Genomic DNA, 71,387 nt, shown 5'->3' on the forward strand with positions numbered 1-71,387 from the left:
TTAGTGACAAAAGGCTGTTAGTCACTGGTGCAGCAGGTCATTATAACATAACACTGGTTTCACTGAACTTACATTCCAGATATTTGAAATTGGTTCATTAAGATATTTCTAACTATAGATTTGACAAAAATATCTATTTGAGATATTTCTAGTTACATTGTAAATAACATTAATGATGTCAGTTTTACCACTGAATTGCATGGAGACTAAATTCAATGTCTGCAACAGACTGGTGACCTGACCTGGCGACCTGACCAGGGTGACCTGGTGACCTGACCAGGGTGACCTGGTGACCTGACCAGGGTGACCCCGCCTTTAAGTAGGTCCAAGGAAACAAGAAAAACTGATTATCATGATTATGACTAAAGTGATTCCCAAGTTGTCTTTTCAAAGACATAAAATAAAATAAATTATGATTAACTAGTTGTTATTTTCCATGAAAGTGTTTTGAAGAGAATATAAACTGTTTTGATCACCAATCTAATCAGAATAATGTGACAAAGTGTTGCAGCAGGGGGATGTTGAATCATGTGAAAGTGTCAGTAAGAGGCAGGAAATGGAAAAGAGAACTAGTCACTGAGGTTTTCAGGAAGCAAGAAAAGGCCGAGTTTATTTGAGTCACACATTTCAGACAGCAGGTCAAAGTGTTTCACACCATAAAACTAATGCATTTCAGATGATCTCAGTCTATTCAGTGGTTGCTTCATCACCTTCTAACATGGCTTCTCATAGTTCAGCAGAAACTGGTGCTGCTGGATCTAATAATCACTTTTACCAGCAACGTTTGAGACATAAAACCTAAACATTAAATTGGATTGATAGTAATGTGATCGTCAACGGGTGAGAGGAGGAAGTTTCTGAAAGTCCTGAACACTTTAATTAACATAAATCAACCAGTAATTGATCATTTATGCTGTTTGGATTATTTCATTCTCCAGGAAAGTAACAACAAAGTTACTATTTATCCAACAAGTTTTAGCTAAGATTATATAAATCTGTTCAGATTATGCCAAGAATCATCCTGTTTATGAAAGTTTAAATATCATTTTTCGGTTAAATAAACAAATAATATTTCTCATTAATGCAACGTTTCCTCCCGCTGCACTGTAACGCAGTGGGAGGAAACAAGAGGTGGACAGTCAAAGTAAAGGTCAAATGTTCATCAAGCAACACAGCAAGAAGACCCAGGACTGCAGCCAATGAGGTGAGCATCAAATATTTTATTGGCTGACAGGTTATTGATTGAATCTCACATTAAAAAGGTCTAAATTCTTGAAGTCTAAAACTTGTTTATGTCTAAATTAAATCAAGCTGTTTCAGCTGCAGTCAGTATTCCCAAAACAACCGAAAACAGCTAAACTGGTGAAACTGTTTCTCTGTTTTATTAAACCATTCTCTGATTACATTTTCTGTAATTCTCCACACAGAAACCTGAGAAAAAGAGCAGGATTAGAGACCACAGAGGAGGACACACCTCCAAGCTCTTCCTGGAAACTGAGGTCTGATGACTTCTCCTTTGTTGCATCGTTTCAACACACGTCTCTGTTCCCTCCCATTCAGATCTAAAAATTTACTGCTGAGTCAAACAGTTTTCAAGCCTCATTCACTGCAGAAACACATGATGTTTAGATCAGAGCTGTTGTTCTTAGGAGAAGAAACTCACTGAGAGCTGAAATGGAGCAGGGAGGAATTCAACCTTATCAAGGTAACTTCTCCTGTTTGGATCTACTGAAGGATCCGGTGAATATTCCCTGTGGACACAGCTACTGTATGAACTGAATTAAACACCACTGGGATGGAGAAGATCAGAGGGGAATCCATAGCTGCCCTCAGTGCAGGAAAGAGTTCATACCGAGGCCTGAACTGGAGAAAAGCATCATGTTACCTGCTTTAGTGGAGGATCTGAAGAAAACTGGACTCCAAGCTGCTCCAGCTGATCACTGCTATGCTGGACCTGAAGATGTGGCCTGTGATGTCTGTACTGGGAGGAAGATGAAAGCTGTCAAAACCTGTCTGGTTTGTTTGGTGGCTTACTGTGAAAATCACCTCCAACCTCATTATGATGTTCCTGGACTGAAGAAACACAAGCTGGTGGATGCCTTTAAGAATTTCCAGCAGAACATCTGCCCACATCATGAGGAGGTAATGAGGATCTTCTGTCGTACTGATCAGCAGTGTATCTGTTATCGCTGCACTATGGATGAACATAAAGGCCATGAAACAGTCCCAGCTGCAGCAGAAAGAGCTGAGAAGCAGAAGAAGCTCCAGGAGAGTCGACAACAAATCCATCAGAGAATCCAGGACCAAGAGAAAGATGTGAAGCTGCTTCAACAGGAGGTGGAGGCCATCAATGTCTCTGCTGATAAAGCAGTGGAGGACAGTGAGAAGATCTTCACTGAGCTGATCCGTCTCCTCCAGGAAAGAAGCTCTGAGGTGAAGCAGCAGATCAGATCCCAGCAGGAAACTGAAGTGAGTCGAGTCAAAGATGTTCAGGAGAAGCTGGAGCAGGAGATCACTGAGCTGAAGAGGAAAGACGCTGAGCTGGAGCAGCTCTCACACACAGAGGATCACACCCAGTTTCTCCTCAACTACCCCTCACTGCCAGCACTCAGGGAGTCGACACACTCATCCAGCATCAAGATCCGTCCTCTGAGACACTTTGAGGACGTGACAGCAGCTGTGAAAGAGCTCAGAGACAAACTACAGGACGTCCTGAGAGACACATGGACAAACATTGAACTGAAAATTAATTATGTGAATGTTCTTCTGTCAGAACCAGAACAAAAGACCAGAGATGGATTCTTAAAACTATCAAAAATAATCACTTTGGATTAAAACACCTTAAACAGATTTCTATTATTATCTGAGGGGAAGAGAAAAGTAACATTTGTGAACCATGAACAGTCTTATCCTGACCATCCAGACAGATTTGATGGTTTATGTTATCAGGTTCTGAATACAGAGAGTCTGACTGAATGTTGCTACTGGGAGGTGGAGTGGAGAGGAGGAGGAGCTGTAGCCGTTTCATACAAGAACATCAGCAGAACAGAAAGACTGGGATCCAATGTACCAACCAATTGTGACAGAAACAGTTACACATTTCATCACAACAACATTAAAACTCCAGTACCAGGTCCAGTTTCCTCCAGAATAGGAGTGTACCTGCATCAGACAGCAGGTATTCTGTCTTTCTACAGTGTCTCTAAAACTATGACTCTCCTCCACAGAGTCCAGACCAGATTCACTCAGCCTCTATATGCTGCGATTAGAGTTTACTTTTCATTTTCCTGTCCTGATGGATCCTCTGCTGAATTCATTAAACCTGAAAAGTCAGCAGTGATTTCAGGTCCAGTTGGTTAAAATTTGTATTTTAGTTTTTGTTTGTTTAGTTTCAATCATTGTTGTTGTTTCTTCACTGCTCCGTGAACGAACAGCTGTTTTTATGGAGATACTTTTTCATCTTGTTTGTTGTTTTTGTTATTCAAGTATATGTTTTGATTTATCTATGAATAACTGTAAGGTTAGGCAATTATTAACTTTCAGTTAGATCAGAATTACCACATTGCAGCACCACCTGATCTTCAGTAAATAAAAGTTAGTCTCATTGAATAGATGAAGGCATGAGCGCAGCACTAGCATTTTTCTAATAGCAATATAGTAAACAAGTTTGGAATAAAAACAATTTCTCGACAATATTCTATAGTTTAATAAATAAATTCAAACCTACAGTTAAATATTTAAATTAACAACCCAGATATGTTAGAAAGACTCAACTATGCTACATTTTTAAAAGATGTAAGGATGACAAAAACTAATAAACCAATAAGAGTAAAACAATAAGTATATCTGAGAATCGATCCAATAAAATTATGCAGTGATATCAGTTCAACAGTGTTGTGTTCAAGACCACCCAACCCGAGACCAAGACAAGACCAAGACCAGAGTGTATCGAGACCGAGACAAGACCAAGACTTTTGGGGTCCGAGACCAAGTCAAGACCAAGACCGAGGGGAGTCGAGACCGAGTCAAGACCAAGACCAGCTACAGCTACATGACACAATAAAATGTAAAATATGATCGAAATTGCTTCTCAAAATAATCTGAAAGATCCATATTACCATAAAACACCTAGATATTAAATACTTAATACATTTTACCAATATTAAATATTCCATTTATGTGCTAAAAAGTGTGGTCTCGTGCCATCCCTAAAAACATAACGCCCTGGGCATTTGCCCATATTGCTCATATAAGAAGCCACCACTGTCTGCACCATTAAACATAGCAATTGAGGCAATGCCCTGACGGTAAATAACGCTCAACTACGAACACTGACCAAGGAGCAACAAGCAAGAAGTAACCAAACAGAAGGCGCTCATCGTGTCTGTTTTCACTCTCTATCCCAGTACATGAAGCCAGGTAGTCTGACACCATGGCAGACATTACAGCTGCCACTTTGAACAAAAACAATCAAAGAGCAATGTGCATGCTCTGCGTGCTCTTTCGTTCTTGTGCTTTAGTTATTTGTTAAATTAAATATTAATGTACATAATAAAGTAAAATAATGATGCAGTGTACACAGAGCATTACAAGAACAAAGAACCGGTGTTCTGTCAGGTCAGATCGTCATACGCTTAGCACGAACTCACGGTGTTCTGTCAGATCAGCATACGTTGTCAGATAGTTGTACGCTTAGCTCAGACATGCATACGCTGTCATTACCATATGATTTTATTTAATCAGCAACATAGAATCATGACGTAGATCATTATTAACAGTTATTAACAGTTGTATGGCATCCAGCTGCAGCCAGACCTGCTTTAAATACACTTTGAAACCAAGACAACGCATGTATATCCATCTGGTTATCACATTATGTCATATTATGACAATTTAATTACTTATTTTCGTCATAACTTGTTGCGTATACTGACAACTACACTGACGGTCGGACTTAATGCGCATGCGCTGGCATGGTACTCACTGCATGTATGCTATTTTGACAGCGTATGGCTATGTGATAGAGCACCGGCTGTATCTGTCAGACACATCATTACCATAAGATTTCACTTAATCAACAACATAGAATCATGACGTAGATCGTCATACACTTTGTTATTAACAGTTGTATGGTATCCTGACTTAGCGGTTAAGTGAGTTTTACACGGGCGCGTGTTGTAGTTGACTCCAGCAGCAGCCAGACCTGCTTTAAATACACTTTGAAACCATGACAACACATGTATATCTATATAGTTATCATTGAAAACAATTTAATGACTTATGTTCATCATAACTTGCTGCATATGGTGAACTGACAACTCCTCTGACGGTCGGATTTCTTAATGCTTAATGCATGTATGCTATTCTGACAGCGTATGGCTATCTGATAGAACAACGGCTCTCAGTGAGTGACACTCCAGTCCTATCTAATAAGTAAAGAGCCGTGGAGAAGAATCAACTGTTTCTGAATGTCACCTCACTATATTGCAGACTTTTGGACATAGCGTTGTCCCATATATGCGACAAGTCAGTCAACACCTCCGCACAATAATTCAGCACAGTGAGTGATAACATTTTTCATCACAATGCTTATGTGTCTCTGTACAGCTAGCTTTGCTAACATCACGTTAACGGAGCTTACCTTCTTTGAGCTACTTTTCTAAGTGACGAAAAAAGTTAGACGTTGTCCCCACCGTCTGTGAAAGCGAAGCGCTGCTGAGTTAGCTGTGGCCATCGGATTTCTTACTATTTATGCAACGCTATTATATTACTGACGATTAGACAAACATTTTCTGCCGCTGAGAGGAAACCACTGCGCATGTCCTGGAGCGCCGCGCGCGAGTGAAAGGTGGGGAGGGGAGGAGGAGGGAGAGTGAAAGGTGGGGAGGGTGGGGGGAGTAACAGAAACACGTAGTTGCTTGGATTTTAATCGGTGCGTTTTGCATCCACTGAAACAAAGATGTTAAATAAACTGGACAGTATGCTGCATGTTTAGTGATATTTTCACAGTTGCGGTCTTGACTGGTCTTGAAATAAAATGCCGAGTCCTCAGCGCCCGAGACCGAGACAAGACCGAGACCAAATGTGGTCGAGTCCGAGACGAGACCGAGACCATCAAAAAATGGTCTTAAGACCGGTCTTAAGACCAAGACCAACTTCGAGTACCACAACACTGCAGTTCAATATGAAGTGATAATGTAGAGAAACCAGGTTTATTTCAGAGCAGAATCAGGCTCCTCCTTTCTGACCTAGTGAAACTCCTCCTCTTCTTGCTAAACTGAAAGTGGTTAACGCAGTGCATTGTGGGATTTATAGTTCCTAATCAAGCATGTTTTTCCTTCCAGGCCTTCCTGGTTGGTTGTTCAACATGTTGTTGATGTTGGAGTTTGTTTGGTGCTGCCCCTTCCTGTTTCTGTCCAGCCATGGAGGTCATCACTTCTCTGGAGGATTTTTATTCAGCAAATGTTCAATGTAAACTGGGATTGTTTTGATCATAACCTATCAGGACTTCAGTCCTTATTTTATTGGACAAAGATCAGATTCTGGATCAAACTGTCGATAAAGTTGTCTCACTTTGCAACTCTATTCATTTATGACTCTGTCTTACTTTGTATTTTGTTTGTGTTCTTTTAGATGTTATTGTCAGTAATATTTCCAAATATCAGAAACAGTCGTGGTTTTCAGATGAGAATAAAGAATCAGAGTTTTTGTTGCTTTAAGTTGAAATCTGTTTTCTACCTCCAGATGGCAGCAGGGCAGGATCTCCTATGATCCCAAGAAGACCCAGGAAACACCGACACCACAGGAGATTCTAGACTCAGGACTCAAACGTCCCACCCTGAACACAACGGCTGGAACAAAATGAGGAGAATTCTGAAAGTTGGCCACCAGATGGCGCCAAATGCCACAGGGCGCCTCAGCAGAAGAAAAACTGAGTCCATTTCAAGTTTTTTTTTAGGATAAATTAAAACTAAAATGCAAGACTTGCAAGTGGAATTGTCGCAATATATGTATAAATAACACCTTATTTTTTACACACAGATTTTAATTTATAAAACCCCTTTAAAAACCAAGAACAATTGATTATATAACCTCCCCAACCCTAAAAAAACATGAATGCTTGATTATTTACAGCATGTGCCAAAAAAGAAAACAAACTAAATGAAGAATTGACTCATTTTCATATATTAACATAGATCTATTTTGCCATGTAACTAACAATTTCTGCAGTCTGCCAAGAAGCTCTAGGAGTTTTGCAGGATTAAAATAAGTTTTAATCCTAAAAGCTCTGTTAAAAACATTTTTTTTTTATGTAGGACCTAAATATAAACAGAGGAAACTAACTCATGACCACAAAACACACAGTGGATATCAATAACTGGTACAACATCAAAAATAGGAAGTGAATAAAACACAAAACAAAATAAGGAACAAGACAAACAAAATAAAACAGAAATTTCAGGACTAGTAAGATAAATGAACTAAAACAGACGTGGAGCTCAGCATGAGCAATAATTCATTTAAAAATCCCAGAGTAACCTGTGAGTTTAAATGCTGAAAGCACCAATGAAGTCTTTTCCTTGGATTATAGAGAAGACTGTGTACTAATTATCACTGTTTGGTCAAAAATACACTCAATATTTGGTATGGAGTTTCAATGAGAAACAAACAGCATGTTGTTGAATTACAATGATTTTCCAGTGGTATGAATAATTTTGGGCTTGGTTATAATAAGTAGAGGAAAAACAACATAGGCTTTATCAGGTCTGAAGCAGACGATGCGTTTAGGAGCAGTCAGTAATCTGGACAAAGCTCTGAACTTCTCCGTTTGGTTTCAGCTCGGCCTGCAAAGGAACGTAGAACAGGAACTCAGAAAATACGGGACTCTGAAATCATAAAGACCATAAAGACCTGAATGTTTATGTTGAGGCAAAATGTATTAAAAAACAATTGTCAGTGCTGTTGCTTCATTAAACATGACTGACAGACCTGAAACAGTCATTGTCCAGAACTGACCTGGATGTTCTCCTTCAGGTTTTTCTGTCCCACAGTAAGACTCATTGGTTCTAATATTTACATTAATTCATTTCAGATTCTGAAGCAGCAAAGCAGCCCAGATCATCACACAGCCATCACCATGCTTGGCTATATGAAGCTCCTCTTCTGAAATGCTTAGATGTAACATGATTCGTGATTCCCATGTTTCCATATCTCTATTTTTTTATTGCTGAATCATGACCTCTGACCTTAACCGAGTCTGGGGAGCCTTAAATGTTATTTTGGTTTATTTTATGACCTCCTGTTTTGATCATCAGAGGACTCTTGGAATGGTAAAAGTTAAACGATAAGTAGCGATAGTTGTTCCAACACATAATTTATCTCATTATTCACATCATATCTGCTGTTGAACAGCTGCGGATGTTGTAATTACTGTTAGAAAAGTCTAGATTTATTGCATCATTAATGTTTTAATGCCTCCTTACCTCGAGCCCAGCTTCTGTATATGATTATGCACATAATGAAGATGATGGTGTAGATGATGAACAGCACGATGGTGATCAATATCATCAGAGAAGTAGAAGGAATAAGAGGCGGATCGGTGCTTTTGGGAGGTTTAGCTTTAAACACAGAGAGATATGAGACATAATTTACAAAAAATGTCAGTGTGATTTATTAATGCTGTACCACATAAATTGTGATAAACAGACATTTTAATTATTACAGCCTACATTAAATTAACTTGAACATAGAAAGAAGGAATAATGTGCTATATCTCTGAACACTAGATGGTGCTTTCAAAGTGGCTATGTATTGAAAATGCATCGATAGGCATTAGTGGTATACATTCATCCTCTTGTCTGCGTGATACTTTTTTTTTTTGCAAATTTACAACTTTAGTCAACAGGGGCTTATATTTGAAGGTGTGGCGTGTAAATATGTTCATCCTCCTGAGTGATGAGCTGCAGCAGACAGTTACCCTGGACTTCCAGCCAGCTGTCCAGTGACTCTCCTCTGCTGGGATGTTTGCACTTGTAGAAGCCTTTGCTGGACATCAACACATTGTGTAGGATCATCTTTCCTTCAGGTTCCGTTCCAATAAATGTATTATTTAGGTAGAAGGTAGCAGAGAAATGTGATGAAGATGTCGGATCATATCTTTCTTTGAAGGAGCAGCGAAGTGTGACATCATTTCCCACCGTCACAGGAAGTGCTGGACTCTCCAAGATCACAACACCAGCTGAAATGTTTGATTTAAATCAGTGCTTTTTCAAAAGTACAATACTTAAAGAATAAAACGAAACATGAGCTCACTGTTTATTGTGATGTTGAGGACGTTGCTGCACTCTCCTTGCTCAGACTGGCACCAGTAAAGCCCAGTGTCTGACTTGTAGACACTGTGGTTAATGCAGGAGGAACCGTTCGGACGGCCCCAGTCTTCACAAGGAGTAAAAGCTTCGGAGGCATTTCTCATCACCCTCCAGCCGCTGAAGTTTTCTGACACTGCACAGCTCAGAGTGAAGGCTTCATAACGGAAGAACTGACTTCTGTCAGGCTGAATGCTCAGTGTGGCAGCTGCTCAGACAGGAAACAACAGAGAAGCAGCTGTGGCTTAGGTAGCCTGTGGTTTTTCAAAGGCCAAAATGAAAATCTAGGTCATCTAAATTCTCTAAACAAAATTCTTACATAGTTCTTGGGAGGCCCAACCCTTTTCTGATGCTGCGCTGGGAAACAGCTGGTTTAGTCATTAACAAAAACAGCCAATATGAACACATGCAAAACATATTAAAGAAAGAGTTTTTCTGTCTCGAACCAAACATGTCTGAAGATTCTCCATTTTTCAGGTTTTTATATTTAGGAAGGTTTTAAGGATGTTATTTTTACTTTAAGTGTTAATTTAGAAATGCCCCTCTCCATCCATTTCTATGGAGCTCCTGTGATGAAGCGACAGTCGACTGCCTTTATCCAGCTGAGCGATCAGCGTGATTCATGCATGTGAAGCTTTCAGCTCATACCCAGACATGCATACAGGCTGGCAACACAACACAAGAAAACTGAGAAATGTTCAGATTTTGTTTCTGTCTGGTGTCACAGAGAAGTTTCACCTTCTGCAGTCTTTCATGTGTCCCTGTTGTGTTGAGTTCATAATGTCCTGCTGTGAACTTGAGGTTTGGTCTGAGAAAAAATATGTTTGTGTCTTTTTATTCAGTTTATCTAAATTTGGTTTCAGTTGTACAGTCTGTGTTGTTAAATGTGCAGAAGAACTTTTTTCTGTATTTTTTAAAGATACAGATCTGTATTAGAAACTGTAAACCATGAGTTTCTTTATTTAGTCAAGATTAACCACTAGTGGTCTCTGCAGACCACAATAAGAAACAAATAAGAAGCTATACAAAGGGAGGAAATCTTGATTAAGGTGTTCAAAGTAAAAAAAGAAAGGTATTCTCACCAAGAACCAGGCATACAGATCCGAACTCCATTTTCAGACCAGCTCTCAACGTAGAAAGGCTTCCGTATTTTAGAAGCTGAAGCCTCTCTGCCCACATCCTGCTCAGACTCAGGTTTTAGATCTCCAATGAAGGCACGCTATCACAACTTCACAATTAAGTTTTTTATGTTAAACAATGTAAAGTGTATGAGACGAATGTCTTCATGAAGCTGTGCAAATTATTTTCTACAAAGACCTGCTGATTATAAAGCACAACAGTTTCCAGCTGAAGTGGCTGATAGAGTCAAAAACAACTTTTTGTGAGTGAATGTTTAAAATCTGTTGCTACAGAAGAAGATGCAGGGCACATGGTGAAGAGACTGACTGATATCTGCTCTGAAGGATTCAAGCTTTCAAACTGGGTCAGCAGTCACAGTCCTCATGTTGATCCCAGAAGAAAGGAGAGCAAAGAAAGCAAGGATGTGGATTTGGACTCAGATCAATTTCCACTTGAGAGAGTACTGGGTTTATAGTGGTGCAGATAAACAGAAAAAGCATTGATCATTTCTCTGATGCAAGTCAAGATGGCTACAGAACAGTATTCTATTTAAAATGAGAAAAGAATAACTTACATGTTACTTTCATCTAGAGTCGCCCCTCCTGAGAAAACTACAATCCCAGGCTGGAACTGACTGCTGCAGTTTGCAATCCAAGTGAACAAACTGCTGCAAAAAGACCCCCCCAGAAGATTTCACATCTTTGTTGCAACAGAATTTCTGTCATTTGAGAAGCAACACATGTGAATCAGTGGAGACACATGATATTTATGAATTATTACATTTTATGTTGGTTATATTAGTGAAAATACAGGTTTTATACTCAGCAACAATTGTTGCCGGTGGGAAACAGCATAGTCTGAATGACACAAACATGACATCTTTATACATATGAAAAAATAAGGAAAATCAATAACAAAGCATGGTTACAAGAGTGTTCAGAAATATTTTAAATGCATAAAGATTAAATGTCACTTCCAGCAGATGTCATTGTCTCAATGTGCCAAGCGACCTTTGACCTCATTTAGTTATTTCATCAAAGAGGCAAAATCAGGTGAAAATGTTAGTATGAACAAATGATGTTGTCCCGGTTCCACCAGACCAAGCACAAGACCTGGGCTCTGTCCTAAACTAGTTTCAGGCGTAGATTCATCATCATTCAGTGCATCGGAAACACTTTGTGGTAAGGATCGCTTTTTGGGGGGGTGGAACAGGGGAAGGTTTCAACACTGGGATGTAGAAGACATCGTTTTGAGGTTCCTTCAGGTCTAGAAGATCTAAAATATCTGATAGTTTTAAGCTGCCTGTGAAAATCGAGGCATATAGAATAAACAGTAAACCTATGGACACATATATACTGCTGTCTATGTGTTATGCTTATGTATTGTTGCCACACTTACATTCACTCTTCTTATGATTAAAAGATGAATAAATTGATACAATTTTCTTTATATATTGTATCAGTAGAAGACACTTGAAAGAACATATGTACAAAATATTTTATTTATATTTGTTTATTTAAATATTGTACCGACTAATGCAATTAAAGATAAATTAAAGTAGATGCACAAATAGTTGAATATGTGGCTTCAGTGAATTGGTTTGTTTTATTCTGTTTGTCCTGCTGATAACAGGACAAACAGCTTGACTGACAAAACTGCTGCTCTGCTTCCTGCTTCATCTGAAACTCATTTGCATGTGTACAGTCAAAACATCTCAGGTCTGAAAGCATATATCGAACTTGGATAGAATAATATATTTTTGAAAATACAATGTTTTCAATTGCAATGATCACAATTTCTCAGCTATTATGCAACATGTAAAAACATTCATTGATACAACATGCAAAGAGTAAAACACTAAAATAAATGACATTCTTTTTCTTTTGCTTTAGAGGAAAAGGTTCACTAGTAATTTAAAGATCTAAAGTATGTAAACTAAGTTCTCCTGTTCAGGGTTGCTAAGTATCATCTGGTCTAAACATTTCTGGGTTGTGCATTTATGATACATTAAGACAGATCAGCAACATCCACGTCTTATAAAAATGTTCCCCTTTGGGGTTTTTTTAATTAAAAAATATCCAGACTTAAAATTCCCACTAGATGGCTCCCTCCAGCTGAGCTGCATAGTAGAAGTCCATCAGACAAGATAAAAAGCTTCAGAACACATATCAGATTCTGATAGACATCAGATATATTATTTACAAAAGTAAAAAAATCAGAAAAACATGCCTCTTACTATAAATATGGCTTTTTAGTACTCTGTCTACCTACTGTAGGTTCTTACAACCACCTTTTAACTCCAGTTAAAAAAAACCTGCATTGATCAGCTTTTACATTTCCTATTGGAATTATAAAGAAATTGAAACAGAATTGCCCTTTCATTTTGCTTCACTTTCTATTTTCAGTAAGTGATACATTTGTAATTTTCTTCACCTTTACTTATGTTAGCAAATGAGGACATGTAACTAATTACAAGGATGCTTTTAAAAAATACAGTATCTTTTTTTTTCTTTTTTTTTGTATATTCACTTGTATAGTGATGTACGTAGAAATATTCAGGTCATTTGTTCCTATGTGAATGTGTCTGTGAATAATAAATATACATCACTACTGGGGGCTGGACATGGAAGAAAGGATGAACTAGTGAATTCACTGTTGAGCCATAAACTGAAAACGAGACAGAAAGTTATCAAAATCATAATAAAACACTCAACATTTTTTACATTTTTGTAATAAGAGTGTGAGTGTTAAAATAAGTTTCATTTACAGAAATTAAAAACCTTTTGTAGTTAAAAGCTGGGGATCAAGTCAGTCAACTTTTGCATGTATTAGAAAAATATGTGAGACCCAAAAGTGAACAAAAGCTGAGGAAGGGATGCTAAACAAGAGCAGATGTTAAGGGTATGAAATGTTCTTTTTAACATACAAAGGATACATTCATGGCTCTTACATCCTTTTTTATAATCTCAAGATGGCCCCAAAATGGTCTCTTTGATCCAATATCAACTGTTGGGTTTATGTTATGCAAGGTTTTTTCTTCTAATCATGGTCCATAGTTCTATACATGCATCAGTTTTCATAACACATGCAGAGGTTGAATGGACTTCAGCTTAGGGGGAATGATTCATCCATTTTGGTGTGGTTGGTTTTGTCCCAATAAAACTCCATCATACTCTTGTTGGTTTCCTGTGTGATCTATGAAACACAAAACAGAAACTTTTCAGTAACATTGTCTTCCTTTGTTTGATGTTCTAAAGTTACATTACTACTAAGATGACCTCTTCAGCAGCTTTGACTTCCTGAAATGATTTGCCTTTCATTTGTTTCCAGATGCTTGTTGACACAAAGAGGACAATCCAGACACCCAGAAAATTAAAAAATAAAGATGTAAACAATCATATTAAATTGAATATGTAATCTATATTCACATGAAGCTTGTTTGTCAGATTAAAAGTACTTTTTGAAAATAACTTCTATGAAGGAATAAGACATGTCTTTCCTTAAGCTCTAATTTCTGTATTTATGTTCTTATTGATGTAATTATAATCTTAAACATGTTTTCATTAGCTATAAGCTTCTCTGTTGTGGAAGAAAAGACAACAAAGACATAATCTGAGTTATGTGTTTATAATTTTTATGCAGTTTACCTGTAAGTTTATTTATAAAATTTTTAAAATGACTGTTTTTGTCTCCTTGATTCTTCAGTCTTGTCTAGACCTCTGCTACCTTAACAGCCATTTTGCCTTCAATGCAGGTAAACTATTTTTTGAAAGTGTTTTTGTTATAATGGGAGATTCTTTATATAAAAAATTATGTGGAAAAAAAAACATGACCACAATATTCCTTATCGGCGTCATTATTTGTGGACATATTATAAAATATCTAGGAAAAGCTGCAAAAACAGGTTGAACACCTCTGGTCTAAACCTTCATAACACTGTTCAGGTCAGAGGGAAAGATGATTACAGTCCTGTAATTTAAAAAAAATATATATCATTCAGCAGTTAGACAAAAAAATAATAATTAAAGCAAGTTATTACTCTAGAGTCAATCTATTTCCATGCTTCTATCATTTCTGTCAACCGTGTTTGATGGTTGTTCTTCACATATGGAAACTGACAGAAAAACAGACATCAGTGAATATTTAGCACAACATGCTACAATTACAATTCTCCTTAGCAGTTTATGACTGGTAAAAAATGTTTCATCAACCTGGAAAGTCAAAAAAGCTATAATAAACAACAAAGACCTAAAAGAGAAAAAAGGCAGCTCATAATGGGTTGGATTCTTGCAACTATGAAAGAAAAGGTTTTTTTTTTCAGGCGAACACAGTTGACTAGCTGCATAACATGTACACATTTATTAAAAAAATTCATATTTTTGCTTTTCTTCAGTTTTGGGTCAATTTTTACAAATGATTAAATGCTATGTTTTCTATCAAATGGATGCATATGTGGAGATAAGTCATTAAGTCACCAAAAACATCCATGACTTACAAAGAAAATGACTTATTTCGTTCAGCTTTCTGACGATGCACAACATAGTTTCTGATGATGAGCATAGTAAGAACAACAGCAACAGGAAGAACAAAATCAAAAACGCCAATAACTCCAGGATGAGGTCTTGTGACAAAAAGGAAAAATAGTTTTAACATTCCTTTTTGTTTGCTAAATGCCAATTTGTTACTTTCCTTAAATTCAGAAGCTTACATATCGATGTGCCTAGATGATGTCATAGCTGTGCATAATCTTAAAGACTATTCACATCCTCTTATTCAAATGGAGGCACAATTGTAGATGTATTTTAAGACAAAAGTCAAAGAAACACCTTTCTCAAAAACAGGAAGATTAAATCAGCACTGAGGAAAAAAACTATGGATCTCCACTAGTTTGGTTCCTTCATTCCAGATTTCTGAAGATGTTATTTTCATCTAATCAAATATTATTTCAGTATTCACACCATAGCAATGGTCAACCATCATGTGTTAAGGAAGGAGAATAGTGTCGTATTTTTTGTTATTTACTCATAGTTTTGTCCAGGGAAATGTGACTATATGAACTTGATAACTAATATTGATTATCTAGTTAGAGGTCAGTCAGTGTTCAACTCAACCACTTTATACAAAAACAAAACATTTTAAGCTTTCAATTCATTCATCCACATTTGTTTTGACAGTAAATTGAAAAATTTAATTTAGTGAACACATTGTTATCTCAATTTCCACCAGAAAAAAACAATATAAAATACCGTATAAATAAAACATAAATGGACTGAATTTATCTAAAGTATTTCCAGTCATGCTGATCTCTCAAGGCGCTTCACACTGCTGACACATTCACCCATTCACTGTCATTAACACTCATTCATGTACCTATATGCAGATCAATAGATATTTATTAGTTATCTGCTTTGCCCAAAGACACATCAACATGTGACAAGGGAAAGTTGGAAGATGAATATTCAACCCAACGAGCTGCAATCACAGCAGGTAACAAAAATGTCTAAAACTAAGTCAGAGTGCAGTAACCACTGATTATCTAGTTAAAGATATTTACCTTCAGGACCAGTCCTGTTTCCTTAGGGTCCATTTCCATCTGTTGAGGAATTACATTAAGTGTTAAAGACAACAACTTATTTATTTAGTTTGTCTTAAATTACCTTAATATTGTTATAACTCACCAACTCTTAGAGTAACATATCCCTTCTTGACTTGTCTTGCCAGTTTGGGAACAAAGCAAATATAATTCCCATCATCCTCCTTGGTTACGTTGGTCAGTTTGAGGGAAATGTCGCCTTTTTCAAACTCATCATGGAACATAAAGGTTCGGCCTGAGTACTCTGGGTCTGGAGTTACGTCATCTTTACTTCCCCCACGATGCAAGTGTATTATACGATCCTTGAATCTCCACTTGATTGTAAGACCGTTCACATCAAACGGGGGCTTCAGATGACACGGCAGAATAACATCGTCTCCCACCTTTACATGTATCGGTTCACGACCAACCACCTCATATTGATCTGGAAGAGGAAACAAAGCTTTAAAAAAATCAACACTAATATTCCTGATGATGTCATGTTTATTGTTCAGCTAACATTCATATCTATACTCCTTTAGGATCCTTACAATTGTGAAAAAATATAGCTATCCCATTAATAGAGGTTTTTAAATGTAAATATTTGTTGTTTTTTTTCTTTTATTTGTTCTTCAAGATGTAAAGAAAATCACTTTTGTGTCAAATTAATCCAGAAACAAACAGTGATGATCACATCTGAAACTTAGAAACTCCAATTTACAAGGACTATTGTATTTATTTATTTACACACACAGAAAACAGTGGCAGCACCAAGGGGGCGATGTAGCTCTCCCTGGCGGAGACATGGCATCCCCAAAAACTATCACATAATTTCTTTCTTTTTCATTTAAGTTAGTATTCTTTAATATGTGGTTGTTGTGATATTTGTCTAACAAAAAACACAACTAACTTAAAAACAACAACTCATGATTACGTAGTGAGCAAAGATTCTACCTCACAACAGGAACTGAACCTGTATGCCTATTTTCACTTGTAGTATCAATTATAGGGAGCACCTAATACAAAAATGTATTGTTTTCTATGTGGTCTGATACCCAGATTTCCAAGGATGGAATCAACAACTCAAGAGGAAACTGACAAGATACAAAATGGAGTCCTGACAGAGTCCAATGTGGTTCACTGGAAACAGGCTTAACTTTGTGATGAGAATCTGGACACAGTTGTTGCTTTGGGCATGCAAGGATTGTATAACCCTTAAAAGGCATGTTGACCAGAAAAGCATACTGCAATCACCCTTTGGAGCAGGGATGAATATCTTGTTCATTGTTCTACAGCCAGAATGAAAGGAACGTCTATCTTACTGTTTTCTAGGTTAGACAATCAGTTGGAGCCTCCTGACCAACCTCAGTGTAAATTGTTTTAGGAAGGCTGAGTAGAAGTGTCATCCCTCAATAACTAGCCCTCACACCTTTCCTAAAAACAGAGGTGACCACATCAGTCTGAAACAGATACATGACATCAGATCTCACCTGAGACGTTGAGTCGACATCTTGCAGAGCCGACTCCATCTTCAGTTTTCACTTCACACAGATACAGACCAGAGTCTTCAGTCCTCAGTCTGGACACATGGAGTCTGATTCGTCCTTCTCTGAGGACGTCTTTGTCAATCTGGACTCGTCCTGAAAACTGATCATCCTGAGAATCTGGAAACTCAACACCATCATGGACCTGATAGAGAACTAGAGGACGATGAGGACTCAACAAGCTGCAGTAGATGAACAGTTCCCTGTAGGATCCCTGAGTCCTGGTGGTGAAGGTCCACTCCAGAGTGATGCTGTGGTTCTTCACAGCCTCATAGCTGCTCTGGGTCACATTCACTACAAATGTTGCTGCTGAGGAGACAGAGAGGGAAAGAGAGGAGCAGACACACTGAGAACTGGAACATGGGAGTCTTTCAGCTCCATCTAGAGAGCTTTCTGTCACAAAGACAAGATGGAGACTGACCACAGAGACATGAGCTGAGGATGAGGAGCAGCAGGATCCTGGAGATCATATCTCTTTCCCTCTTTATATACACATACACACATGAGAAAGAGAGACAGTCTGAATGTTGAAAATCCTGTTAAAACTTGTAAATTTCCTGCTCATTTTTATTAAGGCTAAAATGGAATCGAAACCTTAATGTGGTGGAGCAATCTGAGTATCTCTAGGATCCTGAGGGCAACATTGTCAGAGGATTTGCCCCTGTATAAGATCCTGCATGGCAAATAAGAATTCAGATTAAGATTAAAAATATATAATTAAATTGCCAAATATTCACTATTAATTCACTATTGTTTTTACACAAGTAATCAGAGATCAGCAACCTTCATTTCAGCCACTGCTGATGAGAAATATTCAGCATATGTTGCTGTTTTTCTCTTTTTTCTTGGGAAGTTACGACTCGTGTGTAACACCAGCAACACAAAAGTAAACAATGGAGGGAAAAGACAGAAGCACATTTTCTAGCTGATGGATGGATTTTTTATTCAGTAATCAAATTACTTTTTCAAAGTAACCATGCCACCCCTGGTGATAAATTAACTACACTATATATCCTATGTATGTTTATGTTTTATGATCTCAAGGTGGCACACTGCCCCCAAAAAACATCTTCTTCCATTTCCTCTTGAACAAAGAGGAAATGGAAGACCATATTGACAGTCATTCAATCAATTCAAACAAGCATAATGACCGTCATTCCAGGACTGGGGGAGGGATTTGATTGTGAGCCATCATTTCAAAGTCTTCCCAGATGTCAGACATTTTCCTCGTGACACAGGTAATGCGAGGCGTCGTTTGCTGTCAGTCACGTGGTTTTCAACAAGCCGCCACAAGCGTTGAAGCTGACTCTCACACACTCTGAGCCCTTTACAGAGGAGAGGGGAGGAAGGAGCGCTGTGCTGTGCCTCCAAAATAAAAGCAAGCGAGTTGAAGATTTCAGAAACAAACATTTTTCGCAGCTATGGTGAATTTGTTGGATGGGACAAATGCGCCTGCCTCCAGTGTCCCTCCCAGTGTCTCCAGTTTCCCACACCCCCCGGTGTACTGGGGGCGGGGGAAGGGGACACCGGGGTAACGGATCATCCAGAAAAATACCCGGATGTCAGACAAATACGTACCTGCTTATTTTAAGTGGTTTTACGCAAATTCACAAACTTTTAGAGTGGTGGGGGAAGAGTTTTGTTTTCCTGAGAAATATCTTAACTTACCTGGATCCACTACGGGCAGCAGACTGAGGACCAACAAAGCCGTAAAAAAGCTCATTATTTCCGTCGGATAAAGAGCAGATTTCGATTCTCTTTTAAGGTGTTTATCGAGTGTTTGATGAGCACTTGAAATGGCTCAGACGTCGTCGAATCAAACCCAAGTAAAATGACGCCCTCTTTCGTTGTGTCAGACCACCGCCCTACCTGCATCGTAGGGCGGTGGTCTGACTGTTTGTGCTACCTCATCAGGTTTTCCTACCGTAGCACGACTAGCTGTCTGTCAATGCTACGCGTCTAAAACTGCTGCCATCATATTTACAAACCGAAAACTACAGCGGGTTGTTTTAATGTTAAATATCATCTGATAACATTATTTGAGTGACGGGGCTGAAGTGGAAGCAGTTATGCTTATCTTAGCATTGGAACAATTTATAAACACCACGAATCCACAAATATATCACTTCCTCAATCAGAATATCCTACCCATTTAAAATGAAAAGCTATGCAGATGTATGAACTAATCCGTTGATTAGAATATCTTACCTTTTAAAAAATATTTTAAATACAGAGGTGTTTGTAAGAATGAAACAGTACCAGACAGTGGAAACAATTTTTTTAAATTAAAATTAAAATAAACACAGAAGAATTAATAATTTTAGGCAGATTTAGGTTTTTAATTTTGACATTTAACCCTTTAAGCAATTATATTATTCAAGGGTTTTATGACAAATAAGTATTTGCTGAATTTGTGTGAGGACGTAGATTAGTTCCTCCATGTATTGGGTTATTTTGTTCATCAGCTCAGGAAAACAGATGTTGCTCCTGCAACTGAAGAGGGAAGAGCTGATCAGATTCTAGGGGAAACGTTACGGTGTGATGATTTGGGTGGGTAGTCTCTCTTTATAAAAACTGTTGTTGGGGTTAAAATTCTGATCACTTCAGGCGTTTTGCTGTTAGATGTTTTGAGAAATGTGATCCCAAAGAAATATCTTTGTATTCAGTAAATATGGTTCATTTTTACCTTGCTGACTCTTTTTGGGTTGGATTAATCCTTCACATACAAATCCTGGGTGATTTATTGTTCTTAACTTGGTTTTTCCACCCAGTTTTTATCTTTAGTTTTTATCTAATTGTTTACATTGATTTCTCCACTTCTTCCTCATCGTCTTCTCTTTTCCCCATCATCACCAGCATATGTTCTATTAACACCAACACACACTGCAGGAAAAACACAGAAACAATCACTGACTGTGGATTTATTTATCTTAAAATAAAATTAAGTAAAACATTGCCTCTGAAACATGTATTCTCTTGCAAAGTGAACACTAAATGGTGTCAGAGAGCCAATTTTATTTTACAAAACACTGACCTGAATATCATAGCTGTTAAGCTGTAACCATAGTTAAACGTCCCTCCATCCCATCCTATGTTCAATATCCTTTACATAAGAAGACTGGTTTACAAACAATAACTACTTGTCAACCACTTATAAACTATAATTAGTTGTTCAGAGTCTGAGAGGCCCTTTGTTGACAAATGCTAGACATCCCTATGTAAATCCTAGAATAGAGCCTAAATGAAAACACAAAATGCATCTGAGGAGCATTTATGTGCAGCATATTCATGAACCATATCTACATGATATAATCCCTTTGAGTGTCATTTCAGGCAGATATTGCATTTCGCTGAGCAGAAAACTGTTATTGGAGTAAACATAATTTGTCTTTAAGAACTAAACGGCTGAGAAAGTCATTCCAAACCACTGGAAGAGACACGAATCGGGCGTGCCCGATCTCACCCAATCAGTTTTTGGCACACCTGTTTTTTTGTTTTGTTTTCCTGTCTCTACCTGCAGTAGTCTGGGTGGCAGATTGCACGAGGCCATTGACAGACCGGCGGAAAGAAACCACGTATCTGCAACCATTCACACTACATTAGGATGATTGTTTTCAAGAAATACACTATTTTAGGAGGGATCGTGTTGATTTTTTTGACTTTTCTGAAGACAGTTGACGGTAAGTAAAGCTTTTTTAACCAACTGTCAGTGAATCGGTTTGGGCTGTTTTAATTTTCATTTCGACATAAATAAAATCTACCACTCCACACTACCTAGAATGTTGGTTATCTAAAAACTAATTGTTTCCTCCCTTTTTCTACGGGATATCACTAGTGACGTAACACGTGTTAGAAAGGACGATCTGAAAATTAAACACGCTGCTGTCGCCTCTTCCGACTGCGAGTTACTGGTATTGTAACTCTTATTGGAGTTACAATACCAAATAAGTGGAAAAGTTAATATCGAAACTTGTAAATCTAACTAAAAAGCAAACTTCAAATGATGAGTTCAGTCGATTGTGTCTAAATCACGGAGAGTTTAGCTTTTCCAGAACGTTCTAGAAACTTCCACGTGTTGCCGGTGTTCTGTCGGATCAGCATACATTGTCAGATAGTCATACGCTTAGCTCAGACATGCATACGCTGTCATTACCATGTGATTTTATTTAATCAGCAACAGAATCATGACGTAGATCATCATACACTTTGTTGTTAACAGCAGTATGGCATCCTGACTTAACGGTTAAGTAGGTTAATGAGTTTTACACGGGCGTGTGTTGTAGTTGACTGCAGCCAGGGGCGGATCTACTGGGGTGGCATAGGGTGGCAGTTGCCACCCCAAACTAGAGCCTTGCCACCCCTGTTGCCACTCCAGCTAGCGACAATGAATTCAATAAATAGTTATGGCAAATCGGACATTAAGCGCATGAAACTCTTTTTTCCGACAACATTGAATGCAACACAATGTAACCTGATACCCACTGCTAAGTAGCGGGAAGTGCGAGAGAAGGACAGAGCGCGAGGCAGCAGCATTGATGGACATATATGTTACTGGACTGGACATTACTGATTTATCGTAAGTCACACATGCGCCATTGCTGTCCATTGAGTCAGGAATATCGGTGGTCAGGAAAATACTACAATCACACAAAGAATCAGAACAACCATATATAATGGTAATAAGGGCTTCAGATTTCACAGGTGAGGAAAAAGTTTTAATTTAAAGAAAACATTGAACAAGTGAGCAGTGGGTCAGTTATACTAGCCTAACTGTTGTTAGCCCGCTACTGACTTTGATAACCTTAGCATGTGCTGCGCAGTTCGGTGTGTTTTGGTTCCGTTAGCACTAAACAACCCGCCCATCAAGTTATCAGTAGAGCAGCTGCTTAAATCAGCTAATCAACCTCCGCGGTGTTCAGTCGAAAACTTAATAATCACAATATAGACATTAAGCCTGACAGCATAAAGTAACAGACTGGATGTTCTGTTTTAGTGTTTTTGCTACTTTTTTTTGTGGGAAATGTTTGTTTTTTGGTGTTGATTCCCCTGATCGGTGATCTCTGCTCTATCTGCTCGTTGAGCTGTTTGTCGGTTGCCATGGCAACGTGTAGTGCGTAATGCCAACATACGGAGCGAAAAAAGGCGGAATAGAAATTGATGGAGCTATTTTTTCTTTATTTCTTTATCCATTTGAATTTTGTTACTTTATTCTTAAATTTCTGTTTTTTGTATTATTTACAGAGTTTATTTGTAGGTTGATAATTGTTGATTTTATTTATTTTTTGTTTTATTATTTTTCTTATTTATTTTCTAAATTTAGACAGGAAGTAATGTGGGTCAGTTTGATCACTGTGGCGCACTGAAACCACGACAACGCATGTATATTTATCTAGTTATCATATTATATGATATTATAAACAATTTAATGACTTATTTTCATCATAACTTGTTGCGTATGCTGAACTGACAACTCAACTGACGCTCCGACTTCTTAATGCGCATGCGCGGGCAGAGCCGTGCAGAGACCACTAAAGGGGCTGGTGCTCAACAACAAAAAAAGGCACATCTCACCGCCTTCTAGGACAGAATATTAACAAAGCCTCTCAGCTTTCAGACAATAATAAATTACAAAATTGTGAGATATACAATCAAAGCTAAGGAAAGTCTCTGTACAGAGCATACAACTATGCATATGTAAGATATTTTATTAATAATTTCTTTCTGCAGGTCTATTTTGTTATAGGAAAGTATTGCAACATTCAAACCCGCAATTTAGCAAGATATGTAAATCAGAGCTGGACCACCAGACATTTTCTCTTTACAGAATTACACTATTAAAAATATAAACAAGGGCACAAAGCAACCTTTTAGTGACTGTAACCTATAAAAAGAGCTGCCTGTTTGCTGCAGTGGAGATGAAGATGGTCCATTCAGGAAGGCAGAGCTGCATCAAACTTTAAGGTGGAACTGCAGGAAAAAGAAACAAAAGCAAAAATTTAATTGTTAATGCATGTCACCATGGGAAAAGCCTACTGAGTTTAGCTTAAATAAAAAAATTAAAAAAATAAATCACACATTTTTGACTCATGAAGTTAGCTTTCTTTTTTGCAAAACAAACTTATTTGCGCTTGTCATTAATCTTTTCTTGCTATTCTAAGTTTTTGTTTGTGACTCAAAGTTTTGCTTGTGATTCTCACATGATGTCGTGGACGGGGCCTAAAATCACAACAAAAGATTTCTGATGTGTGCAAATAAATGTTTGTTTGGTAAAAATGAGTTATTTAATTAAAAAAAGTTTTTAAGCAACTTTTTTTAAAGGAATCATTACAATTCCAAAGGTTTTGATTACAATTTTATTTTACTTAACTGAGGTTAGTTTATTTTTTCCCATTGAATAATTGGGGAAAAAATTTAACTTCATACTCTGCGAACCCTAAACTTAAAGTCTGGGTTGAGTTTTTTCCCCTTCATTAATGACACACATTATATCTATCATGGTAATTCAGGGTGAGTTATTTTTTATTCTAAATGAATATCCTTGTTGGACTTTTATTTAAGTGCTATGTTTATCTAACGCCAGAATAAATGCGATGTACATTATGCAGCAAAGGAAATTAGAAGATCGGACATATATCCATTATGGAGATGATACGTTTTGGACGGGCGATGTGCCTCGTACACAGGGAAGAAGCTTTCAGTTATATAGCTTCTAGCAAAGTCGTAGCTAGCAGCTAGCTAATAGCACAACAACAACAGCCTAATGTCTGCATGATAAAAATACTGAATCGATAGATAAGAACAGTTTTTCCTCACCTGTCTGTCTCCTCCCCTCATTAGTTCTTCAGAGAAAAGCAGACAGAGGCCTGTCAGTGTCTGTTGTATTTCATTTCCTCTCTGCTTAAACCGCTGAAGCAGAAACGAGACTTCAACGTTTTCCATCATCTGACAAGCAGCAAGTCTGCTCCACTTTATTCACCAAAAACGGTTTAATTCACCAAAAACTGATCTGTAATCTGGAACATTCGCTACGTTGCGCGCCAGTTAGCCGCCTTATCTCACTGCGCGAGAGGCAACTGGGTCATGCGTCACGGGCAAAAGGTCAAAGGTAACAAGGTGACCGGAGGGCTTATTATGTTGTACAAAACAGAAACTAAAAAGCAAATAACTTTAGTACATGTTTTTATGTGTCAGAAGAGGGCTTGGGAAATGATAATACCAAAAAATGGAAAAAAGAAAAAAGAAATTGACCAAAAGGGCACTTGGGGGCAAGGAGCAAAAGGGGCAGGTGCTCAAGCCCCCCCAGCTCCCCCCTCTGCACGTGCCTGTGCGCGGGCATGCATACTGTCTGCATGTATGCTATCCTGACAGGGTATGGCTATCTGATAGAACACCGGCCATTTTAAAATGTTGACAGGAAGTACATATTTAGGGTTGTATATAAATAAAAAGGTATCAAATCGGTAGAGTTTAATAGGTAATAAGTTAAAGCTTTACTAAATCAGATTAGAATTTTTCACGTGAATAATGGGGAATTAGAAAGGTAACAATGCGGCTTAATTACGTTAAAGTAATGATTGCTTCAGGAAGAATGTTATATTTCTACAATTAATTTTAGAAAAACAGTATTTTTATTGCAGTTGGAGAATAATGAATTGCCTTAAGCTATGCGGCGTGCATTTATCGCTGTGTGGTTGAAGCGTTCTGAGCGGAATGCAGTGCAGCCGACGCTAGAGTTGGAAAATATGAACTTTGCTGCTGGACACGGAGCATCAACCAATCAGAGAGACTCTGCCACACGGTGCAGTGGTGTGTAGTTGGTGTCCTGCCAGGAGATTCGGGGTTAGCAGCATGACTGGAAATACCAGGGATTCGGGGGTCTGGATCCCCCAAATTTGGGAAAACTCTAGATTTTTCCAAAATTTGGAAAAATACTTTCTAAGTATTTTCTACATAAAATAACTTTCTAAATATTATGCAGGATATGATATAAAAATACACACAAAAATAAGTAATTTATTGCCTTTTAACAGTTGACATTTAAGCTAACCTGGAAATAGACAAAAAACGTCAAATTGTAAATAATAATAATGAATAAAAGCAATTGTAGCAACTTTAAATATGTATCCCAGTATGAGTAAAATTTGAGCAATTAATTTAAAACAAATAATATGGTGGCTCAAATTTTTATTTTGGCTATTTTTCTTAATATATAAGCTTAATAACATTATTGATAAGGTTTCAGGCTAAAAAAAGAAAGTTAAATACTACTAAATAATTTTTAAATGGAAACTTTTTTTCAGTTCTGTTCAGCCATTGTTCATATCCCAACAGGAAATCGGTTTCCCTTTTAGGCTTAACAGAATATTGAGGAACCTGTAAGAAGTAATGACTTTCTGTTTTTCTTGTAGAGGTCAACCAGTTTTATCTCAAGGGCAATGAATCACATGTTCTTACTGTCAGCGTTTGTGGTACAAATGTCTGAATGCTGTTACTATTGTTGGCTCAAAGTCTATTAGATTATTTACTTTAAATCACTGGGCATCAGGACAGGCATGAAACATCTCGGTGTGAAATTGTTAAAACTGCAAACAGAAGAGGTTGCAAAAGTGTATAAAAAGGTTCACATTGAAGTTATAGTTTTTCTTTAATCAGTCACTTCAGTGGAAAAGAAAATGCAACAGACATATTTTATTTTTGTCCATATATTTATTCAAGGTGCATCAATAGCTGACAGTATCACCTGTTGTTTGTGAATTCTGTTTAAAGCACGTTTTCAGAAAGAGCTGGAATTGATTTGTGCATCTCAGCAAATCGAAGCTGCTCCCGGTGAAGAAGTCGTCTTCCTGTGTTCTGTCAATGAGTGGGATGCGACGAGACAGTTGGTGGAGTGGTCCAGACCGGACCTACAGGAGGGCTCAGAGAAGAAGTATGTGTTGGTGTACAGATCCCAGGATGTGGACGGCGACCAGACGATGGAGTCGTACAGCGGGAGGGTGTCTCTGTTCCCTGAGGCCCTGAGTTCTGGAAACGTGTCACTAAAACTCACCAATGTGACAGTCAACGACAGCGGGCGGTATGAATGCTGTCTCAAAAGTCTGAAGAAATGTGCTGTAATTGAACTTTCGGGTGAGTAAAGCTGAAATGATTAATTATTTATTTTTTGGATAAATGGTTCTGACCCAAAATTTTCTAAAACAGTCACAGATGGAAAAGACAAGATTTCAAAGTCACAGGACAGAATTCACCTGGAGCCCAAAGGTAAATCATGCAACAGTTCACACTCAAATAGTTTTTCAATTATAAATGTACAATTATTTAATCTTATTTTTAATTTTCAGTTGAATGGCCTTGGTGGCCTGTTGTCCTTGCTGCTGCTCAAGATGTTGCTCCTTTTGATGTTGCTGCTGTTGCTGCTGTTGCTGCTGTTGCTGCTGTTGTTGCTGTTGTTGCTGCTGTCATCGGTGGTGTTTACCTCTTTAAAAAATGCGTAAGTCAGACAGCAGTGAAATCTGTTGCATTTTGTCTTGACTGTCCAGATGTTCATATTAATGATAAACCATTTGTAACCTCTTTTGGAAGAAGAACAAGAAGAGTTTGAATAAAACTGACACTCCCCCTGCTGAACTGAACTCTGGTGAAGATCAGACCTGGATTCCTCTTACAGAAACTCATAAATTCACAATAAACCATCATGAAACATAAACATAAGTCTGACCTAAAAGTTTCAAGTTTTCCGTGGTTGTAATGACATCACTTATCTGGGCAGTAAGTTGGAAGCATAAAATGGCAAACAATGTTTTTAATTTATTTTTTAAAAATCAAATCATTCTGCATTCCTGCTATTTATGAGCTACAATCATGTTGAGTTTCAACTGTTATTGTGGTTACAATTCAACATGGGATGGACATTATTCATGTCGGCTTTATAGTCTGTGTTGGAACATTGTTATTTTATGTAATGTTTAAAAAAATGGATTTCAAATATATGGAATTAAATCCCAATTTATGTTATTTCCTATAACTTTAGCTACAAATAAATGAAGTGCCTGTAAAACTGAATCAATGTTACACTGGATCAAAAAGTGGACATGAAGCAATAGGAAAGCTGTCATCAAGTTAACTGCGTAGTTATTATTATCTGTTTTTTGCTCTTATTATTAGAGTAATATGTTTTTACATTGTTGTTTTAGTGAAGACCAAGAGCAGTGGTCACATTATTTTGGGTGCAGTCAGGGAAATTGGAGCTTTAGACTCTTCATTTCTCACATTTGGACAATATTGTGGTTTTTTCCCACCATTCAGCAACATCAGGCTGACAGTTAAATTGAATTGTTGCTTTGCACTTTAATATTATAATTTGTTTTCATTGGATTTACTGAAAACAAATTATGGATTTATTCTCAGAGACTTTTAATTTATTTAATTTAATTGCAGAATATTCTTGTTTATGTTTACAGTTCATGTAACATGCTGTTAATAACAAATGGGTCAGTTGTTCTCATAACTGTTGTTGACTGTTGCTCTGTTTGAGTAATACCACTTGATCAAACCTTTTCTAGCATTTTACTCTCCAAAATAATTAATAATAGAGTGTATGAGATTTAAACTGTAATGTCAGGATTGTACTGGAAGTGAAAAAGCTGTATCAGTTCACCCCTCATGTTTAACGTGTGTTAAAATGAACCGACTGCTGGTTGTGCTTCAAGCTCACGTTTCAATCTGTCCTCTTTCTTCTCCCTACAGCAGGATGTCAGACTGCTGGATGTCTAAGACCTCAGGATGAGTTTCATCTGTGGAGACCAGATTTCAGAGAAGAAGAAACAACAAAACAGCCAACACTGAACTTTCTTCTGTGCCATCTTGTCCCAGTATTTGTCATTTTCACCTGATGGTGACAAACAACATCCAGGTGATTTATGACTTTAAAAGACATCAAAATCTGTGAACTGTAATTTATTTTATTTCAAAGATTAGTTTGTATTAAGTTATCTCTAGACTTTTTTTTAACAGTAGGTATTTTTGTATATTTATTTTACATTCAGAGGAGTTGAAGAATTTCTTGACTGGCCATTTTATTTTATTTTTTATTTTTTTAAGAAAAGCTATTTTGTATAAAATATTGATGTGAGAAAATATTTACATTACTAATCTTTTGAAATATTCTGTGACAGATTTATGAAGATTCAAAGATCAGTGTTTCAGTAAAGATACATTTTTCAAAATGTTATAAATATTTTAAATAACCTGATGATCAAAATTTGGTCTGTTGTCAGGAAATGTCTTCCAAAATGTTCTCTTACTTAAGAGTTGTGTGTCTGTTTGCATCACATCACAGATGAATGTATGAAATCCATACAGGACATTGTTTTAACATTTCCTAACATGCTCTGCTCAGTATCATTTTGTAAGAGAAACCTGCTTAACTCTGCTCAGACAGAGGAAACTGGAAATAAAGTAAAACATTTGATTTGTGTTTAGAGCATCAAATGTTTTCATCTCATGTTTCTCAGGCTCAGAGTCTCTGGAGAATAAATGGCAGATCAGAAACAGACGGCATATAATTAACAGTCCTTTAAATGAGTTTATATTCTTAAACCGTTTTATCCTAAAGACATTTTGTTTAATGTAAACTGCAATCTACATTATTACTAGTTAGAAACAGGGTACAGTGAGCCTTCAGTAACGTAAAAAGGGACATTAAAATAGATTCACAAATAGGTCAACATAAAAAAAAGCTTCAGTGTTTTGGTTTGTTTTTCCTTTGACTGGCTGATAATAACAGAACAAACATGTTGACTGTCAAAATGGCCGCTCTGCTTCCTGCTCGATTTTAAACTAATTTTTATTTGTACAGGCAAAACATCTCAGGTCTGAAATCATATAATAAAAAATACAACAATGTTTTAAAGTGTTTTTATTTACAAGAGTCAAAGCTTAACATCAGTTCACATTAAACATCAAAAAACATTTGTTGACACAACAAACAAAAACAAAAGAATGGAAAACAATTAAAAAATAATTTTTCTATTTCTTTGGTTTAGAGGATCATGTTTACTAGTAATGTGACAAAGCTGCCAGTTAGTTTGCTCAATCACCATCTCACAGTCTGTTTCCTACCTCTATATAAATTCATTAGTACTTAAACTAATTCTTCATATTTTCAGTAATATAAAGAAAGTGCAAATCTCCCTAAAAATCTCACTAATCGTCTCGACCATCATCCACGTCTTTGTATTTATTATTTATTTGTTTATTTGTCTCTCTAAATCATGACTCTGCACTGGAAATACCTTTCATAATGTCAGATATGTAGCTCAAACATAGCAGCCAATCTCAGCCTTAGTAGTAATCATGAAAAGAAGAATCAAGTTTATTTGTATACTTGGAATAAATTTCAGCAACAAGACATTTCAAAGGGCTTTATGTCATAAAAACACAACATGTGGTTCAACCCTTTTCATTTTTTAGAGATAACAAGGACCGGCTTTGATCACCACTAATATTAGAAGTTTTTAGATTAATTTAAAAGTTTTATTGTTTGAAAATGCAGGTATTCATATACATGCATTTGTGTCTCATGCATTGGCTACAGCAATGCTCTGTTTTCTGGGTTACTGAGGAAAAATTTATCAGTCTTTAGATGGTTCAAATGCTCACATTTTTACCAAAACCAGGAAATGTGCTCACATTTCTACTTCTGTAATCCTTTCACTGGTTGTTTTAGGTTCAAACAGACTTTAACATTTTGCTGCTTACTTAAAAGACTAAAATGTTTCTGGTCTTTGCAGCCTCATGTTCTCCCATCTCAAGACACTTTCATTTTAAAAGTCCTAAAGCCAAAGGAAAACTGTATGTAGAGAATGTTTTCTCCTTTTGTTCCCCATCATCATGAGGATCAGTTTCCTTTTAAGACATCAGTTCTTTGAATGATTTTAAAGCCAAGTTAAAGTCACTAATGTTCACTCTGTTTTATGTGCATTAATTTTATACTATAATTTTATGGCTTTTCTTGATGTTTTATCTGTTGGATCTGTATTGTTTTAACTCCTTGTTGTTTAGCACTTTGAATAATGTCTGTTTAAAAAAATAATAACTTGTATAAAGTTTAACACATTTAATGTGACAACAGCACTTTAATAGTATCAATGATAAAATGAACAACTTCCACCTAGAGGATAAACAGATCTCTAGTAGTTCTGAGGACAGTAAAATTTCACATTTTCCATTAAATGTGAGATCAACATGCCCAACAGAGTTGATTTGTCAGAGTAATATTCTGACTTAACCACTAGAGGGCGCCTCCAGTTTTACTTTTACAGTAAAAGATCATATGACAACATAAAAATACTTCAGAATATCAGATTCTGTTAGACATAATATATTATTTACAAAAGTCAATAAATGAACATGAATCTTACTACAAATATGGCTTTTTTACTAATGACTTAGTTCTAACAAAAAAAAACACATTTTAATTCAGGCCCCAAAATGTTTACTTTGTAGAAAGTATTTTATGTTTTTTTTTGTTTTTTTAAGTTGTTAAAAAAATCCTACATTGATAGTCAGACCTTTTACAGTTTCTATTTGAATTATAGAGCTATTGAAAAGGAATTGCTTTTCATTTCACTTTTTCTGGGCAGAGAAACAAAGTGTGAAATAGAGGAACAGCTTCAATCTCCCTCCAGAAAGGTTTGGGTTGGTGACTCAGGGGAGCCGCCATGTTGGATTTTGATATTGGCTAACCTATTTTTCAAAATAAGAGCCATTTGATTTCTGAGATGTTAGTAGGAAATATAAAGTATAGAGCATAAACAGCACCATTTTATTCAGTCTTTAACTTCGCAGCAGCCATTTATTCCTACAGTAAACAGCCATATTAAGCCAGGCTCAGTTCAAGCTGATGAATTTAAAAACGGCTTTTAGGTTTGAAAGTATAAATATCAGTGCAAATGAACTCATCTCAAATTGAACAGAACTCTGGTCCAAAGTTGGACAAAGTTAAGTGGCTGTCAGTTTGATTTACTTCACATAAATCATCGTTTCTCAGCCTTGGACTTTAGGCCTTGCTCCAAGAGTCTCTGCCTCACAGTGCGTGCAGATGCACTCACACCTGCCTGCTGCTATTCCTGAGCAAGTTCTGCACTGCTGGTGGCCCGATCCCGCAGCTGAAACACTTTTAAGAGACGGACCTGGCGCTTGCTGGTCTTTCTTGGGCCCTGGAGCCTTTCTGGCAACAATGGAACCTCTCTCCTTGAAGTTCTTGATGATGCGATAGATTGTTGATTGTTTCTAGCTGCTCTTCCCTGTTGGGCCATTTTTGTGTAGTGCAATGATGACTGCACGTGTTTCTTTACAGATAACCATGGTTCACAGAAGAGAAACAATGATGCCAAGCACCAGCCTCTTTTTAAAGTGTCCAGTGGTGTCATTCTTACTTAATCATGACAGATTGATCTCCAGCCCTGTCCTCATCAACACCCACACCTGTGTTAATGGAGCAATCACTGAAACGATGTTAGCTGGTCCTTTTAAGGCAGGGCTGCACTGAAGTTGAAATGTGTTTTGGGGGATAAAGTTCATTTTCTAGGCAAATATTGACTTTACAATTAATTGCTGTTAAGCTGATCACTCTTTATAACAGTCTGGAGTATATGCAAATTGCCATTATAAAAACTGAACCATTAACATTAACATTTGAATCATTCTCAAAACTTTTGGCCATGACTGTAACTTTGAGGGGCGGTCTGTGAATCAAATCTTTCTCACCAGAGAGCAAAAAAGGACAGTGGTTGATTCTTAGACGTTTGCCAAGCTAGATAAGATCAGAGGATAAGATCGGCTATGTAAAAGTCGGCCAATCACTGATCTTCCAAAATTAAGGAAATCGGAACTGATAAATCGACTGGCCAAAAAAATCGGTGTACCCCTAATTTAAGGCATACAGTTTATTTATTTATTTATTTATTTTTTATCATGGTCCATAGTTCTATACATGTACCAGTTTTCATACCAACACATGCAAGTGGTTGAAGAGACTTCAGCTTAGTGGGGGAGGATTCATCCACTTTAGTTTGGTTGTCCCTGGTTCTGTAAAAGTCTTCCTGCATCTTCATCTCCTTGGATGTCATTTCCTCTGCGATCTATGAAACACAAAACAGAATCTTTTCAACAACATCATCTTCCTCTGATTGTTTGATATCCTAAAGTTACATTATAAGATGACTTGAGTAATGTTGAGAAAATAAATTTAAAATAAGCTAGTTTTAAAACTGAGCATGTCTTGACTCAAATGGCCTAAATTGTGGTTTTAAATCAGTGACTTATTCTGGCCTGTTGACCTTTGTTTTGCCTGTGGCTGCAGCGGATGGTTTGCTAGGATCGTTTAAACTGCCTTTTGTCTGTGTCGTAAAACAATACAGTGGAAGTTCTGGCTTTTCACACTCATCTGTGAAAGGCCGTAAACACGGCAGGGGTTTCTGGCTTGAGATAGAGGGTCAGAGATGGCTTCTGGTTGGATGAGCAAAGATACGCCTTATTTGAATAAATTAAAGAAAAGAATACGCCTTTTACTATAAAACTTTCTACACAGAAGTAACACGTTAGATTTGCTCTTGCAATTTCTCCAAAGACATCTTTGCTTTTTGTTTGTCGTTTCCATCTTTTGTCTTTTTCTCTCTCAGGTAAATTCATGTGTTGTTTGTGCTCTGAGGTTTCTGATGTTATGTGATGTGTTTGTCTGGTGATAGTTTGCATCTGTCTTGAATAAATGCTGATTATTGTGACGCTGTTATCTCTGCGTGATCTCAGTCTTTGCGCACAGCATTTTTCTGAACCCGGGTATAAGAGAGGATTTAACGAGTCAAAAGGTTTTTAAAGTTCAAGAATTTCTCCTCTCTTAACAGTAAAAACTGAATTCTGTTTCTCTTCAACTCTCATTTTTAGTTTTTCAAAAGAAAATTATCATAAAAAAAATAAATAAAAATAAAGTAGTAACGTTTTGACTTTTTCTGAAATTGTTTGTCTTTCATTTGTTTCCAGATGTTTGTTGACAAAAATAAGACAACCCAGAAACCAAAGCATATTAAAATAAAGATGGAAACATCATCATATTAAATTGAAAATGGAATGCATATCCAGATGAGGCTTGTCAGATTAAAATAACCTTTTGAATATAACTTATATGAAAATATAAGACGTCTTCCTTTAAGCCCTATTTTCTGTATTATTTGTTTAATTGGTCTGATGTAATTATAATCATATATATGTTTTCATTAGCTGTAAGCTTCTCTGTTGAAGAAAACGCAGCAAAGACACATTAGAAGAAAAAATCGGAGTTATGTGTATGTACATTTTAATTGTTTTACCTGGAAGTTTATTTATAGCATTTTAAAAATCAATGTTGTTGGTTTTTGTTTTCTTGATTCTTGGCTGTTTTTCTTCAGTTTTGTCCATATCCAAATCTCTGCTACCATTCTTGCCTTCAATGCAGTTAAACATTTTTTTTAAGTTTTTCATCAACAGGAGATTTATTTTTTAAATAGAAAATTATGTCAAAAAACATGTAGTTTGTAAACTACTATTAATATGACACTGGTAATATTCCGTACCAGAGTCATTCTGGTACAGAATAATGTAAAATGACTGTTGAAACGCCTAAGAAAAGCTGCTAAAGCAAGTATAGTTTTTAAATGATCAACATTATAAGCATTTTTAGCCAGTTAATATGAGCCACAGTGGAGAACCCAATGAGCCACTTGAGGCTCCGGGGCCACAGGTTGGACACCTCTGGTCTAAAGCTTCACATCACTGAAAGTTGGTGAGCCTCGATTAACCCAGTCAGTCACCAGTTCATCATATTATATAACATCTAGTCAGTCAGATTCAGTCACCAACAAGGAAGTTCAGTTTCCTGGTTTGATGCTTTGATGTTCAGTGATTACAGACCTGATTAGTTTATCATTCGGCTGTAAAATAGAAAGGCAAAGAATTGAGACAAATTATCTGGAGTTGTTCTGTTTCCATATTTCTATAATTTCTCCCTTGTTCATGTCAATACTTGTTACTTAGGCATAGAAAAACTCAACACAACAGAAAATGGACATCAGTAAATATTTAGCTTAACACTTTATAAATCAGGTGATAATATTTAATTCTCCATAGCAGTTTTTGATAGGTAAAAAATGTTTCATCAACCTGTGGAGTCAAAAGCAACAAATCTAAAAGAAGAGACATAGTCTATAGTTGATGAGTTTCTTACAACTTTGAAAGAAAATGTTTTTTTTTCTTTTCATAATAACATCAAAACACATTTGACCAATATATATGTATAAATGTGTGATAACTGCATAATTTTTCTTACGCCGTGCTGCAGCCATGGGCCCTATGGCTGCACGTGGTTCTGGTATCTGCCGTCGTCCTCCTCCTCTATCCAGACGTCTCTGATCTGTTAATTCAGACCACAGGTCATTTACAGATGGCCTCTTCATTGTCTCCTTCTACCTCCTGACCCCTGATGCTCTGTTGTCTTGCCTCAGCTCTTCATGTACATTTGAGTTTGTTTTTGTACCTCAGCAGATTCTCACATTCACCACATCAAAGCATTTGCATTGCATCACTGATACAGACATTCACATTGATTTGTAGTTTCTGTTAAATATTCCTGTATGGAGACGGTCAGTAATTCACCTAAAACCTGCAAAGAAAACAACTGACTTACTTCGTTCACGTTGCCGATCAAGTACAACAGCTCTGATGAAGACGATGCAGATGATGAAGCAGAAGATGAATAACATGATCCACAAGATGATGACGAAGATGAATAAGAAGAAGAGGAAGCCTGGTATTCCAACAAAAGGACCAATATTCCATCCTGTGACAGAGGAAAAGCAGGTTTCTTTGTTTTAGTAAATTATATTTTGTTTTTTATTTGTAGGATTAAAACTGTGGTGATTTGGGTTTTTTTCTGTGTTAATTTAGATTTATGTGTTCTGTTGAGTCTCTGTGTTGTCCTGTCTACCCCTTCATTGTCTCCAGCTGTCTCCCTGTGTATATAAACCCACCTCTGTTCCTTGTACCTGGTTGTGTCAAGTTGCCCAGTCAGACCTTCTTGTTTCTTTGTTCATAGTGTTTCCAGTTTGCTACCAGTTGATGAGCCTTAGCCTTCTGCTCTCTCTGTGCTGCCTGGTTTATTGGACTTTTTATTTCTGGAATCTTCATTAAAATCATCATTTCATTCCTTAAAACCTGGGTCCGCTGCATCTGCCTCTCCTCATCCAACCGCATATCTTGACAAAAACTTTGAAACTAGATTCTCCTTGTGTCACTATTTACTGCACCACACAGCTGAAACCTGAACTTTATTATTTTTACTGTTTGACATTAAATCACACGAAACTTTTTAAGTTTACTTAGGAAGAACAGAGAAATACCTCTTTAATTGCTATATGCTAGTTTTATTACTTCCTTTAAATTCATAAGTTTACATAGACTAATACTGATGTGCCTAGATGATGTGTATGATTTTAAAGGCTAATTCACATTATTTTATTTCAAATGGCTGCACAATTGAAGATGTATTTTCAGACACATGTCAAAGTAATGGCTTCCTCAAAAGCAGGAAGATTAAATCAGGACCAGGAAAACAACTGTAACTTCCTGGTCTTCTTTCTTTGGTTCCTTCATTCCAGATTTCTGAAGATGTTTTATATTCATCTAATCAAATATTATTTCAGTATTCACACCATAGCAATGCTCAACCATCATGTGTTAAGGAAGGAGAATAGTGTCATATTTTTTTATTATTTACTCATAGTTTTGTCCAAGGAAATGTGATTATATGAACTTGATAACTAATATTGATTATCTAGTTAGAGGTCACTCATTAATATCAACCAGTTTATACAGAAACAAAAAAATTTAAGCTTTCTACTCATTTATCCACATTTTCAGACAGTAAATTGAAAATGTTAATTTAGTCAACACACTCTCACCATTATTCTCTCCATTTCCACCTGAAAAAGAAAAACATAAAATACCTTATAAGTAAAACATGAATTGACTGAATTTATCTAAAGTATTTCCAGTCATGCTGATCTCTCAAAGCGCTTCACACTGCTGACACATTCATCCATTCACTCTCACTAACACACTGTTAATAAATTTAAAATAAGCTAGTTTTAAAACTTAACATGTCTTGACTGAAATAGCCTAATTATCATTTTAAAATTAATAACTTATTCTGCCCTATTGACCTTTATTTTACTTGTAGTTACAGCAGATCATTTTCCAAGATCTTTGATCTGCCCTTTGACTGAGTGGGAAAACAAATCAGGAAAAGTTCCAGCTTTTCACACTGATCTGTGAAAGCCATAAAACAGCAGGAGTTCAGGAGAAGCTCTGCTTCCACTTTATTTAGACAAGGGCTCACCAACACGGTGCCCGCGGGCACCTGGTCGCCCCCACGGATCATTTGAGGTGCCCCCCAGAACTGTTCTAAAAAATAGCAAACTCACTACTGAGCTGCATTTAAAATTTCATTTTATTCAGTTGTTAATCCTTTTTTGTATTTATATATATTTTAAAATGTCTATCTTAAAAATATGTTCTTAAAAATATACTTATACAGTGTTAGTTATATCTGGTAACCAGTGGCAGAGCCAGACTTTTAAAGTTGGGGGGCCAAGGGGGGGCCAGGACTACCTCTGGGGGGGGGGGGGGGGGGGCAAAAGGCAAAATTTACGTGTGCACATCTCTCTCTCTCTCTCTCTCTCTCTCTCTCTCTCTCTCTCTCTATATATATATATATATATATATATATATATATATATATATATATATATATATATGGTTCAAATGCTCACAAATAAAGATGGAATGGAAACATCATCATATTAAATTGAATATATAATGTATATTCAGATTATGTATATTATATATATATATATATATCATCTCATGGACGCTGAACTAAATGCGTCTTTCAGACCGGGAGCTGACAGCGTGTTGAAGAGTGATGGTCACCTTGGTTAGGAATCTCATTGCAAATCTTTAGTTGAAATGGCGCCTTTAACTCCAGTCTCCAGTACAGAACAGAGAAAACTAAGACAATGCAACGTTGTTTTAATCCATTTATAGTCAGCAGTTTATTTTGAGGAAATAAATAAAGGTGCAGAAGTTAATTAGATCCATGCGCAGTCCGCTGCACAACCAATGCGGCGCCGCTGCGAAGAATTAAACTTAACTCGCCCTGCAGTTTTAACAAATGGAGTTGAAGACGTTACCCTCCCGCACCCAGAAGGAGAGCACAGGGTTAAAAAAAAATTTCTCGCAGAGCTCAATTGTTTGGTGTGGTTCAGACAGATCCAACTGTCGATGAACCAGCGCAGATTACTCTGCAGATGCAACCAGGAAGAATTTGTGAAGCTGTGCGTTCAGACCGCAGCGGGTGAATTAATAGTAATTTAAGTGGAGTCGCTTGATTTCATTTGTTATAAGTTATTGGAGCCAGTCAGTGGTTTGTGTCAATATGGAGAAAAAGTTAGATGCATTTATCTGCTTTATGTGTGATGGGAAATATACAATATATAGTTACACTGCTTACCTTAATGGTGTTTTAAAAACAAAACCAGTAAAAACTTAATTGAGTTAATACGTCAGATTCCCTCCTCACCCTGGTCTTGATAAGAACAGAGAGCAGTCCGCTGGTTTCTGTCCAGACTGTGATAAAGTGCAGCTTTACGCACAGAGAACAGAACATCGCGGAGCTCATTATTAATCATACTAAGAACAATATCTGTTAGAGAATCACCTCTGATCTGGACGCTTTAACGGACCAGAGGGTTTGGAGCGACCAGCGCAGCTGATCCGCTTCTGCGGGGTTTTTCTCCCGCAGAACGAAGGAAGTGATGCGGGATCAGGAAAAGATCAGAGTTCTGCCGTCTTCTAATCACGTCATTTTGTGAAATGTTACCTGATTTCAAAAACTGTCTAGCAGAGAAATACTAAATGTTTCGTTTGATGACTACAGATTGGATATATTTTTTTTTCTTTGACGGACAACGAAAAATCTCCAGCGCCACCTCTGCTCCTAACTATGAACATTGTCGGCCCCTCTTCGGTTTTTTTTTTTTTTCTTGTGGAGGATCAGTAAATAACTTCTTGGTGTTTTACAACCACCAGGTATGAAGTGCTTTAGCCTTTGAGTCGCACCACAGCGCAGCACATTTGAAAAATCCAGGAGATCAATGTCAGCTCGTTTTTATGAGTACAAGTATAAAGGAGGCTGGTATCGCGCCTGATATAAATCTATTTATTTATGTCATCACATAGACTTATATAAAGTTTTACACATTTTCTTTTCATATATTTATTATTGTTTTTCTTCTTTAGGTATTAGGTTGGCTTAGAATGATTCCAAATAATGTACAGGAATGACCTGGTGCTGTTACATGTCAATCATCAGGGGGGGCCACTGGGGGGGACAATCAGATGACAGGGGGGGCACTGCCCCCCCCCCCGACCCCCTCTCTGGCTCCGCCTCTGCTGGTAACTTGGCTGATCAGCTGGACCAGGATCTGGCGAGGTGCAGGTGGTTTAGCATCCAGTACAACGAGTCCGTGGACAGCAGCAGTACAGCGCAGCTATTGATTTTTGAGAAATCATTAACCTGATGCATCTTCATAAAGATGATTATCATGATTCATTAATAATGTATAATTAAGAGGCAAACTGAGCAAATTTGTTATTTCAGAATAGTTTATCAAACTGGTGCCCTTTGTATGACTCCGTACCCATGAAGTAGCTCTCAGTTTCAAAAAGATTGGTGACTCGTTGGAGTTATCTGCCCAAGGGCAGATCAACATGTGATGAAGGAAAAGCTGGAAGATGAATATTCAACCCAACGAGCCATAATCACAGCATGTAAACGAAAAAGTCTAAAACTAAGTCTGGAGTGCCAGATTATCTAAAGATATTTACCTTCAGGATCAGTCAGGTTTCCTTGGGGTCCATTTTCATCTGTTGAATTACATTAAGTGTTAAAGATATCAACATATTTATTTAGTTTGTCTTAAATTACCTTAATGTTATTTTAACTCACCAACTATTAGAGTAACATTTCCCTTCTTGACTTTACTTTGCAATTTGGGAACAAAGCAAGTATAATTCCCTTCATCCTCCTTGGTTACATTGGTCAATATGAGGGAAATGTTGCCATCTGTTAAGTTTTTATGCAACAGAGAGGTTTGACCTTTGTACTTTGGGTCTGGAGTTTCGTCATCTTTCGCTCCACTGCGATGCACGTATATTTCTTTGCCCTTAAATCTCCACTCGATTGTAAGATTGTTCACGTCAAATGGGGGCTCCAGATGACACGGCAGAGTAACGTTGTCTCCAACCTTTGCATGTATCGGCTCATGACCAACCACCTTCACTTGATCTGGAAAAATAAACAAAGCTTTAAAAAAACTTTAATACTAATATTTCTGATAACATCCTGTTTTTTGTTCAGCTGACATTCACATCCATTCTCCTTTAGGGTCTTTACAATTGTGAAAAAATGTAGATATCCCATTAATAGAGGTTTTTCAAAATACAATTTTTTAAATTTTCTTTTATTTTCTTTTATTTGTTTACAAATAAAAGTCTGATAATTTCTTATTTACCTCCGTAAAACAGAAATTACTCATGTTTAACTCAAGACAAATAACAAAAATGGAGATGCTACTGGAGGAAAAAGTTAGGACACCCTGCACCTTAACAGTCTTAACGCCTTTAGTTGATATGGGTGAGCTGGTATCTCCACCACTTTTAAATAATAGAGAGCAGCGGCTCCATTTTCGTTTTTAGTGCTAAGAATAATGCCAAAACGTATGTGAATGCTATACAGCCTTATTCAATAAATTGGGATATACATCCTGATCAGGTTTGTCAAATTATCACCTTTCAAAAATAACCTTTTAGCAGGTATTAAACATACTACAAAATATAAGTATGTTAAAACATATATAACCTAATTAATCTAATGTCTTTCACTTGGTGATGGAACTGCTCAGTCATATTTTAATTTATGGAATCAGCCTGTATTTGCTGAATGCTTACCTACAGTTGAAAACAGTTTCACAATTCAGTAATATTTTTGTGAAGAATTATTACATAGTTGCCTTTTACTGTCTGATTTGATCAAGAACTAAAAATATCAACAACATGATATTCTGTAACAATCAAAATGTTACAAAACATTTCAAAAGCAGAATAGGTAACTTTTGTGTAACCAAATGAATCCTTGTCAGTACAAACTTTTTATTTTTCAATTATGTGATTCTGACTCCACAGCTGTCCCTCAGCTGTGTCGTGAAACCTGGTTGGGACTGATTGAGATCTTTCCAGGACACACAGAAAACAGGTCACAGAAACCTAGAGGCAATAAGTAATCTTGTATTCTGATTTAATGTTGATTGAAAATCATGTAATCCATGTTTTAAATGCACTATGAATTAATGTTGATTATGAGTTATGTGATTTTGGTTTAAAAGTAATAAGGAATCTTAACCTAGTGTAGCAGTGTGATCCCAGATAGCACATGATGTTAAATCAACGTTGAAAAATAGTTAGAATCGTTGATTTTTGGTTGAAGTCGACAAATGATGGTGGATCAACCATCAAACAACCATCCAATCAAACTGTTGAAACTGTGACATTGAATCAATGTTGTTTTGTGGTTGAAATCTAAAGACTGAAATGTCGATGTCTGATCAACATCTGATCAATATTGAATCAATATCAGCTGTTTTGCTGCACCCCTTCCCCTCCTCTGCTCCTCATCAGCACTCTGGGTCAGAGCATTTTATTACTGAGCGGGGGTTATCACATTTAAATTAAGCACTGTAGAGCAGGGGTCCCCAGACTTTTTCCTGCGAGGGCCACATAACTGTTCCCTTTTCTGGTTGGGGGCCGGTCTTAGTTTTTGGAGAAAGAAACCTTAGAAAACTCTTGTAGGGGGGGAGGGGGGTGCTTGAAACTGACAAGTGTGTGTGTGTGTGTGTGTGTGTGTGTGTGTGGGGGGGGGGGGGGGCTGGATAACGACATATTCGCGTTTTTGGATAGATTTTTACCCAGAATGCAAATGGAAAAAACCGTGAGTGAAACGGTGACTGGGACTGACTAGTATATATTCCATTGAGGGAAAATAAGTTTGACATCTGCTCAAGAGCCCCCTGGTGGTTGAAGAAAAATCCACATATAAACCAGAAAATCCAAAAAAACACTCAATGCTCTGTGGTATGAGGAGGCGGGCCGGCAGGCACTTGGCCGTTCAGGGGGCCAGACCAAATGAAGTGGCCCGCACGCTGTAGCTTGGGGTCCCCTGCTGTAGAGGATAGTGGATGTTGATTCCTTTCTGCACATTCTCTTACTTGTTCATAACAATTCTCACTGACTGTGTGTGTGTGATATATTGACACAAAAACATCTACAGGGGTGTCGAAATCCAGTCCTCAAGGGCCAGTGTCCTACAACTTTTAGATGTGCCTCTGCTGCACCACACCTGAATAGAATAATTTGGTCATTAGCAAGGCTCTGGAGAACTTGTCGACACAAGGAGGAGGTAATTAAGCCGTTTCATTCCAGTGTTTTGTACCTGTGGCACATCTAAAAACTGCAGGAAAGCGGCTGATAGGTACTTTTTCTCAAACCTATATAAAAGAACCACAGACAACATATATGAATTTTATGACAAAGCTTTTGCAAAAGGAGAAATCTCCATCAACAACTTTTCCAAGCCTTTCACAGAGAGTTCTGATCTCCTTCCACGCGAGTCCCTGTTTTATTGTCCAAGCAGAACAGCCAAAAGGGGCAGTCAGGAAGAACAACAAAGGTTGTAAAACGTCTAACCTAAACAAACCAGCCAGGTGTGATATCTGATCTACGGTCTGAGCTCAGTTCAAATCTCGGTCAAGCTGTTAAAAAAACAAAATACAACTGCTCACAGGCAGTTAGGAGGTATTCTGGTTGATAAGAATTAAGGTCTGGGAAACACAGAGTTAACTGTTTCACATGAAGATGAAACAGACAGTCCTGACCTCCAGGTCAGTTCATACACACATAAGGAAGAGAACACTTTAAACAGAAAATCACAATAATCTATAGACTGAATGTGAACTAAAGTAATAACAAAATGATAATACCGAAAATTCTCTAACAGCGGCCCTTGAGGACTGGAGTTTGACACCCCTGATCTACAACTTACTACAAGGAGTGGAGTGGTCCACCCCCACCATTTACATGAGTGGGATGTCCCAAACACATAGCTGCTTCGCTGTTGCCTTGTTGGAACAGATGTTAATTCAATGTTGAATTATAATCACAAAGGTTGCATGTTTGGTTGAGGTTGACAACTGATGGTGGATCAACTATGAAACAACCATTCAATTCTAGCCAATTAACTAATGTTGAAACTGTGTCATTGAATCAATGTTGATTTGTTGTCGATATCCATTGATTGAAATGCCAACTTCGAATCCAGTGTGTTTCACCACTGGTCCTCCAGCCCCTACAAGTTTTAGGCATTTCCCTAATTCAACACACATGATATTAATTGACGTCTGATTAACGGGGTTTTGCTGAACTGAAAAAACGCAGGTCAGTTTGATTGAGGTCAAGGTTTGGGGAAGAACTCCCCAGATAGCACACAATGTTAATTCAATGTTGAATTATGATCACAAAGGCTGCATGTATGGTTCAGGTCAACGACAGAAGCTGGATCAACCATCAAACAACCATTCAATTCTAGCCAATTAACATTCATTGATTGAAATGCCAACATCAAATCCAGTGTTTTTCAGCACCGGTCCACCAGGCACACTGCCCTGCAAGTTTTAGCCATTTCCCTAATTCAGCACACATGATTTTAATTAACATTTGATTAACAAGGTTTTGCTGAACTGAAAACATGCAGGTCAGTTTGCCTTGAGGATAAGGTTTGGGGAAAAACTAGTAATCAAAGTGTTCAATCAATGTAAGGTGTTTTTTGAACCCCTCACCACCATCTGCCATTCAAACGCCCAACCCCCTTCCCTCCACCCACCAAAAACACACACACACACACCTCTTTCCCCCCACCTGGGCCCATCTACCCCTCAATCGGGTAAAACAACTTTAATTTTAAGTGAGGGTTTTTCATTTTAAAAGACTTTTTTGGTTAGTGGCCTTAATTTGATAGTTAATTGACAGGAAGGTGGGTAATGAAGCAAAGGTTGCCAAGGTCAGGAATTGAACCTGTGATAGCTGTGTTGAGGACTGAGGCCTTGATTGTGGTTTGTGCTTAACCCCTGCGCCACCACAGCACAACCCCTTTTAGGTGAGGGTTAATCACGTTTTAACTTAAGGACTATGTGTTGTGATCCCGTTCTGTACCCAGATTCACTAGCGGAACAAGTCAGCGTTGGGCCGGGGGGCGGGGCTAATTACCAGACCCCTAACGAATCACCAGGCCCCTGACGTTTATCGCCTGCACTACCAGAAACTGTTGACCGAGGGGGGGAGAGGTCGGTCTGCGTTTTTTGTTTGATCTTTACCCAGGAAACACATCGGCTAAACCGTGAGTGAAACGGTCACTGGGACTGACTAGTATATATTCCATTGAGGGAAAGTAACTTTAACATTAAATAGAGCTTTCTCAACAGGCGGTAGACTTTCTCAGTCTATAATCAGACATTTAAGCAACTTGAAACCGCATCCCCTCCTCCTCTCAACCTTCCACTCTTTATCCCCCCTCATCCCTTCTTCCCTCCCCCTCCTTGAGCTCTGGGTCAGAACAATTTTTTACTAAGTGGGGGTTAATCATTTTTCAAATTAAGCACTACATGTTGAGAACAGTGGGTTGTGATTCCTTTCTGTACATTTTCTTACTTGTCTGTAAATATTATTACTGACTGTGCATAATGTGTTGACACAAAAACATCTACAAGTCTGTACTAGGAGTTGTATAGTCCACCTCCCCGATTTTACACTTGTGGTTTGTCCCAACCAAACAGCCACTTTGCTGCTGGCTTGTTTGCTACCGGCTTCTGGATTGAATTCTCCGCTGAGCACTTTTATGGTAAGTTTTTCAATATTACTTTGATCTTAAATGTGTTTATTGAAAAATAAGGGCATTGTTTTGTGCCCATAGTAATCCTGGTTATTTTGGGGCAAAATGGATATTTTTAATAATTGAGGTCATGTCTCCTTTTGTATTATTTTCATCCTACCCACCACTCCAGGCCTAAGTATGAAATCCTGCGAGATTTTGTGGGATTTGAGTTTTTAAAATAGGGGGGGGCTATTGTTTGGTCTGGGAGAGCATGTGGTGGACAAGGAAGTGTAAGGTTGGCTGCTCCAGGTGGGCTTTAAATTGTTGTGATAGTAATCACTTGTTTTTAACTTTTTATTATGATATGCTTAGGGTCGTGCTTAAATGAACCTCTGTACCAGAACAGCTGAGTTGGATGATTACATGACCGTCTGCAGCCATCAAGAAGTGCAGAAGGTTGTTAATCATCCACAGATTCAATCCAGGTGAGGCAGAAGGGAAACACTTAACATATTTAAGCATATAACGGATTAACATATCCGTTTTCAGATTAAACCTGAGCCTTGGTTTAATGACAGAACTCGTGCTGCAAGGAAGGTGTGGCTGCACAGTGGCGCAGTTGGTAGAACTGTTGCCTTGCAGCAAGAAGGTTCTGGGTTCGATTCCCGGCCCCGGTCTTTCTGCATGGAGTTTGCATGTTCTCCCTGTGCATGCGTGGGTTTCCTCCGGGTACTCCGGTTTCCTCCCACAGTCCAAAAACATGACTGTCAGGTTAATTGGTCTCTCTAAATTCTCCCTAGGTGTGTGTATGTACTGCAGACCTCTGCCCAGGTCCCCCTTGAAAATGAGATCTAGATCTCAATGGGGTTTACCTGGTTAAATAAAGGAATAAAAAAAAAAAAAAGGAATGTCGTCGTGTTGAACGGAGGTGGAAAAAGGATAAACTGCAGGTTACTCTTCAGATTTTAAAAGACTGTTGGCGTCTCTACCAGAGCACAGTTTAAAGAGGCAAAAAGGGAATATTTGGCAAATATCATTTCCTCAAACAGTCATAACCCACGTGTTTTATTTAACACCATTGACTTTGTGCTTAATATTTCTCAGAATGCCTGTTTGGAAGCTTCTCCTGATGTGTGTGATGATTTTATGCGTTTCTTTATTGAAAAGGTTGGTAGTACCAGGGCTCTTATCACAGCTCCTGAGTCTGACCCTTCAATTTCAGTCCCTTGCTCGGCTGCTTTCAATCAGTTTGAGCCTGTGACTGTGACTGTCTCACTGTTAGAGGATGTGGTTGGCCACATTAAGCCATCAGGTTCCCCCCGTGATCCTGTCCCTCCACGATTTTTTAAAGATATTTTATCTAGCATAGGGCAGCCTGTTCTTGCAATTATAAATAGCAGTCTGTCCTCAGGTGTGGTCCCTGCTAGTTTTAAACATGCAGTAGTGCAGCCACTGCTTAAAAAACCTGGCCTTGATTCGACTGTTCTGGCTAATTATCGGCCTATTTCGAAGCTGCCTTTTCTTTCTAAAGTTTTAGAGAAAATTGTGTACTGTCAGCTGACACAGTTTTTAGATGACAATGGCATTCTGGAGGTTTTTCAGTCAGGTTTTAAAACTCTTCATAGTACAGAATCAGCTTTGATTAGAGTTTTTAATGACGTCCTTCTTGCATGTGATTCTGGTAACCATGTGGTTCTGATATTACTTGACCTAACTGCTGCCTTTGATACAGTAGACCACGACATTTTAATATCGCGATTACACCACATTGTTGGTATTGATGGCACTGTTCTTAAATGGTTCAGCTCTTACCTGGAGGAGAGAACATTTTCAGTGAATGTTCGTGGCTCTGAATCATCTGTTGCTTCAATGTCTTATGGTGTCCCACAGGGCTCAATTCTTGGCCCACTGCTTTTCTCTCTTTATTTACTGCCTCTGGGTTCTATCCTTAGGAAACATGGGATTTCTTTTCATTGTTACGCTGATGATTGTCAGATTTATTTGCCCATAAAGCAGCAGGATGTACATTCAATCAAACATCTCTTGGCATGTCTAGGAGATATTAAAGCTTGGTTGGCCTTTAACTTTTTAAACTTTAATGAAAACAAAACAGAGGTGATGGTGTTTGGACCCAGTGGCTTCTGTGAGTCCTCCTCTGTTGACCTGGGACCTTTGGAGGAATATTTTAAACCTGTTATTACAGATCTTGGTTTTAAGGTGGACAGTGATTTTAAATTGGACAGCCAAATTAGAGTCGTGGTTAAGTCCAGCTTTTATCATTTAAGGCGATTGGCGTCAGTGAAATCTTTTCTTTCCAGGCAGCATTTTGAAACGGTGATCCACGCTTTTATTTCAACTCGATTGGACTACTGTAATGCACTTTATCTGGGAGTCAGTCAGGCGCTGTTCTCACGTCTGCAGCTAGTACAAAATGCTGCTGCACGACTTTTGACAGGAACTCGAAAGAGGGAACATGTGACCCCTGTCCTGGCCTCACTTCACTGGCTGCCTGTATATTTTAGGATTCATTTTAAAATTCTTATGTTTGTTTTTAAATCATTGCATAATCTTGCCCCGGCTTACCTCTCTGAGCTTCTTCATCCCTACGTACCCCATCAGTCTCTCAGGTCAGCAAATCAGCTGCTCTTGGAGGTACCGAGAACAAAAAGGAAGCTCAGAGGGGACAGGGCTTTCTCTGTTATGGGCCCCAAATTATGGAATGACTTACCTTTGCAGATCAGAGAGGCCCCTTCTCTGTCCACTTTTAAAGTTCGTCTTAAAACCCATCTATTTTACTTGGCTTTCAACACCAGTGGGATCTAGTTTTAAATTGTATGTTTTTGTTTTTAAACTGTTTTTAATTACTTTTTATTATGTTGTGTTTTTAAATTGTACAGCACTTTGTATCAACTGTGGTTGTTTTAAAGTGCTTTATAAATAAAGTTGGTATGGTATGGTATGGTAAGGCAGGTGAAACACTAAACTAAACCTGCTAATGACTGATTCAGTCTGTTGATCCTTGGATTGGTAACTGGTTAAATTGAACTGGACTATTGTTACTTGTGTGGGATCTTTATTAGCATATAGACACTTTTTAAGGAATTTAATCAACTTATTTGGAAATATTTGTAGTTGATGGAAGATTGAACCAGCTATTTGATGGAAGTTTATTCTGTATAAATTATAATTTTTCCAACTACACTATAAATCACCTTTTGTTCTATTTATTTGTCTCTGGTGTGTTAAATAAACCTGATCCTCCCTGAGTTTTATTGTTAGGTTTTCTGATAAACAGCCCTTTATTTTAAATATTGATTTAATATCAATATCATAAATCCTACACTATACTGCAGCTTGATGGGTAAATGTAGTTGTATATGTAAACATTAAGATATTAATTTAACAGTGAGTGTACATGGGGAACTATATGGTTTGTATTTGTTCTCAGACCTGTAACCAGTACACTGTTTAATCTTTCAATGTGTTTCAGAACTTTTCAAATGTTTATCATATTTCTAACTGGCACCTTCCTCACTTTTATTTTTTTCAGCCGTTGCTCTGCAGTTTGACCGAAAGCTGACTCTTGAGGACTGCAGCAAAACTGTCAAGAAGTGGCTTCATTACGCACCAGAACGAGAGGAAAACATCACAAGGAATCAAAATGATGCCAACCAGAGTCAAACTGGGGTTACTGCAACTTGTACTGTTTCCCTGGTTCATACAGTACAAAGCTTAACTTCATGGACTCTGTTCTTCTGTGGACAACAGACTGTTGTTTTGACAGTCAAAAAGGAATCAAATATGTTTAAAGATCTGTCCCTCTTTTCTTAAATAAAATGTTAAATCAAACCCATGTTGTCATTTTTAACCTTTTGTACACAGTTTACCCATCATCTGCCAATAATATAGTGTTTAACACCAGTGAAGAAACTTTTAGTGGCATGTTATGATGTAGACCTATCAGACCTAAAAATGTACATAAATCCTTAGCTTTCATTCAATATAAAATCAACACAAATCTGCATGTACATCCACAGTCAAATGAGTGTTGAATCAACATTGATTCAATGTAGAATCAACACAAATATGCATGCAGATCCACGTTCAGATAATGGTTGAATCAACGTGGATTCCTAACTGATTCAATGTAATATCAACACAAATAGGCATGTAAGTTGACATACAGATGATGGTTGAATCAACATTGATATAATGTCAGTAATGGTTGAAACCCTAACGTTGATTCAACATACAAGTCACCGACCACTTTCAATGTTGTTTCAATGTCAGCGTTCAACGTTGATTCAATGTTTCTGGCTGACATTGATTCAATGTTGTTTCAATGATTCTGTGCTATCTGGGATGTTATTACACTAGATTGCCAAGTGCAACGCTATTCCGGTAGGAACTCATCTTAATACTAGCAGCTTTTATTTTGAAAAGACGGCAAATCCATTATAAAACAGCGGGTAAGTTCCTGTTTCAAAATTATTTTTATTTAAATTTGGTATGTTATGAATGAAAATGTAAATTGTTATATCTACTGTTGAATATATTGAGTTCATATATTGTTGTTTTGAGTGTTAGTTCAGGGTTCTAAAAGAAAAATTAACGGGTCATACCGTTATAGTTCATGAAAGGTTTTCCCACGCTCTCCGTCGCGCTCTTTCTGTTCGGATTCCGTGGGAGAAGGTATGCAGTTTTGTTTTCTGTGTTTAATAAGTGTATTTTAAGTATAAGTATTATGTTTTTGTAAAATAATGTGCTTTGGGGCATTCGAACTTTGTTAAACAGGCCCTGTGGAGCACTATGAGGACAAAGAGCCTCTTTTGACTTTTTTTCTGCTGTTTAATGCAGGTATGTTGCTTTTGGTGGAAATATTTTGTCTACTTATTATTTTTTTTGTTATTCATGTACTGTTTAAGATTATTATGCTCATGTTTGGGCTTAGTTATTAATTATTGTTGTGATTATTTTTATTTTGTAAGGTAAATGTGTTATTTTATATAAGTTGCACACGCGCTCTTTCTGTTCGGATTCTGTGGGAGAAGGCGCTGTGGAGCACTGTGAGGACAAAGAGTCTGTTTTGATTTTTTTTCTGATGTTTAATGCAGGAATATTAAAAATGCCTTCAAGATCAGCTGTTGTCTGGCTGTTATCCCCACAAGACACAACGCAGATTCAACTACGCTACACTAGGAATGGGGAAAATCATAAATGAATAAATGTAATGAATACAAGTTTAGTGTAAAAGTCTTTTATACTGTGTCACAACTAGAGGCTGAGTAGGAGGACAAACTGTGGTTACGAAAGAACAGGAAGTGTGAAAAAAATGGGCGATGGCTGCAGATGAACAGAAGTTCAAGTGCTGATAAGAACCTCAGCAAGGATATTTCAAGAAAAGGAAGTTCAAGAGTCTAGGGTATTAAAGGTCAGTAATTAACCTTAGGCACCTGACATCAAGGGAAGTGTGGTAGTTGCTAGGGAAGGTTGTGTAAGTGGCTGATGCATAAACACCCAAAACAAAGAAGGTACAAAAATAATGAGAAAGAAGAACCAAGTGTTCTTTGTTCTGCAGTGTTTGAGTCAAGACCACATGAAGATGCAAGATCAACAGAGGGCTGTGCCTTGATACCCCGGGGAGGTGAAGACATCACACTGCTGGAGAATGGAACAGGATCCAGTTATCCACAACCCAGGTTTCTGATTTGACAGCGGCTCTACGCTCAACCCAAAAAATCTCAACTAGGCTGCAGTGGACTTGGGGGATAGATGAAGATCACAGGAAGATAAGGAACTGAGTTCATGGGATACCCACCAGTTCACCTTTGGATCTATTCTGAAAGGATTCTGCCAAGACAAGGACTCCAACCATGGATATTAAAGTATTCGCTTTAATATCCTCTGCCGAGTCTCTAAAACGTATCTAGACTATAACAAGTGCACGTTATTGATAGAGAAAGAGCTACCGTTAACAGGAGCGGTTTCTGAAACCAGGCAGCTGCAAGGTAAGTTTCATTAGCTGTAAAGGGTCACAGCTTCTGGATCTGAAGGTAGTCAGAGTTTAGATGCATCTTTCTCACTCCCAGCTAAACAGAATGTCCTCTACATTCTCATCTGGAGTAACACTCAGGAGTTAGAGGCTTTCTGGACCCGTTAGGTAGAGCTGGTCAGTCGTCAGTCTGCTGGGGTCTGTGAGGAGATTTGGGTGTGAAACTTGTTAGCTCCGCTGTTGCGGGCATGTCTATGTTGTAAAGTTAAATTATCATGAGCTTTATTATTTGGGCCCGGTCATTAGCCCCGCACCCCAGCCGACGCCGTCTTGTTCTGCTTCTGCGTCACATGTTTACCTGAGGAGCGGAGGCAGCAGTATGGCGTCTTGTCTGGAGCTTATTATAACAAGGTAAGTTCCATGTTAAAATTATCATATTTTTGACTATTTCTTATGGAGGCATTATTTTTACGTTTACACAAGTATTGATTCATATACACAGTTTGCTTAACGTACGTTTATTTGTTTGGATATCACGGTATATATGGCTGTTTATTATCTTAACCGAACATTAAAACTATCAGGAAAATCTGGAGGCCATTTGAATTAGCATTATTTAGCTGCGGGGTCGTTTTCTTTAAGTTTTTGGCTGTAGACTGCAAAATGGGGAAGTGGCTGTGCTGGACCGTTTGGCTTGATCTAAGCCACAGGTGTCAGACTCCAGTCCTGCAGGGCCACTGTCCTGTAACATTTAGATGTGCCGCTGCTGCACCACAACTGAATACAATAATTAGCAGGACTCTGGAGAACATATCTACACAATGAGGAGGCAATTGAGCCATTTGACTGGTGTTTTGTACCTGTGGCATATCTAAAACTGCCAAAATGTTTTTCTTTGTCAGTGTGTCATGTTGGTGACTGAAGCCTGTTATGATGACTTCAACACATTTCTTCAGACAGGTTGGCACGACTTTTAATACTGTCCAAATTTTTTTCTGTAAGCTGACTAATTTCTTTAGTAATTATTTCTGACTTTTTTATGCTTTGTCTTGTAAACCAGGTGGGCAGAATAATTTGAATATGGTGACACACACAGGTGAGTCTGATTAGTTTTGTTCACACTTCGTTTTAAAATATTTATTTATTATCCTAATATTTCCGCTATATTTCTTGTTTTTCCTTCCAGGCTGAAAGTCTTCCTCCTTCATGTTGGTGAAAACAAGAGCAGCACCAAAGACACTTCACCATCAGTGATCACAAGACCATCCATGGCCGCTTCCAATGAAATTTCAAAGCACACTTTACCTTTAGTGCAAAGTACCATAAATGAATGACCTTTGTTATATATTGCTGTCAGTGCTGTTCATGGGCGTAGGTTTGGGTAGGGACGGTAGGGACATGTCCCGACCAATATTCACGGGATATGAAAAAGTCCCGACCAATTTTTGCCATATTGGCTCAAAGAACGTGGATCTACGATCTTTGATTAGCAGCAACAGGCGGTGCGCGGAACGGAAGCTTCTTAGTTTGACATTTATTATGAGCCTCCGAGACCGTGTCGGAACGGTGCTGTCGGGGGGGTGGGGGGAGGGGGAGTCAGTTGAATCGTCGGACGTTCTTTGATTAGCTGCAAAAGGCGGCGGCTAGCTGGGCACACGCGTCTCCTTCTGAGTCTCTGAGACCATGTCGCCACCAAAAAAGAAAAGGACAGACATTAGAAGTTATTTCGCTACGTCGGCTGTAAGTACAGTGAGTGGACCCATAAGTTAGATATCTATCACGCAACGCATTTGTTGTAAAGTCCGGTGTTTAGTAAGGTCAGCACTGAATGTGAGGTAGAATAGGTCTGTTAATTATGTAATATTTTTTCACATAGGATGCTCAGACAGCAGAGGAAGGGGCAGAGCAGAACGATGGAGAGGTGGCTGGAGCTTCAGGGCTCCAGGTGAGGTGTTAGTTCTCAGATATGAAATATACTGTGAAATTATCTCAGTAAATATGGCATTTGAAGTGTTAGTCTTAAATTAAGTTAAGCTAGTGTGAATACAAACCAGGTTACGCTTTGTTTGCTCTATAGGAGGCAGTCAGTGTGAGTGCCAGTGACCAGGGAGTATCCAGAGGATATTTCTTTTGATCTTACTTGTAACGTTTGCTGAATTTTGTAAAGGAAAAAGTAAAGTGTTCTTGAACTGATCTGCTGAGTATGACTGTATCTGGTTGTATACACAAGATGTATGATATGGTTATGGTTGGGGGGAGGGGGTTATTAAGCCAATGTGGTTCCCCCCCCTTCTCAAAAATGTTCTTGAAATGCTCTTCGGCATTTCACTGTGCTGCGGGGGGGGGGGTGTCAAGGTCCCCACCAAAACTTAGACCAAACCTACGCCCTTGGTGCTGTTTGATGTTTTGAAATAAAAGTAGATTATATTCTGCGAATGGTGTTTTTGTAGCATCTAATGTCTTTTAAAATGAATTTGGAGATTATTGATGGCCAATAGTTTCTGGGGAAAAAAAAGATTTTAATTGCTCTAGTGGCTTTTATTTGGTAGTAAATAGACAAAAAAAAGTGAGTAATGAGAGAAGGGGAAGACTGGGAAGCAAACCCACGACAGCTGCATTGAAAACTAAAGCCTTCATATATGGGTTGTGCTTAACCCCTGCACCACCACAGCACACCCTGCCAGTAGTATTTCAAAACTCAGATTTCTATGTTAATATATACTTTACACCATTCTGTGTTGGATTAACATGTTCATAGTGTTAACTTTTGACAATATACACTAGTTTTTGGGTATATTAACACTGAAGTGTATTTGATTTCAACTACTGTGAGTGTTGATTCAACTCTATCACAAATAACACTTTAAAAGTGTAACTTCTACACCATCTATTGTGGACCTATATAGTTTCAAAGTGTTGAATTTAACACTGTAGGAGTTGATGGAACACTTCCAAATTTGCTGTGTAGAAACCGGCTATTTTTTTTTTCTCAGTCTGTCAGCTTAACACGCAGAGTTGTTGCCATGGCAACAAATTAAACAAACTCAAAAAACGGAATTGCATCAAGAATAAAAGGGGCAGGAACTCAAGCCCTCTCTGCACCCCCTCACACACGACTGTGATGACATCCTGTTTGTTCAGCTGACAAAATAAGTTGTTTTTCTTGTATTTGTTTACAATTTTATGTCTAAATTTGTCTCTGGAAAACAGAAATTACTCATGTTTAATCCCCAAAAAATAAAAATGGAGATCCTACTGAAAGAAAAAGTTAGGAAACACTATCTCTTAGCAGTCTTAGCAACTTTAGTTGATGTGGGATAGCTGGTATCTCCACTCCTTTTAAAAATGAGGGAGCAGTGGCTCCATTTTCTTCGTTATTATTGAATTACATTTTCTTTCACATCACATAAGAGTGTGACCTTCACTGTCTGTTCTTGAATTACAAGCAATCTAACTAGTGCTTTTTCTCTGTGTGAGTCTCTCCAAATTGAATTGATAATTAGATGGCACAGTTTTGCCTCCCCCTGTTCTGTGTTTGAGTTTACACAGAACAAATATTCACTTTTGAATACAACTGAGCTTTTTCTTATTCCATTAAGAAATTTCTTCTTTGAAACAAGAACAAAGAAGAGTCACTGCATAATGAAGTTCCAATTGAGAAAAAAAGATGTAATTATAGTTTATCTACAAACTGGGGAGATCAGTGACAAAAAAATTAATGTAATAGTTATATCAATCCAGAAAAAAACAACTTAGGAAGTGTAGCAATTTTGCAAATAATACAAAACCAGGAATTCACAGTAAGCCGACTACAAAGAAAACTATATGTAATTTTTCAAATACATACCTATGCAGTATGAAAATTTAAGTATGTGGTTTTCATTTGACAAAAAATTTAATGGATTTAATTAATGTTTGGGAAACTCTAAGATTTTAATTCTCTGAATATTTTCTAGTTAAATAAAAACTGAAAATATGAGTAACTTATTGAAACATTGAGGTATTTCTTGAATCTACATACATTTTTACTTTAATAAGATTATTTTCATATGGACATAATTAATGTCACTGTTCCACAACTTGTTTAGCGCTCCTTCAGCAGATCCACACTTTAAGTGGCTGCTGCAAAGATTTGTGGTTCTTATCTTTTACTTTAATGGTTAGAATGACATGTATTTGTGGTCCTTTGCGCGTATGTTCATTCATGATTGTTTTCTATTGCGTTGTCCTGATCTAAGTACGCAACGTGAAGCTCAACTTCATTAAAAAGGTTTTTCTTTTTTTCCAGTGAGTCTAATCCTCTTCCGTGTCGGGTGGAGGGATGGGGGCGGGGGACGGATAATCCGGGGAAAGATGGACAGAGAGGATATAAAACTACCTGGATGTTAGACAAATTACGTACCTGCTTATTTTAAGTAGTAATACGCAAATTCAAGAAATGATTAAGTGATTATACGATATCACCACTACTGTATAACTTACACAGAGGAAAACTCTTCCCTCAGAGGGAAGAGTTCCTGAAAAATATCTTAACTTACCTTGATTCACGGCAGCTAGCTGACTGATCAAGAAAACCAACAAAACCGAAAAAAAAGTCTTCATTTCCCCCAGATAAAGAGCAGATGTCCGAATATCTTTTAAGATTTTTAATGGATATTTGATGAGGACTTGAAATGCGCGAGACGTCGACGAGTGAAACCTAATTGAAATACTTTCTCTTTCATTTGTGTGTATGTGGAGGGTAGAGGGAGGTGGGGAGTTGCACAATCATGAAGCGATAAAGTTTTAATATGGCTGAACATGGAAACGAGATAGCAGTCATATGCTCTGCGATAGTTTATTATTTACTCGTCAGTACTTCCATTTAGTTCATCCTCATTCAATAAACACAATCATCCATACAGTCAATTAAACAGTTAAACAGTAATTTAAAAACAGAACAAATACTAAAGATCATGTTAAAGTAAATCAGTGACGCAGTGCTGAGAGGATTCAGTGACATCAGTTTGGGTTGAAGCAACTGGATAAAATGCATCATTTAGACAAACATTTATATTCATCATTCTGGTTGTAAAAAAGTGCCAGTCTGTGGGATGAAGACAAAGGTAATGCTGTATGTTGTGTCACAATGTCTGGAGAGTTTAACTCAGACCACAGTGATGCCTGGGCTTCATCTTCTTGGAAGCAAAGAAGATGAAATGACATTTATAATAAAATGTATTTCTTTCAAGATTATTTTATTATTTATTGTATTTTTCCATTGTGCTTTAACAAAAAAAAAAATGCATTTTTAACACAAAACAAAGGAATTAAGTTCAGTGACCCATGATATGGAGTTTAAAAAAATCAAGTTCAAAAAGCTCTAAATATAGATTTAATTTGTTGGGACTCTAGTTAATTAAATAAAAAATCACTGTTTATTTTGAGTTTTTGTCGTTTTGGGGTCAAATTAACCCAGAAACAGGATAATCTCATCTGAAACTTAAAATCTCAAACTTATGAGCACAAATGGAAAAAGCAACTGGAAAAATGGAAAGGCTTTCAGCTCTATAATTAGTTTTATATTTGTACAAAATATAACAACAATATATCAGGACAGAGGCCAACTGTTTTTCTAAAACACTGCCTTCAAGAAATCATCAAAACATGGCTCCTTATTAGCCTTATTTTAGCTTAATTTCACTGAGAAGTTGCTCCTATAATGAGGTCAGTAGTTCCACCAGGTGTGTGATAATTGCTGGTGGCTAGTTTGAAGGAGCTGGTTGGGGGAGTCAAGGGGAAGGTTGCTCTGTGAGGCGGAAGCTCGGTTTGGAAACGGCAGCTCTTAGGAGGAGCTGCACCTCGAAGGCAGCAACCCAGTTCCAGGTGTGATATCTGATCTACGGTCTGAGCCCAGTTCAAATCTCGGTCAAGCTGTTTACAAACAGGGAGGATAAACAAGAGACAAAATACGACTGCTCACAGGCAGTTAGGAGGTATTCTGGTTAATAAAAATTTAGGGTCTGAGAAACACAGAGTTAACTGTTTCACATGAAGATGAAACAGACAGTCCTGACCTCCAGGTCAGTTCATACACACATAAGGAAAAGAACACTTTAAACAGAAAATTACAACGACCTATAGACTGAATGTGAACTAAAGTAATAACAAAATGATAATACCGAAAATTCTCTAACAGGCATTTAAATAAATGCAGGTTACATTTTGATCAAATTGAAAAATGGCTCTATTTTTCAGTCAAGTTGTTTCAAGCATTACTACAGTGCGTGAGGTTTACTCAAACATTATGATTAAACTCAGAAATTGTAAGATATATATAAAGAAAACCAAACGTATTTTCATAATCAAGTACTTGCTGAAACATTAGTAGGCCATTTTAAATGTTGCATCAGTTTGTTCTGCTTAAAGTGAAAGTATTTGTAACAGGAGCCTTTGTTTTACTTGTCAAAGCGCCAGAGGGTGAGCCTCAGGTTTGAGTTCCTGTTTCAGCCTGCAGTGTGCAGAGATTAAACGTTGATACAACCAGTAAAACTGAAAGGGCAGCTTGTTTATCCGTCACATTTATAAGTTCCTGTTGAAACATGACCCAGAAACAACTTCAAACTCAACCACCTTCCAGCTAAATATGTAAAACAGGTCAAATGTGTTTTCTGTTTGTGTGCTCAGTGGTAGGGCTCATTAAACCTTTATGACCTTTGACCCCATGTAATCTTTGCATCAACACCAGATCAGTCCTTCACTTTTTGAAGCGCTAACCTGATAGGACACTTACCAACCAAAGTGAAACTGCAGAGATCTCTGTAGATCTGTAGATCTCATGTAGGCTTTATAGTCTGTGTTGGAACATTGTTATTTTATGTAATGTTTAAAAAATGGATTTCAAATATATGGGATTAAATCCCAATTTATGTTATTTCCTATAACTTTAGCTAGTAATAAATGAAGTGCCTGTAAAACTGAATCAATGTTATACTGGATCAAAAAAGTGGACATGAAGCAGTAGGAAAGTTGTCATCAGTTAAGTTAACTGCTTAGTTATTATCTGTTTTTTGCTCTTATTATTAGAGTAATATGTTTTTTACATTGTTGTTTTAGTGAAGACCAAGAGCAGTGGTCACATTATTTTGGGTGCAGTCAGGGAAATTGGAGCTTTAGACTCTTCATTTCTCACAATTGGACAATATTGTGTTTTTTTCCCACCATTCAGCAGCATCAGGCTGACAGTTAAATTGAATTGTTGCTTTGCACTTTAATATTATAATTTGTTTTCATTGGATTTATAGAAAACAAATTATGGATTTATTCTCAGAGACTTTTAATTTATTTTATTTAATTGCAGAATATTCTTGTTTATGTTTAAAGTTCATGTAACATGCTGTTAATAACAGTATTAAGTATTGAGTATTGAGAAACGGCCAGAGACTGCGGCGGCAGCGTGTCGGTTGGTCTGTGTTACCCAGAAAGCAGTTGGGCACAATATTGCAACACCAACACCGTGAGTGAAACAATGACTGGGCCAGCCTACTATATAAAATACTCAGGGACCATTTCTTTATAAATGTGGATGTGTAATAACAGAGTATGAAGTGTCTATTCTATGCTCCTTATAATGCAGTGCACCTAACATATGAAACAAGCCCTAAAATAGGGTCATTCATTGAAGGTGTGCCTTATAATCCGGTGTGCCTTATAGTGCGGAAAATATGGTAATTGATTTATCAGGCCTAATTGTCTCTAGCTGGGGTGGCAAGGCTCCAGTAGATCCGCCCCTGGTCAGGATTGTACCCATCATGTTTAATGTGTGTTAAAATGAACAGACTGCTTGTTGTGATTCAATCTGTCTTCTCCCTACAGGATGTTTGAAGACCTCAAGATGAGTTTCATCTGTGGAGACCTGATTTCAGAGAAGAAGAAAAAACAAAACAGTCAACACTGAACTTTCTTCTATCCCATCTTGTCCCAGTATTTGTCATTTTCACCTGCTGGCGTCTACATCCAGGTGAATTATGACTTTAATGGACACTAAAAAGGACCGACTTCTACGGCACGGTGTTCTTACAGTCTCCCTCTAATGTATCTGTGAACTGTAATTTATTTTATTTTAAAGATTAGTTTGTACTAAGTTACCTTTTTAGACTTTTTTTAATAATATCTATTTTTGTATATTTTACATTCAGAGGAGTTGAGGAATTTCTTGACTGGCCATTTTATTTTATTTTTTTAAGAAAAGCTATTTTGTATAAAATATTGATGAGGAAAATGTTTACATAACAAATCTTTTGAAATATTCTGTGACAGATTTATGAAGATTCAAAGATCAGTGTTTCAGTAAAGATGCATTTTTAAAAAATGTTATATATTTTTTAAATAACCTGAAGAATACTATTTAAAAATACCAAGTTATTCATGCATGAACCAAAAACTTGACATATTTCCTTGTTGCTTTTATACTGAATTTCTTTTTAAGAAATGTTACTAGACTTTTTAACATTAAAAAATTTATCTTAATTTTGGCGAATTGTTCAATTTATTTGACTCACCTTTCAAAATTCAAATTCAAAAATATTGCATCCTAAATTAAATGTTTTAACTCCTAACTAGGTATAACTTTTACTTTTATTATTACTCATAGCTTCACCCCCTGAAATTCATCAAAATGAGAAAAAAGACATTAGAATAAATTATGAAAATTTTGTCTGTTGTCAGAAAATGTCTTCAAAAATGTTCTCTTTCATTTTTCTGAGAGTTGTGTGTCTGTTTACATCACATCACATGTGAATGTATAAAATCCATACAGGACATTGTTTTAACATTTCCTAACATGCTCTGCTCAGTATCATGTTGTAAGAGAAACCTGCTTAACTCTGCTCAGACTCAGGGAACTTTAAACAAACTAAAACATTTGATTTGGGTTTAGAGCATCAAATGTTTTCATCTCATGTTTGTCAGGCTCAGAGTCTCTGGAGAATAAATGGCAGATCAGAAACAGACATATGATTAACAGTACTTACTATGAGTTTATATTATTCAACAGTTTTGTCCTAAACACATTTTGTTTCATGTAAACTACAATCTATATTATTACTAGTTAGAAACTGGGTACAGTGAGCCTTCAGTGATTAAAACTAATGCAATTAAAGGGAAATTAAAATAGTTTCACAAATAGGTCAACATAAATATATAATCTTCAGTGTTTTGGTTTGTTTTTCCTCTGACTGGCTGCTAATAACAGGACAAACAGGTTGGCTCTGACAAAATGGCCGCTCTGCTTCCTGCTCCATCTTAAAATAATTTTCATTTGTACAGGAAAAACATCTCAGGTCTGAAATCATGTAATAAAAATTACAACAATATTTTAAAGGGTTTTTATTTACAAGAGTCAAAACAACATCAGTTCACATTAAACATCAAAACACATTTACTGACACAAACAAATACAAAGGATAGAAAACAATAAAAAAATATTTTTTCTAATTGTTTTGGTTTAGAGGAGCATGTTTACTAGTAATGTGACAAAGCTGCCAGTTTGCTCAACCACCATCTCACAGTCTGTTTCATACCTCTATACAAATTCATTAGTACTTAAACTAATTCTTCATATTGTGAGTAATATAAAGAAGGTCCAAATCTCCTCTGTGATTGTACCTAAAAATCTCACTAATCGTCTCGACCAGCATCCACTGTCTTTGTGTTTATTATATTATTTTTATTTGTCTCTAGATGTCAGATATTTAGCTCAAACATAGCAGCCAATCTCAGGCTTAGTAGTGATCATGAAATGATGAATCAAGTTTATTTGTATTGCACATTTCAGCAACAAGACATTTCAAAGGGCTTTATGTCATAAAAACACAACATGTAGTTCAACTTTTATCATATTTTAGAGATAACAAGGACCACTAATATAAGATGTTCTTAGATTAATTTAAAAGTTTTATTGTTTAAAAATGCAGGGGCTCATATCCACTCATTTGTGTCTTCATGCATTGACGACTTCAATTTTCTGCTTTCTGGGTTACTGAGGAAAATTTTATTAGTCTTCAGATGATTCAAAACGTGGCTGCTCACATTTTACCAAAACCAGGAAATGTGCTCACATTTCTACTTTTGTAATCCTTTTACTGGCTGTTTTAGGTTCAAACAGACTTTAACGTTTTGCTACTCATTTACAAAACTGAAATGTTTCTGGTCGTCTGCAGCCTCATGTTCTCCCATCTCAAGACACTTTCATTTAAAAAGTCCTAGAACCAAAAGAAAAACATCTGTACAGAATGTTTTCTCCTTTTGTTCCCCATCATCATGAGGATCAGTTTCCTTTTAAGACATCAGTTCTTTGAATGATTTTAAAGCCAAGTTAAAGTCACTAATGTTCACTCTGTTTTATGTACATTAATTTTACACTATAATTTTATTGCCTTTCTTGATGTTTTATCTGTTGGATCTGTAGTTTTAACTCCTTGTTGTTTAGCACTTTGAATAATGTCTGCTTAAAAAAATAATGATAATAAAGTTTGACTTTTTACATATTTAATGTGACAACAGCAGTTTATAGTGTCAAGGATAAAATGAACAGCTTTTCCAGCTAGAGGATAAACAGATCTCTAGTAGTTCTGAGGACAGTAAAGTTTCACATTTTCCATTAAATGTGGGATCAACATCCCCAACAAAGACTTGATTTATCAGAGTAACATTCTGACTTAACCACTAGATGGCGCCCTCCAGTTTTACTTTGACTTGTACAGTAAATGATCACCAGACAAAATAAAAATACTTCCGAATATCAGATTCTGTTAGAAATCACATATTATTTACAAAAGTCAACAAATGAACAAAACATGAATCTTACTATAAATATGGCTTTTCACTAATAACTATTAGTTCTAACAAACACCTTTTAATTCAGGTCCAATAATCTTTACTTTGTAGAAAGTATTTTGTTTGATTTTGTTTAAGTTGTTAAAAAATCCTGCATTGATAGTCAGACCTTTTACAGTTTCTATTGAATTATAGAGCTATTGAAAATGAATTACTTGTCATTTTCCTTTTTCTGGGCAGTGAAACAAAGTGTGAAATAAAGGAACAGCTTCAAATTCTCTCCAGAAAGGTTTGAGTTGGCGAGTCAGGGGAGCCGCCATGTTGGATTTTGATGTTGACTAGTTAAAAAACCTGTTTTTCAAAATAAGAGCCATTTGATTTCTGAGATGTTAGTAAGAAGTATCAAGTATAGAGCATAAACAGTACCATTTTATTCACAGTCTTTAACTTCGCAGCATTCGTACATCAAACAGCCATATTAAGCCAGACTCAGTTCAAGCTGATGAATTTAAAAAAGGCTCATCGGTTTGAAAGTATAAATATTAGTGCAAATGGACTCGTCTCAAAGTGAACAGAACTCTGGACCAAAGTTAGACTGAGATAAGTGGTTCTGTCAGTTTGATTTACTTCACCATAAATCATCGTTTCTCAGCCTTGGACTTTAAGATCCAATGCTTTACATGTTTCCCTGCTTCCACATACCTGACTCAAATAAACAGGTGATTCATTTACCTGGTTTAAGAAGCTCTAAGCCTCCACTGAGTGTTAATGTAGGAGACATTTATTTATGCTCTGATCTTATAGTTTGTATTTGTATAGTTTATATTTCTCCCTCTGTGACTCATCATTTATGTGACAAAGATAATTATGAACACAGTTTTTATGATTCCCAGACTATAATACACATTCATCTACTAAACTTCTCTACCTTCCCTCAGTTAAGTCCCTGTAAGAAAAAAGTCACTACAGCTGAGTTACAGGATGAAGTTAGTATCATATATGTTGTGCCTATGGCCCTATTTTCAATAGCAATTGATCAATTTCTAATATTCTCTACCTTTTTTATGTCAGTAAATGACCCCTGAGAACAAATTTTAATAACAATTTTACATAATGTAACTACAAGGGTGCTTTTTAAAAATATAGTATCAAAATATTCTTTTTTTTTGCATTCACTTGTATGATAATGTAAATAGAAATATTCAGGTTATTTGTTCGTATGTGAATGTGTCTGTAGGAGTTTTAAAGGAGGGGAGAGAAAATATACATCACTACTGAGGTCTGGACATGGAAGCAACTCTAAACTAGTGAATTCACTGCTGATCCATAAAATCATAATAAAACACACAAATATTAAAAGTGTGCATGTTAAAATAAGATTCACTGATGGAAAGTAAATTAAAAACCTTTTGTTGGCACAAGCTGAAGATCAAATCTGTCAACTTTTGCATGAATTAAAAACAAATTTTCAATGCAAATCATATATCAAAAGCTGAGTAAGAGATGCTAAACTATAGCAACAACTATGTTCACAGGATGTTCTTTTTTTAACATACAGGATTCCTGCATCTTTTTTAATAATCTCAAAATGGCCCCAAAATTGTCTCTTTGATCTAATATGAAGGACTTCCTGTTGGGTTTAAGGCATACAGTTGTTTTTTTTTTCTTTGTTTTTTATCATGATGCATAGTTCTATACATGTACCAGTTCTCATAACAAGAAGAGGTTGAAGAGACTTCAGCTTAGAGGGGATGATTCAGACACTTTGGTTTGGTTTCTCGATGTCCTGTAAAGGTCTTCCTGCATCTTCATCTCCTCTGTTGCTTTTTCCTCTGCGATCTTTGAAACACAAAACAGAATCTTTTCAACATCATCTTCCTCTGATTGTTTGAAATCCTAAAGTTACATTATTATTAAGATGACTTGGATAAAAACAGAATTATGTCTTTCTTCAACTCCCGTTTTTAGTTTTTCAAAAAAAACATCAATCATTAAAATACAATTGAACATAAAAGTTTTAATGTTTTTCTAAAATGATTTGTCTTTAATTTGTTTCCAGATGTTTGTTGACAAATATAAGACAATCCAGAAACCAAAGCATATTAAAATAAAGATGGAAACATCATATTAAATTGAATATGTAATGTAGGCTTGTCAGATTAAAAGAACCTTTTGAATATAACTTCTATGAAGGTATAAGACGAGTCTTCCTTTAAGGTCTAATTTCTGTATTATTTGTTTAATTGGTCTGATGTAATTATAATCTTATGTTTTCATTAGCTATAAGCTTCTGTGTTGAAGAAAACACAACAAAGATATATTAGAAGAGAAAATCTGAGTTATATTTAAATATAGTTTTATTTAAAGCATTTTATAAATGAATGTTGTTGGTTTTTGTGTCTTTGATTCTTCAGTGTTGTCCAGATCAGGGATCTGAAATCTCTGCTACCTTAAGAGCCATTATTGCCTTCAATGCAGGTAAACAATTTTTTAAGCTTTTCATCAACAGGAGATTCGTTATTTAAATAGAAAATTGTCAAAAAACATGTAGTTTTTAAATTACTACAAACTACTAATAATATTACACTGGCAACATTCCGAGTCATTCTTTGAGGAAACGCCTAAGAAAAGCTGCTAAAGCAAGTATAGTTTTTAAATGATCAACATTTTAAGCATTTTTAGCCAGTTACTATGAGCCACAGTGGAGAGCCTAATGAGCCACATGCGGCTCCCGGGCCACAGGTTGGAAACCTCTGGTCTAAACCTTCACATCACTGAAAGCTGGTGAGCCTCGATTAACCCAGTCAGGTACCAGTTCATTTCTGCTTCATCACATTATATCAGTCAGATTCAGTCACCAACAAGGAAGTTCAGTTTCCTGGTTTGATGCTCAGCTGTGATGTTCAGTGATTACAGACCTGATTAGTTTATCAATCAGCTGTTAGATAAAAAAAAAAGAAAAGAATTAAAACAAATTATCTGGAGTCGTTCTGTTTCCATACCTCCATCATTTCTCCTTTGTTCATGTCGAGAGTTGCTGTTGCTCAGGCATGGAAAAACTGCACACAACAAAAAATGGACATCAGTGAATATTTAGCTTAACACATTATAAATGAGGTGATAATATTTAATTTTCCACAGCAGCTTTTGACTGGTAAAAAATGTTTCATCAACCAGGGGAGTCAAAAGCAACAAATCTAAAAGAAAACAAGGCATAATTCATAATTGGTTGGGTTCTTACAACTCTGAAAGAAAATGTCTTTTTTCTTTTCATAATTACAAACAAACACATTTGACCAGGGCCGGCCCAAGCCTTCATGGTAATATTGTAGACTGGCTGCAATCAACAGTCATATTGTTAGATCTTTCAAAAACCTGCTAAACTTATTACATCTCTGACAGTGATGTTTACATTATATCCAATATGCACGTATAATATAGGATACATGTGTTGGCCCATTTATCGGTGCCAACTTCCTTAACTTTGGGGGATGGGTGATCGGCCGATACTTATATGTGAAGTTGATCTTATCCACCTCACCAAAGGTTTAAAATCAGCCTCTGTCCTCTTCTGCTGTTAGTTGTTACGGTCACTGACCTCTAGGGGCTCTCTTTCTGAGAGTCCTGTGTTTTTCTGTTTCAGTTCTGCCTGATTGCTGCAGGTGAAGTGTGTTGGGGCTCATCAGCCGCCCTATATAAGCAGCAAGCTGGAGCTGCCAGATCCCTCCTTTTGTTTGACCTGTGATCCTGTGTGGGAACTGATCGTGTGTGGGAACTGAGCTTGCTGTGAGCATCTTTGTGACCAATTGTCCAAGAAGTGTTTTTGTTCAGAGGTGGAAGCTGGTAGGGGTTCTCTGCCATTTTTGTTGTGAACTGTTTTCTCCTGTTTTTGGTTAGTAAGGGAGTTTAGGTTTTGTATTTTCTTTTAGTTCTTCTTTAGCAAGTGGTTATATTTTATAGTTATGAGGGGGTGTTTTGTTTATTATTTTAGCCTTGGAGACCCTGAAGCATTAAGCTCCCCTATGTTTTTTTTATGTCTCCTGTAGTTGTTGTTTTATCAGGATTGTAAAATAAATTATACTTTTTTTTACTCAACTGTTCGGATTACTTTTTCGTTTTATGTTAAAGCCCAGTGCCAGAATTTACTTTAGGAATTTTAGGGTGGGGTTGTAACAATAGTAAAACTACAGTGAGAAGTTTTACTAACATGCAGACCCACCAGGTCAGGTCTGCATGTTTGCAGTTAACAATATTCACCCACTGCTGCAACTCACTGACTTTCTTGCTACATTTAGCAGCATTTCAGACAAAAAAAAAGCTGGTATCAAGAAAAGGAAGGTAAAGCTTTTTAAAGATCGGTAATCCGCAATTGGCCAGAAAACTGAAACTGGTGCAGCCCTATACACAGTCATGACATTCTATGATTAAATACATTTCTGGAGAGTCTTTCTCACCTGAGAATGTAGCATGGGCGTAGGTTTGGGTAGGGACGGTAGGGACATGTCCCGACCAATATTCACGGGATATGAAAAAGTCCCGACCAATTTTTGCCATATTGGCTCAAAGAACGTGGATCTACGATCTTTGATTAGCAGCAACAGGCGGTGCGCAGAACGGAAGCTTCTTAGTTTGACATTTATTATGAGCCTCCGAGACCGTGTCGGAACGGTGCTGTCGGGGGGGGGGGGGGGGGGGGGAGTCAGTTGAATCGTCGGACGTTCTTTGATTAGCTGCAAAAGGCGGCGGCTAGCTGGGCACACGCGTCTCCTTCTGAGTCTCCGAGACCATGTCGCCACCAAAAAAGAAAAGGACAGACATTAGAAGTTATTTCGCTACGTCGGCTGTAAGTACAGTGAGTGGACCCATAAGTTAGATATCTATCACGCAACGCATTTGTTGTAAAGTCCGGTGTTTAGTAAGGTCAGCACTGAATGTGAGGTAGAATAGGTCTGTTAATTATGTAATATTTTTTCACATAGGATGCTCAGACAGCAGAGCAAGGGGCAGAGCAGAACGATGGAGAGGTGGCTGGAGCTTCAGGGCTCCAGGTGAGGTGTTAGTTCTCAAATATGAAATATACTGTGAAATTATCTCAGTTTATTATGAGCACACCATTATTAAGCCAATGTGGTTTCCCCCCCCCCTTCTCAAAAAATGTTCGGTGCTCTTGCGCATTTCACTGTGCTGCGGGAGGGGGGGGGGGTGTCAAGGTCCCCACCAAAACTTGGACCGAACCTACGCCCTTGGAATGTAGACCGGTACTAAGCTAATTCTGAGCCTTCAAACTATTGTAAATGTAGAAGTTTCACATAACTTATAAATTGATGTAAAAATATTGTTTTAGATATAAATTATGCTCAGCAGCAAGCTAATATATATATTGCCAACTACAGCTTAGAGTAGCTCATTGATATATTAATGTAGCAGCCATGTAGCTTGATGTAAAAACATTTTGCTAGACAAAGTCAAACATTATCAAACATGCCATTTTGAAGCCAAAAAACCCTCAGAAATATGCAGAGCCATCATGATAATCAACTCATTTAAAGTTAATCAGTTTCACACATAAACATTGTAGCATAAATGTTTGGCTGTTGAACTGGACCGTTCCAGGTCTCTATTAAGCTAATTTTCTAATAGTAGCTCCACAAATCTTTCTGATAAACAATACATTACCAAGAAAAACATACCTTTATCTTGTCTTTATTCTATTCTCTCTCCTTTTCTCTCTCCCTGAAGAATAAGTCATTTTTGTGACTGTTTTGCTAATGTGGCAGGAAGAGGTATAGGCTGCACCTGCTGGCGGGGTGATTGCAAGTGGGCCAATAGCGCCAGAGGGCGCTCAGTATAAAAGCAGAGGTGAGCTCCAGTCTGAGACTCGTTGTTTGCTGTGGACACGTCGCGCACCGCGCTTCCGTGTTGAGCCGTCTGTGCGCAGAGTACAGGTGAGGTTGGCTGGCTGCGTATTTATAACTGCTTGTACATTGTAGTCATAGAGCCTTTTATCAGCAGAAACGTACGGGCGTATTTACCTCCACGTTTGATCGTGGGTGAGGTGGTTCCTACAATAAGAGCCGACATTTGAGCGTTCCCATTTGGGTACAAGTGAGGAGAGCTTGGCCTGATCGGTAGGTGGACTCGGTGACAAATCTTGTGATTTATTCCTTTGTTTTAAACTATTATTGTTGTTTAGGAATCTCCACGGATCATCACACTTAATGCTGCTGCTTTGTTTGGACTGAATTACCGCTTATTTAGCGGTCAAGATCGGCGTGTGGGACACGCCCCCCACCCCTCTTCCGAAATCAGGACAAGGAGAGGCTGATCGCACTGATTTCGGATTGAATTGGACCAGATTGCTCATTTTGTTGTGCTTGTCAAGCACAAGGACTTTTTATGGTTTTATCTACATATTTTTATCTTTTATTGCCTGTATTTTAATGATTGATTTTTTCCTTTTTATTTTCTTTAGACCGCCGGTGGTGCGCTCGGGTCTGGATGCGGCGTCCCTTTTTGGTGTGACTGAAGTGATTAGCATCAATAGGTGGAGGGAATAACAGAGAGTGAGTGACTTCACGGGTGTTTGCTTTGATTTCTTTGTTTTTGGAGCCTACCATCCAGGACCTGACCGTACCCACCGGTAAGCCTAGTTGGATTTATTTTGTGAATTTTCTTTTGTTCAGATACAGGTATTTTTATTCTTTGTAATAAATTATTATTGTCTTGAAACTTGTCTCTCGCTCATTGCAAAACCGGACCTGCGTCCCTTTATTAATTCCTGGGTGAAAACCCCAGGTGGCGTTGTTGGCAACACTCAAAATTGTATAGTCCAAACCCCTGAATGCCACACTAACTTATCTTCCACCGGAGCTTCGGAGGTTTGGATGCTCTCTGCTCATTGCTGCTCATGATACGATGTAGTGCGGTAACTACCGCGGCCACCAGGGGGTCACCAAGAGCAATTTTTTTTTAATCTTTATTTTTGTCCGTATAAGGAAGATTTCTACATACATTATCAAATATATATTATTGTAAAAAAAATCACAACAATTTGTATGTTTTTGTTAGTATAATCACATAAAAATCATTACTAAAAAAATTAAAAATCAGTTCCACTGATTAGGGGGGGCCGCTTAGCTCACTTATGCCTTGGGCAGGCCCGGCATTTGACCAATATACATTGATAAATGTGTGATGAATGTATAATGTTTCTTATACAGCATTGCAGCTGAGGGCCCTATGAGCTGGTCTGCAAGTTCAGGTCTCTGTTGTCGTCCTCCTCTATTCAGGCGTCTCTGATCTGTTAATTCAGAGCTCAGGTCATTTACAGATGGCCTCTTCAGGGTCGCCTTCTACCTCCTGACCCCTGATGCTCTGTTGTCTTGCCTCAGCTTCCTCCTCATGTACATTTGAGTTTGTTTTTGTACCTCTGCATGTTCTCACATTCACCACATCAAAGCATTTGCATTGCATCATTGATACAGACATTCACATTGCTTTGTAGTTTCTGTTAAATATTCCTGTATGGAGACTTTCAGTAATTCACCAAAAACCTGCAAAGAAAACAACTGACTTACTTCGTTCACGTTGCCAATAACAGAGACCAGCGATGATGATGATGATGATGATGCCGACTGATATTCCAACACCAAGAGCAATCTTCCATCCTGTGACAAAGAGGAAAAGCAGGTTTCTTTGTTTTAGTAAATTATATTTTGTTCTTTACTTTATTTGTAGGATTAAAACTTTGGAACAAGATTCTCCTTGTGTCAATATTTACTGGACCACACAGCTGAAACCTGAACTTTATTTTTACTGTCTGACATTAAATCACACTAAACTTTGCTTTTTTCAGGTCATTTAAGAAGAACAAACATTCGTCTTTAATGTCAGTATGCAAGTTTTGTTACTTTTTCTAAATTCATACATTTACATAGACTAATACTGATGTGCCTAAAAGATGTCATAGCTGTGTGTGATCTTAAAGGCTAATTCACATTCTTTAATTTTAATGGCGGCAAAATAGAGGATGTTTTTTAAGACACAAGTCAAAAAGCTTCAGCAAAAGCAGGAAGATGAAATCAGGACCAGGAAAACAGCTGTGGATCTCCACTGGTTTGGTTCTCTTTGGTTCCTTCATTCCAGATTTCTGAAGATGTTTTATGTTCATCTACTCAAATAATATTTAAGTATTCACACCATAGCAATGCTCAGACATGTGTTAAGGAAGGAGAGAGTTAATATTTTTTTATAATTTACTCATAGTTTTGTCCAAGGAAACCTGGATATATGAACTTGATAACTAATATTGATTATCCAGTTAGAGGTCAGTCAGCGTTCAAATCGACCAGTTTATGCAGAAACAGAATTTTAAGCTTTCTACTAATTTATAAAACATTTTCTGACAGTAAATTGAAAAAGTAAATTTAGTCAACACACTCTTACCATTGCTTTCTCCATTTCCACCTGAAAAAGAACAATACAGTATAAGTAAAACATAAATGGACTGAATTTATCTAAAGTATTTCCAGTCATTCTGATCTCTCAAAGCACTAAACACTGCAGACACATTCACCCATTCAGTCTCACTAACAGACACACACACACACACACACTCATTCATGTACCTATATGCAGATCAATAGATATTTATTAGTTATCTGTTTTGCCCAAAGACACATCAACATGTGACAAGGGAAAGTTGGAAGATGAATATTCAACCCAACGAGCTGCAATCACAGCAGGTAACAAAAAGGTTTAAAACTAAGTCAGAGCAGTAACCACTGATTATCTAGTTAAATATATTTACCTCCAGGATCAGTTCTGTTTCCTTTGGGTCCATTTTCATCTGTTGAGGAATTACATTGTTAAAAACATCAACATATTTATTTAGTTTGTCTTAAATTATCTCCGTTTTTTTATAACTCACCAACTTTTAAAGTAACATTTCCCTTCTTGACTTGACTTTCCAGTTTGGGAACAAGGCAAGTATAATTCCCTTCATCCTCCTTGGTTACATTGGTCAAACTGAGGGAAATGTCGCCTTTTGTTAAGTTTTTATGGAACAGAGAGGTTCGGGTTTTGTATTCTGGGTCTGATGTTTTATCATCTCTCTTTTGGCTGCGATGCACATATATTTTTTTGCCCTTGAATTTCCATTCGATTGTAAGTTTGTTCACATCAAACGGAGGCTTCACATGACATGGCAGAATAACGTCGTCTCCCACCTTTGCATGTATCGTCTCATGACCAATCACCTCATATTGATCTGGAAGAGGAAACAAAGATAAAAAAAACACTAATATTTATGATGATGTCCTGTTGTTGTCTCTCCACCACTTTTAAAAACCAGGAAGCAGTGGCTCCATTTTCTCCATTAGGCCCGAACAGCAAAGCTCTGTCAAAACTTAATCAGTGTTCATCATTATTTTGATTATGCTTCTGTCAAATGAAGTGACTTTTTGGAGGCCTTAACATGTCTGAAAATTTACCAAACTTGGCAGATGCATCAGGCCTGCATGAAAATTACATATTTTAAGATCGCTACAAAAATCTAAACAAAAACAGCTTAAGAGCACCACCTGGCAACTTTCAAAACACTCTGTGCATTGAATTTACTTAGAGACATGACATTTGGTTCACTTGTAGAACTCAGGAAGACAGAAAATCACTTTTGTGTCAAATTAACCCAGAAACAAGCAGAGATTATCTCATTTGGCACTTAGAAACTCTAATTTACCAGGACTATTGTATTTATTTATTTAGACAAACAGAGAACAATGCCAGCCAGGCGGCGCTAGAATGCGCTATTATCTCCCCCTGGAGGAGTCATGGCATCCCAAAGAAGATATCACATATTATTTGCTTTTTTGTCTAATATGTCATCACTGTGATCTTTTAATAACAAAACATA

General features: G+C 37.3%; 4 protein-coding genes, 3 long non-coding RNA genes and 1 pseudogene across 9 annotated transcripts in view; 2 read left to right on the top strand and 6 right to left on the bottom strand.

Annotated features, from left to right (window-relative positions):
- The first annotated feature begins 1,674 nt into the window (after window positions 1–1,674).
- Window positions 1,675–6,865, top strand: LOC148154328 (tripartite motif-containing protein 16-like; annotated as a pseudogene).
- A 159-nt stretch (window positions 6,866–7,024) lies between these two features.
- Window positions 7,025–10,597, bottom strand: LOC106908067 (Fc receptor-like protein 5). The gene is made up of 5 exons (XM_014974036.2): window positions 10,448–10,597; window positions 9,313–9,573; window positions 8,978–9,238; window positions 8,484–8,618; window positions 7,025–7,844 (listed from the first exon to the last, which is right to left on the bottom strand). Exons 1-5 carry the CDS (start codon window positions 10,542–10,544, stop codon window positions 7,795–7,797), a joined length of 804 nt encoding a protein of 267 aa, XP_014829522.2. The 5' UTR covers window positions 10,545–10,597; the 3' UTR covers window positions 7,025–7,794.
- Window positions 10,598–15,981: 5,384 nt separating this feature from the next.
- LOC106908068 (uncharacterized) lies at window positions 15,982–19,489 on the bottom strand. 3 transcript variants are annotated; one of them, XM_088016229.1, is made up of 4 exons: window positions 19,269–19,489; window positions 17,547–17,906; window positions 16,163–16,501; window positions 15,982–16,077 (listed from the first exon to the last, which is right to left on the bottom strand). In XM_088016229.1, exons 1-4 carry the CDS (start codon window positions 19,321–19,323, stop codon window positions 16,061–16,063), a joined length of 771 nt encoding a protein of 256 aa, XP_087872355.1. In that variant the 5' UTR covers window positions 19,324–19,489; the 3' UTR covers window positions 15,982–16,060. The 3 variants fall into 3 exon arrangements, with proteins under 3 accessions (XP_087872355.1, XP_087872354.1, XP_087872356.1); XM_088016228.1 differs by having other exon boundaries at window positions 17,547–17,909; window positions 19,269–19,488; XM_088016230.1 differs by lacking the exon at window positions 19,269–19,489 and adding an exon at window positions 18,022–18,071 and having other exon boundaries at window positions 17,547–17,909.
- A 13,063-nt stretch (window positions 19,490–32,552) lies between these two features.
- LOC148154329 (uncharacterized) lies at window positions 32,553–35,030 on the bottom strand. Its single transcript, XR_015766240.1, has 2 exons — window positions 34,960–35,030; window positions 32,553–32,740 (listed from the first exon to the last, which is right to left on the bottom strand). It is a non-coding gene; the product is annotated as an uncharacterized LOC148154329 (long non-coding RNA).
- A 251-nt stretch (window positions 35,031–35,281) lies between these two features.
- On the bottom strand, window positions 35,282–55,389 carry LOC148154330 (uncharacterized). Its single transcript, XM_088015198.1, has 5 exons — window positions 55,198–55,389; window positions 39,697–40,053; window positions 39,576–39,614; window positions 36,590–36,610; window positions 35,282–35,469 (listed from the first exon to the last, which is right to left on the bottom strand). The coding sequence occupies exons 1-5, from the start codon at window positions 55,259–55,261 to the stop codon at window positions 35,282–35,284; spliced, it is 669 nt and encodes a 222-aa protein (XP_087871324.1). The 5' UTR covers window positions 55,262–55,389.
- Window positions 55,390–60,012: 4,623 nt separating this feature from the next.
- On the bottom strand, window positions 60,013–69,136 carry LOC106908066 (uncharacterized). Its single transcript, XR_015766257.1, has 3 exons — window positions 69,052–69,136; window positions 64,477–64,533; window positions 60,013–63,313 (listed from the first exon to the last, which is right to left on the bottom strand). It is a non-coding gene; the product is annotated as an uncharacterized LOC106908066 (long non-coding RNA).
- LOC148154331 (uncharacterized) lies at window positions 67,243–68,203 on the top strand. The gene is made up of 2 exons (XR_015766238.1): window positions 67,243–67,602; window positions 67,668–68,203. It is a non-coding gene; the product is annotated as an uncharacterized LOC148154331 (long non-coding RNA).
- Window positions 69,137–69,522: 386 nt separating the features above from the next.
- LOC148154332 (uncharacterized) overlaps window positions 69,523–71,387 on the bottom strand; it is a 10,073-nt gene continuing 8,208 nt past the window's right edge. The window contains exons 3-6 of the mRNA XM_088015199.1: window positions 70,404–70,742; window positions 70,284–70,322; window positions 69,920–69,940; window positions 69,523–69,530 (exon numbers count right to left, since the gene is read on the bottom strand). Coding sequence (XP_087871325.1) covers window positions 69,523–69,530; window positions 69,920–69,940; window positions 70,284–70,322; window positions 70,404–70,742 — 407 coding nt within the window. The remainder of the gene's footprint in view (window positions 69,531–69,919; window positions 69,941–70,283; window positions 70,323–70,403; window positions 70,743–71,387) is intronic.

The sequence above is a fragment of the Poecilia mexicana genome, unplaced genomic scaffold (genome assembly GCF_051168715.1).
Source record: "Poecilia mexicana isolate PSO_F unplaced genomic scaffold, ASM5116871v1 scaffold_18, whole genome shotgun sequence".
Classification (NCBI taxonomy): domain Eukaryota; kingdom Metazoa; phylum Chordata; class Actinopteri; order Cyprinodontiformes; family Poeciliidae; genus Poecilia; species Poecilia mexicana.

Coding starts and splice junctions, on each gene's coding strand:
- LOC148154330 (XM_088015198.1), bottom strand. CDS start 55,261: ATGAAGACTTTTTTTTCGGTTTTGTTGGTTTTCTTGATCAGTCAGCTA. Junction 36,611..39,575: donor AAACCTGACTGATCCTGAAG/GTAAATATCTTT, acceptor TTTCTTTTTCAG/GTGGAAATGGAGAGAATAAT. Junction 35,470..36,589: donor TGGAAATGGAGAGAATAATG/GTGAGAGTGTGT, acceptor CCTCTGTCACAG/GATGGAATATTGGTCCTTTT.
- LOC106908067 (XM_014974036.2), bottom strand. CDS start 10,544: ATGTGGGCAGAGAGGCTTCAGCTTCTAAAATACGGAAGCCTTTCTACG. Junction 9,574..10,447: donor ATCTGTATGCCTGGTTCTTG/GTGAGAATACCT, acceptor CTGTCTGAGCAG/CTGCCACACTGAGCATTCAG. Junction 9,239..9,312: donor CCTCAACATCACAATAAACA/GTGAGCTCATGT, acceptor CAAACATTTCAG/CTGGTGTTGTGATCTTGGAG.
- LOC106908068 (XM_088016228.1), bottom strand. CDS start 19,323: ATGAGCTTTTTTACGGCTTTGTTGGTCCTCAGTCTGCTGCCCGTAGTG. Junction 17,910..19,268: donor GCTGCCCGTAGTGGATCCAG/GTAAGTTAAGAT, acceptor CTGTCTCCTCAG/CAGCAACATTTGTAGTGAAT. Junction 16,502..17,546: donor ATGTCGACTCAACGTCTCAG/GTGAGATCTGAT, acceptor TTCCTCTTCCAG/ATCAATATGAGGTGGTTGGT.